We start from the raw sequence: 72,089 nt of genomic DNA, 5'->3' as shown, positions 1-72,089 counted from the left end.
CTTGAATTCTTACTATATATGACATAAGAAGGCTATGTGCTTTGGTTTTCATTTTCTGTTTTTTTTTAATTTTATGCCCATTTGAATCTTGGTTGAATACTAGCTAGGTTTGATCGACCAAGATTTAAACAATTTTAAAACATGAAAATGAAAAGGCAAGCATGGATCTTTTTTAGTCACTCTAAAATGAAGCTTTTGGGAGGTTCTTGAAATTTCCATGTTTGAAACCAATAGACTTCGTAAGATCGACCGACTTTATGGTTAGGGGGTAGATACATGCTTTCTCTGTTTTGAATATGCCTAGAACTTGTTCATCAATTTGAAATTTCCATGTTTGAAACCCAAAACCCCACTTCTCTTCATGCTTGACTCCATAATACAAAGTTTAAGGTTAGGGCCAGGGTAGATACATGATTTTTCTAGTTTGAATATGTCTAGACCATGTTTATCAACTTGAGTGCTCATGCATTATATGACATAAAAAGGCTATGTGCGTTTTTTTATTTTTTTATACCCATTTGAATCTCGTTCAAATCCTAGTTTTGACCAGGATTTAAACAAGTTTAAAACATGAAAATGAAAAGGTAAGCCTGTATCCTTCTTAGTCACTCTAAAATGAAGTTTTTGGGAGGTTTTTGAAATTTCCATGTTTGAAACCCAAAACCATTTCTCTTCATGCTTGACTTCATAAGATAAAGTTTAGGGTTAGGTGTTGATACATGATTTGACTGGTTTGAATATGTCTAGACCTTGTTTATCAACTTCAATTCTTACTATATGACATAAGAAGACTATGTGCTTTGGTTTTTCATTTTTTTATTTTTTTCTGAATGTTTATGCCCATTTGAATCTAAAGGTGAGAGAACACGTTAAAGGTTATTCTAACAAAGGTCATGCTTGGAATCTTACCTATGTATTATTGTACATCACAAATGTGAAATGAAAATATGTGCATCTCTATAAACCATAAACCCTAACCCTAACTATATAGAAAAAGATGAACAATCCATGCTTTTCGATTGCCTTTTTGATACACCTTTGGGGGTCTTCCATGTAAAAGTTAGGGATTTAGATGAAATTTCCTGTTTATTCTGTGTCTTGTTGTAAACTGTGCTCTGGTGCGTACTGGAAGTCTGAGTCCTTCAGGATCCTTCGGTTGTCCCTCTCTCTCTCAAAAAAAGAAAAAACATCTCTCTCATTATCGGCCTCGCTCGCTCGCTCGCACCTCCTGCGCAGTGACAAACCCTGAAAAAGGTCAGACACCATAAATAAGAGGGCCCCACTCACTTCTCTCCCTTCGTCTCCTTCCGTGTGATCCCTCTTCCTCCGAGTTTCACTGGACGGGCAAACACATGTGCTGCCTAGAAATATTCGACCCCTTTGCATGGATAATCATGTCGACCATTTTTACCTGGTTTTGAAATAAATAAATGAAAATGAAGAAAACCTCAAAAATGAAACCCTTCCGCATTGAGTGCTTATAGGTGTACTAGTTGACAGGGAAAATAAGAAACCTGTGATAGGGACATAGGGTAGTAAAAAACAAAATGTCTTCACAAGACGGACTATAGTGTGTATGAAGATTCATGTGCTTTGGTTTTCAATTTTTGATTTTTTTCTGAATGTTTATGCCCATTTGAATCTTGGTCAAATCCTAGGTTTGACCAAGATTTAAGCAAGTTTAAAACACATGAAAATGAAAAGGTAAGCCTGGATCCTTCTTAGTCATTCTAAAATGAAGCTTTTGGTTTTTTTTTAAATCTCAATGTTTGAAACCCAAAACCACTTCTCTTCATATGGTTGGCTTCATAAGAAAGAGTTTAGGGTTAGGGGTAGATACATGATTTGTCGGGTTTGAATATGTCTAGAACTTGTTTATCAATTTGAATGCTTACTATATATATGACTTAAGAATACTATGTGCTTTGGTTTTTCTTTTCTATTTTTTTGATTTTTTCTAAATTATTATGCTCATTTGAGTCTTGGTCAAATCCTAGGTTTGACCAAGATTTAAACAAACTTAAAACATGAAAATGAAAAGGTAAGCCTGTATCCTTCTTAGTCACTCTAAAATGAAGCTTTTGGGAGGTTTTTGAAATTTCCATGTTTGAAACCCAAAACCATTTCTCTTCATGCTTGACTTCATAAGATAAAGTTTAGGGTTAGGTGTAGATACATGATTTGGCTGGTTTGAATATGTCTAGACCTTGTTTATCAACTTCAATTCTTACTATATGACATAAGAAGACTATGTGCTTTGGTTTTTCATTTTTTTGATTTTTTCTGAATGTTTATGCCCATTTGAATCTAAAGGCCGGTGAGAGAACACGTCAAAGGTTATTCTAACAAAGGTCATGCTTGGAATCTTACCTATGTATTATTGTACATCACAAATGTGAAATGAAAATATGTGCATCGATCTCTATAAACCATAAACCCTAACCCTAACTATATAGAAAAAGGTGAATGTTTATCGGGTTTGAGTTTTTATGCCCATTTGAGTCTTGGTCAAATCCTAGGTTTTACCAAGACTTAAGCAAGTTTAAAACACATGAAAATGAAAAGGGTAAGCCTGGATCCTTCTTAGGGTTAGGGCCAGCAGGGTAGATACATGATTTTTCTAGTTTGAATATGTCTAGACCATGTTTATCAACTTGAGTGCTCATGCATTATATGACATAAAAAGGCTATGTGCGTTTTTTTATTTTTTATACCCATTTGAATCTCGTTCAAATCCTAGTTTTGATCAGGATTTAAACAAGTTTAAGACATGAAAATGAAAAGGTAAGCATGGATCCTTCTTAGTCATTCTAAAAATGAAGCTTTTGGGGTGTTCTTGAAATCTCAATGTTTAAACCCAAAACCACTTCTCTTCACGGTTGACTTCATAAGACAGAGTTTAGGGTTAGGAGTAGATACATGATTTGTCGGGTTTGAATATGTCTAGACCTTGTTTATCATCTTGAATGCTTACTATATATATGACGTAAGAAGACTATGTTCTTTGGTTTTTTTTTGTTTTTTTCTAAATTATTATGCTCATTTGAATCTTGTTGGTCAAATCCTAGGTTTGACCAAGATTTAAACAAACTTGAAACATGAAAATTAAAAGTTAAGCCTGGATCCTTTCCTAGTCACTCTAAAATTAAGCTTTTGGGAAGTTTTTGAAATTTCCATGTTTGAAACCCAAAACCACTTCTCTTCATGCTTGACTTCATAAGACAGAGTTAAGGGTTAGGGGTAGATACATGCTTTTTCTATTTTGAATATGTCTAGACCTTGTTTATCAACTTGAATGCTTATTTTATATGACATAAGAAGGCTATGTGCTTTGGTTTTTCATTTTTCTGGTTTTTTAATTTTATGCCCATTTGAATCTTGGTCAAATACTAGCTAGGTTTGACCAAGATTTAAACAATTTAAAAACATGAAAATGAAAAGGCAAGCCTGGATCTTTTGTAGTCACTCTAAAATGAAGCTCGTGGGAGGTTCTTGAAATTTCCATGTTTGAAACCAATACGACTTCTCTTCATGCTAGGCTTCATAAGATCGACCGAGAGTTTATGGTTAGGGGGTAGATACATGATTTGTCTGGTTTGAGCAAGATTTAAACAAGTTTAACACGTGTAAACGAATAAGTAAGCATGGCTCCTTCTTAGTCACTCCAAAATGTACCAATTGATAGATGTGTTAACTTTGCTTCATGGAAAAATTAATGTCATGTAAATGAGTTAACTTGGATTTCCTACCCTTTAGTCCATAGGTAACTTTGTTCTAATGCACTATAATAATCAACTGAGCTTTTACACAACAGGTCTGTCACTTACGTGTGGTGCCCATGCGTGAGGTCCCACACTTCAGTGAGCACAAGTCACGTGCAGTAGGTACGCAAACTCCCAGCCATCTTCTTTGTCAAGAGAAGACGCATGAGGATGCGTATTGGAAGTCTCTGGGTCCTTCAGGATCCTTCGGTTGTACCTCTCACAAAAAAAAAAACCTCTCTCGTTCTCGGCCTCGCTCGACTCGCTCGCTCGCACCTCCTGCTCACTGACAAAACACACTGCACATCAACATCATCACCCGAAAAAGGGGAGACACCATAATGCACTCCCTTCTTCACTCCTTCCGAGTGATCCCTCTTTTTCCTTCGAGTTTCACTCGACGGGCAAACACACATGTGCTGCATAGTAATAATAAAAAGTAGAAAAATCGACCTACGAATCTATGATTAAATCGGTTAATCTAGGGTTTTGCCCACTACTACAGATCAAGTTCAAAAATATCCAACTACTGGTTCGATTTTGGGCTACTAATGTGCGTTGGTTTTTTATTTTTTATTTTTTCTGAATGTTTATGCCCATTTGAATCTTGGTCAAATCCTATGTTTGACCAAGATTTAAACACGCATAAACATGAAAATGAAAAGGTAAGCTTCGATCCTTTTTAGTCACTCTAAAATTAAGCTTTTGGGATGTTTTTGAAATTTCCATGTTTGAAACCCAAAACCACTTCTCTTCATGCCTGACTTCATAAGACAGAGTTAAGGGTTAGGGGGTAGATACATGCTTTTTCTATTTTGAATATGTCTACACCTTGTTCATCAACTTGAAGGCTTACTATATATATATGACATAAGAAGGCTATGTGCTTTAGTTTTTCATTTTTTATGTTTTTTTGAATTTTTATGCCCATTTGAATCTTGGATTTAAACAAGATTAAAACATGAAAATGAAAAGGTAAGCCTGAATCCTTCTTAATTAGTCACTCTAAAATGAAGCTTTGGGGGGGGGGGTCTAGAAATTTCCATGTTTGAAACCCAAAACCATTTCTCTTCATGCTTGACTTCATAAGACAAATCTAGTTTAGGGTTAGGGGTAGATACATGATTTGTCGGGTTTGAATATGTCTACACATGCTTGTTTATCAACTTGAATGCTTACTATATGACATAAGAAGACTATATGTGCGTTCGTTTCTTATTTTTAAATTTTTGCTAAATGTTTATGCCCATTTGAATCTTGGTCAATCCTATGTTTGACCAAGATTTAAACAAGTTAATTTAAAACATGAAAATGAAAAGGTAAGCATTGAACCTTCTTAGTCACTCTAAGATGAAGTTTTTGGGAGGTTATTGAAATTTCCATGTTTGAAACCCAAAACCACTTCTCTTCATGTTTGACTTCATAAGACAGATCGAGTTTAGGGTTAGGGACATGGTAGATACACGATTTTTCTTGTTTTAATATGTCTAGACCATGTTTATCAACTTGAATGCTCATTATATGACATAAAAAGGCTATGTGCTTTGTACATTTTCTAGTTTTTTGAATTTTTATGCCCATTGAATCTTGGTTAAATCCTAGGTTTGACCAAGATTTAAACAAGTTTAAAACATGAAAATGAAAAGGTAAGTCTGGATCCTTCTTAGTCATTCAAAAGTGAAGCTTTTGGGGGGTTCTTGAAATCTCAATGTTTGAAACCCAAAACCACTTCTCTTCATGGTTGACTTCATAAGACAGAGTGTTTAGGGTTAGGGGGTAGATCGATACATGATTTGTCGGGTTTGAATATGTCTAGACATGCTTGTTTATCAACTTGAATGCTTACTATATGACATAAGAAGACTATATGTGCGTTGTATTTTCATTTTTTTGTTTTTTCTGAATTAATGTTTATGCCCATTTGAATCTTGTCAAATCCTAGGTTTGACCAAGATTTAAGCAAGTTTAAAACATAAAATGAAAATGTAAGCCTGGATCCTTCTTAGTCATTCTAGAATGAAGCTTTTGGGGGGTTCTTGAAATCTCAATGTTTGAAACCCAAAACCACTTCTCTTCATGGTTGACTTCATAAGACAGAGTTTAGGGTGTTAGGGGTAGATACATGATTTGTCGGGTTAATTTGAATATGTCTAGACATGCATGCTTATTTATCAACTTGAATGCTTACTATATGACATAAGAAGACTATATGTGTGTTGGTCAAATCCTATGTTTGACCAAGATTTAAACAAGCATAAATCCTGAAAATGAAAAGGCAATTAAGCTTGGATCCTTCTTATTCACTCTAAAATTAAGCTTTTGGCGGGAAGTTTTTGAAATTTCCATGTTTGAAACCCAAAACCACTTCTCTTCATGCTTGACTTCATAAGACATATATAGTTAAGGGCCAGGGGTAGATACATGCTTTTTCTGTTTTGAATATGTCTAGACCTTGTTCATATATATCGATCAACTTGAATGCTTACTATATATATATGACATAAGAAGGCTATGTGCTTTGGTTTTCATTTTTTGATTTTTTCTGAATGTTTATGCCCATTTGAATCTTGGTCAAGTCCTAGGTTTGACCAAGATTTTAGCAAGTTTAAAACACATGAAAATGAAAAGGCAAGCATGGATCCTTCTTAGTCATTCTAAAATGAAGCTTTTGGGGGGGTCGATCTTGAAATCTCAATATAATGTTTGTAACCCAAAACCACTTCTCTTCATGCTTGACTTCATAAGACAAAGTTAAGGGTTAGGGTTGATCGATACATGCTTTTTTCTGTTTTGAATATGTCTAGACCTTGTTGATCAACTTGAATTCTTACTATATATGACATAAGAAGGCTATGTGCTTTGGTTTTCATTTTCTGTTTTTTTTTAATTTTATGCCCATTTGAATCTTTGTTGAATAATAGCTAGGTTTGATCGACCAAGATTTAAACAATTTTAAAACATGAAAATGAAAAGGCAAGCATGGATCTTTTTTAGTCACTCTAAAATGAAGCTTTTGGGAGGTTCTTGAAATTTCCATGTTTGAAACCAATAGACTTCGTAAGATCGACCGACTTTATGGTTAGGGGGTAGATACATGCTTTTTCTATTTTGAATATGCCTAGAACTTGTTCATCAATTTGAAATTTCCATTTTGAAACCCAAAACCCCAAATCTGTGTCCGCCGTTGTGGGGGTTTATATCTCAACAAAAAAGTAATGCGGACTATCTTGACGGAAATGGAACTTCGTGATATAGTTTATCATTTTACCGTGAAAAGTAATGCCTACAATAAATGGTAATTCGTGATAGTTTATCATTTTCGAGTGGGGTACATAAGATACGGGTCAAAATGGCGCCTCTACATTTTTAAGATAAACTAGGCCATATTTTAGTGCCAATTCCCAACTCTTTACGATTTTTAGTGTTTTTAGCCAGTTTCACACATTTAAATGACTATATGCTGATTTATTGGAAGTAATTCAAATTTGAAATGTAGGTGTGTTATAACTTGGTCATAGAAATCCCCCAAAATCATTTTTAGATTCATATTACTTACACTATATACATAAACCAATGATAGTACTGAAATATTCAACCCCTTTGAATGGATAATCATGTCGACCATTTTGATCTGGTTTTGAAATAAAAAAATGAAACCCTTCCGCATTGAGTGCTCATATGTAGGTGTACTAGTGGACAGGGAAAATAAGAAACCCGTGATAGGGTAATAAAAAACATTTTTCTTCACAAAATGGACTATCGTGTATGAAGATTCATGGGTTTCAAGCCGAATAATATATATAGTTATATATGGCCATATTTGTGACATATTTTATTATAATGTGCCCAAATTGGGCATGGTGGTGCATCTAGCCAGTCCCAACAATGATTTAAAAGTTTTCCTTGGTTCTCGTAGTAACATGTGCACGTGGGAAATTGAAGAAGCAAGGCAAACTCCAACATATATGAATGGTGAGAGAACATGTTAAATGTTATTCTAACAAAGGTCATGCTTGTTTAATTAATTTCTTACTTATGTAGTATTGTACATCACAAGCGTGAAATCAAAATATGTGCATCATCTCTATAAACCCTAACCCCTAACCCTAAACACTTATAAATCTATATATCACTACAACAAAAAATCAGTCATGGGATTCAAAGGTTTGCCATTGTTTTCTTGTAGTACTTAATACAATGCTCACACACTTTTGGGAAGTGAGTGGAACTTGTACTCAAACACACATGTGGTGCCGAAAACTGTGCAGGGTTCTTCTAAAAGAGGATATACAAGTGTGTATATATATGCCACACGTTCATTTGGTATTGTCATATATATATATAGAGGTAGTATGTAAACCACAAATGATATGACTCAATATTCATGCTTTGTTTCGAGCTTTTTTATATCGAGCCCCACAATAACTTTGGCATGTTCTGAAATTGATGTCGATCAATCTCATGACGCTCACCCTTGTTTTGTGCTAGCTAGTTGGACGAAGGGGCTCGTGTGGTTAGCCATTATATCTCTTGTACCATGGCTCCAGACATTCGGGTCACACACACCTCTGTATTTTTTTCAGTTATTTGTTTGATATGTACTTCATCTATGCACTGTTCAAATTTGCATTTAAGCAATTTAGCCCCCAAAAATGGTACATATATGGATTCACATTGAGATAATTCATGAAACTTTGGAAATGGCCATCTAGTTTCATGTTTCCCCACAAATGAGAATTGGATTAATTGGTGGCAGACAAGTAAAAGCACATTTATGCGCGACAACCCAAAATGCACAAGTAAAAGCTCTCTTTTCTAAAACATTGGTATGGCATGTCTGCTATTTTCCCTAGCTATATAGAAAAAAGACGCACAATCCATGCTTTCCGATTGCCGGTTTTGAACCACCTTTGGCTTGATTTCAAATTTAGGTCAAAATCATGGGGTGGTGGTAGTGGTAGGGGACACGAGTGTGTTTCTTTTGGATGAAGCGCTCGTATTTGCAAGTTTTTTGGGGTCCCACAAATTTAGCTCGTATTTGCAAGTTTTTTGGGGTCCCACCATCCCTTCACACGCGGAAAAGTGTTAGGCGAGTAGTAAAATGGCATGACCAACAAGTTTCAATTAAAATTTCGAATATATAACCAAAATGTACCAAGTGTTAGATGAGTTAACTTGGGTTCATGGAAAAAATAATGTCATGTAAATGAGTTAACTTGGCTTTCCTACCCTTGAATCCATACGAAACTTTGTACGGAGTTCTAATACAGTATAATGATCACCCGAATTATTACACCAACAGGTCTGTCACTTACGTGTGGTTCCCATGCGTGAGGTCCCACACTTCAGTGAGCACAAGTCACGGACAATTTTTTGCAAATGTTGCAAAGGATAAAAGGTGGAAGAGGGTCACACGGAAGGAGAAGAGGAAGGGAGAGCAGTCACGGCCTCGAAATGCTTCAACCTTTCCGGGAAGTGATGTTGACTGGCACGCAAGGTTTTTCAGTGCTGCAAACCTGCATTGCGGCGATTTTGACAGAAATAACCCTTTTGGCAAAGAAAAACACGGACTGAGCCTCTGAGCAATCTATTTCACTGGACTAACCTTTTTGTGTGGCTCATTCTGTGTTTTTCTTCGCCAAAAGGGTTACTTTGTCAAAATCGCCCCCTGCAGTGCAGGCTACGCGCCCGTCTAATATTCTTTTTTTTTCAATGACAAAAGGGGGGGGGAGAGAGAGAGAGTCTTGACGACGTGTTTTCACTTGAGTACTTGACAAAGAAGATTGTTGGAAGTTTGCCTACCTACCGCACATGACTTGTGCTCACTAAAGTGTGGGACCTGCATGTATGGGACCCTGCAGCCCTCTTAGGGCAGACGTGTGAGACGCAAAATATGTTTTTTAGTTTAGTAAGGCAAAAAAAATAAGCCTTGGAGGGCCGAGGCGGGGCGGCCGTCCGCCATTTTTATACCTTACGCCCCTCACACCTCGTTTCATTTGTCATGTCTACCAAGGAAGAGCTCGGAGGAGAAGATGCAGTCCTAGCTTCTCGGCCCCCTGGCGCCCCACGCATAAATACTACTACCAGAAGTACACTGTCTCTAACAATCCTGCCTCCGAAGGGAGATCTCGGAGGAGACGATGCGGGCTCAGCGTCCCCGCCGTTGATGAGCCAGGACACAAGGGTTACTACGCCTCTTTTAATTACCTTCGTTTTGCTGCTAATACTCGGACTTATATCTGTTATCTTCCGCAGGAGAGTGTCGATATCGCCGGAGAAGATGATGTGAGGCAGATGATCAAGCTCGCAGTAGAAGATGATGTAAAGGAGATGGTCAAGCTCGGAGCAGAAGATGATGTAAAGGAGATAGTCAATGTCGGAGAAGATGATGTAAAGGAGTTAGTCAATCTCGGAGAAGATGTGGTAGCATTGGACCAACCGCGGTCGTTGGGCGAGATCCCGGAGATTCACTTACCTCGTTTGCACTGGTAATGATATGCCTGATCTGTAACATTTTGAACGTTTTTCGTCGGCTTACACAGGAGCTATCTCGGCTTAGGGTCAACAAGGCCCCGGGAGCGGAACTTCCGCATCTCGGCGCCGAGAACTCCGAGTTACGCCAGAAGCGCCCTGGTGAATCGCACGCGCAGGCGCAGCACATCCGTTCGCAGGATCTCTCATCCTTCGACGTCAGGTTCCAGCGAGAGGTCGTAGAAGAAGATAAGTTGCCAGCTTCCCCGCCGTTCAAGAGGATGAAGGAGCTGAAGACGGAGGTTAATATTAGCTGACTTTGGGTTGCTGGTTTTTGGGTACTTCGAGTCACTGACATGTAGACACCACTTAAGTCTGTCCTACATGTTTGTGACCACATTCGTTAATCAGCCAATTTGTGCCCTTCGTTTGCCGGTAACGCTCGATATGTTTGTTGTTACCTTTGGCAGGATCACTCCCCTTGCTTATCCTGTCGAAGGATGAAGTTGGATCTTGCCAGCATGCGGGAGGAGAACAGAGAGTTAGGGATCAAGATATTTCGGTACAGGCAGGCGGTGTCTTTCCTAGAAGTGGATGAGATCACGGCCTGTGCTCGTAGGAGTTGTGACGAGGCCATTCATCTGGGAGAACGGATCAAAGCTCAGCTTGTCTCTTTGATGGAAGTCGCAGAATGCGTGATTTTCAATGCTAGAGAGGCGCGGGAACGACTTCTGGTGGCTGAAGATCTCGCATAGCAGTTTAATCATGTGCGCTTATTAGTTGCCTACTACTTTTGTAATTATTCACAATTAAGTATGTATCAATGGCTTGCCTTTTGTGTGACGGAGGAAATTGCACATACCACCACTTGTTGGTGCAGTTTTTGCACATAACACAATTTGAGATTCTATTAAAACAAATAACAAGATTTTGACGTTAACTTTTGCACAAAAAACAACCTTACTCCATGTTTTCTTTTGTCTTCTAAAGACATGTAGGTGCTTCGAAAAATACCTCCGTTCCAATGCTTAAAGCTTAGTATATTTATCTTGAAAAGTCAAACCAAGTAAAGTTCGACAAAACTCTTAAAAGAATCTATCAGCACATATAATATTTTGTAGACACCATATGAAACTATAATTTATTTTCTATCTAATAATATTGATTTTGTATCTTGCATATTAATGCTTTTGGTAAAAACTTAGTCAAACTTAACTTAGTTTGACTTTCGAAAAATCAATTTAATCCTTAAGCTTTGGGACGGTGGTTCTAGACGTGGTCTAGACGTGTTTCAACATATTACCTTCGCATTTTCTAAACGCATGGAGTTTCTTACAAAGTTTATTTTTCGAAATATTTTCGACTTTGTATTATTTTTATTCATTTCCCCCCTGGTTGTCATGTTTTCTGTCCGGCTTCCCCAGCTCATCCATCCGTAATCTACATGTGCGCGTGACACGAGTAGTGGGAGACATGGTGCCCAAAGGGATAGCTTTTATTAATGGTGGCGACGGTTCCCTAGGCCAATGCTGGCGATACGTCTCATCGTCGCTAGCTGTGCCTTCCCCATGCGGCCGTATTAATGCACACCACTGCTCCTTTAGTCCTTTGCGCCTCCGCGGCTGATCAAGTAAGTTTGATCATAAAAGATGATCACATAAGCTCGATGATTACCTATAACCTAAAAATTATCTTAATTTGTAAACGAAGACATAAAATAACTAGTTGTTTGATTAGGAAAGACAAAGGAAATTTCTATTGAGATTGAGTTCATTTCATAGTTGTTATAGACACATAGCAATATTACCAAGAGATAGGATTGTAGAGAAAGTAATCCATAGGTATTTTGGAGGGTTACTCCGTACAAGATACCTTTAGAAATCCTTTGAACCAAACAAACTCCGATTCATATTAGTAGACTATAATATGGATATATCTAGACACATTTTAGTTCAAGATTCATCCATATCATTTGACAAGTAATATGAATCGGAGTGAGTATATTAAATGGATTAGTATATATTGTTCGAAAAAATTAAGTTATACTGTACTAATAAAGAAACCATTTCTGTGGTCAAACTGATTTGACGGGACAGTAACTGCACCAGGACGTAGTGGCGTGCTATCCTAGCCGAAGTTTTACTCTGCGCATCGATGCAGCTGCTGAAGAATAAAAAATGTCATATCCACTCCTACTCTTCACCTCCATCGTTTCCATCCTTGGCTCTCCACTTCCATCATCGTTCTCCACTCGCCAAGCGCTGCTAGCAAATTTTTTCATCCTCTAGATCTCCCATTTGCATAGCTTTCTCTCCTCACCCCTCCGCAGAACCGCAGCACTCCTTCTTCCCGCTCGACTCTCCTACAAATCTCCAATCACACATACTTGCTTCCGCCCTCTTAAATCCATCTCGTCTCCATGGCGGCATCGAACGACGACCAGCTGTATGGCGACTGGGGGAAGCTCCCCGCCGAGCTGTTCAATCTCATTGCCCAGAGTCTGGACGTTACAGTCGACGTCCGGCTGGCCGCATGCTCCAAAACGCTGTGCCGCCATGTCGCCGACAACATGAATCTACACCATTGGGATGGACCCTGCTTGCTGATGCCCGATTCTACCCATTGGCACTATGATGATAGTAGTGCGCACCACACGGTGTACCACGTTGTGCCCCTCGACCATCCTCGGCGCACAGCCATCCTGCCGTTCATGGACAATAGATTCTGGGTTGGCATGAACGGCGACTGGATCGCCGGCGTGGATAGTGGTGGGAACTGGTTCCTCGCGAACATCTACACGCACCAAGAAATCTCCCTACCATCGTCGGAAACTTGCAACATTTTTCGGGAGGAATGGATTGGCTTCCCCGACTTGCCTCCTTAAAGGTACATGACGTATGTGCGTGCCATGTTTTTGTTGAAGATTGTAATTTGCGAAGTGCCCACAAAAGCTGGACATTACTCAGATTACAAGCTCATCGCTCTATTCAATTCTGGACTCGCTTACCTGGCTAATGGTAGCCAGGAGTGGAGGTTATTCTCTCTTGCTAGTTGGGGTGTAGATTACAGTGACGCCATCGAGCACAACGGCTTCATTGTTGCGGTGGATGGGTGGACCGGCACCACATATTGCTGGGATCAATCACAGGCCGGTAATTCTTCAATCCATATGATATACTTCGCAATAAATTTTAATATCAAGCGCATTCATGATATATTGTAACTGAATTAACTAATTGCTCAATAAGATTTTTTTCACCTTTCAAATGACTGTGCACCATTTAATTATCCAAACCTGACTGAACCATTGCTACAAACGAATTACAGTACTATATGCAGTGCACTAATCTCTCAACCCAAACCAGATTATTGCAGTATATGAATGCATTCCTGAATTAGTTACTGCATGCTCTTGTCAGAATATGAATAAGGAGCTTAGCCCTGGCCTCTTCATCAATTGATGCATGCAAACTTTCAATTTATTTGAATATTCGATGTACTCAAAGCTTTACAATCATGGATCAGATAAGGTTGAGACATGTATCTACCATCAATGAATATGAGTGTAATTAACATACATCTCAAATGGGAACAACTTTATTTCTTCGAGTTTTTATACAAGTATAATGACTGCATCTTCCATTTGATCCAACAAATCTGAAGTTGCAGCTATTGGTATTATTGTCTTCCTGAGCCATTCAAACACTAATTTTTTTTGGTCTCCGTTTACAATGCAGATGCACACCTTGCCCTGCCATTCGTGATCCCATCACCGATGGAGGATCCATTTGGCAGATGGTTTTTAGCTCGATCAGCTGATGGCAAGCGCTTGATGATCATCCATGAAGATCGGTATATACGTAGCAATGATCACCTTGAGCCTGCAGAAGTTCTGCATGATGGTAATGGCCTTATCCTGCGGGAGTGTCCTGCCCCTGTCATACATATTTTTGAGAAAGATCTATCCCTGATTGGACCCAATTGGAGTCGAGTTGACAGCCTTGGCACACACTCTCTGTTCATTGGACTGAATTATCCAATGAACCTGAAGATAAATGATGGCAATGCTCCTGATGGAAAATTGACTCCATTCATGAGGTCAAATTGTGTGTACATCGCGTACTATGCATTTCGGGAACCAGCATTTAGTTGTATTTGTCGTTGTAACCTGCAGCAAGGGGAAAATGAGCTCATGGGAGTTATCACCCTTCCAAAAGAAGGTTGGGGATTTCCCCGACAGGCGACAATGTGGTTTAAGCCTAGTCTGAAAAATATCCGCATGTTGATGCAACCCTAAACTGAGCCATGAATCTTTCTGGAGAAAATAATCTTTTTTGTACGATATATTTGAACAATTCAAGAACTGTTCCGTATCTTAATATGCTCTTCCTTTTTCTGAATCTTATATACCTTGACCCATTTCAAGGTGTCTGTTTACTCATTTTAGTGTGTATGTAGCCCACATTGAAGTAATCTAATCTTATTTAAACGGATGGTGATGAACTCTGTATTTCCATCCTTCGTAAACCGTGCATGTCTGTTTATTTTTAGTTTCATTTCAGCAACTATTATTAGTATATGCACACCTTTTTTTTAATGTTGAGAGGAGTATAAGGGCATTACAATGCTATATACTATATGGCGCTAATAGAGAACAAATGAATGTGAAAAGATTGTAAAATCCTCCAGGTACTCTCCTTACAGCGCTAATTGCTGATGGCAGATTGACTTCCTGTTGGTTCCGGTGCTGTAGCTAGGACTGGTGAAAAGAGTTTCACGCCCCTTGCAGTAGCGCCTGTGTTGGACGTGCCCTAATGTTTTCCTGCTAAAAATTGCAATCTTTTAAGCACTTGGGTACGGTATTTCCCCACCAGCCTGGATGCAGACCGCCAAACGCGTCTTAACCAATGTTTAAAATAGCGTGTTAAATGAATTAGCGGCAGCCTCCTTCAAACGATATGAACGCTATATCGTGGTAATAGTGTGGTATATTTTAAATAGCATTTTCAAAATAATACTAAATATAGCCTAAAAATAAATAATTTTACTAGAGCGAATAGATATATATAGTCCAAAAGTGACTGAATCATACATACATAACCACATATAGAAATAGATCTCAAGTATTTTAGAAGGCTAACATCAACATTTCACAAGGCAACAACATAGTATAAATTATTTATTAAAACATATTAGCATGAGCGATATTATCTTCTGACTTAGAAGTGGAACCAACAGATTGTAGTTCATCACCACGAAAAAGTGAAAGCAACTTGCCTGAAAAAAATAGCGCGCTAACACTATGAAGTAGGACGATATAGCATGATGTTTAGCAAATATCGCAACAGCGTGCAAAATTACTAAGCGTGGACCCTCTAGATATGCTATAGTGCGCTTTTAGCGGAGAAATAGTTAACTGGGCTTCATTGAGGCCCTGGTTTGACAAAGCAGCCTGAGTACGCATCTAAAAAAAAAATCTGCCTGAGGACGCATGCTTGTAAAAATGAGAGAGCAGACTACAATTACTTCAGTCCCGAACCCTCTATCTCTCCCACCTACTTCACCTCTTTTACACTAATGACTGCCATGAACGGCTCGCCTCCTCCCTCCACCGGCAGCTGCCTGGCGGTAACGGCCGCCGACACAGATGAACATCGCCGATATTTCCTGAACTCAGCCGATTTGATCCACCGCATCCTCCAGCAGCTTGATGGACGTCCAGTCTCTTCTATCCAGATCGTGACTAGAGAAGGATCTACGAGTACATCCGTTTCTTACCCTTTGGCAGCGTCGGTTCCATCTCTCGCGGTACTTTCTTCTCCGCTGGAAGCACCATCTGGCTCGGCACTGATTTCCCTGGCGGCGGCACCAGCTTCTCCGGCTGCGCCGACCCCAACCCCCGTGGCACGGTCTTCTCCGGTGGCGGCACCACCAAAAGTGGTCAAGTTGTCCTGAACTCACTAGGATGCAGGTGTAAGTAGTCAATGATAGTTGGGGTTTTAAACAAGTTCTTTTTTCTTTAATGATGGGAAACTAGTATTCTTCTGCAAATGTTTTTTAATGACGGGAAACAGTAGATGTTAAGTACTAGTTCTGGCAAAAAAAGATGTTAAGTAATAGTATCCATCACAGAGCAGGGTTTGGCAGTCTGAACATACAAATATATGCTCCATGTTACCTGTTTCAGAAAGTCTGAAAGCTTGCTCAGTACCTGTAAAATCAAATTGTCTTGCTGCTGCTAGATTTTGTGCAAACTAATTAAAGAGATAGCTAGATGCATTTTCTCCATGTATGTTACGTTCTGATTTATATGTTGTTGATTGATATATACCGTGCTTAACTAGATGCAGAAGCAAACTCGTTCCAACGTCAATGAGCAACTACGTCTTAGGACTGTCGATTGTACATGTCCTCTTGCACCCCGAGTTCAGAATTCAAAGAAACTCACTAGCCAAAAAGCCAAAGGTGACGGGCAGGCGTGATGCAGCAATTCAACGTTTTATATTAAAAGGGCGAGGGAAAGGCCGCCCTAAACGGGTTGGTCACTCGGCGGACCCTCCTCAGCCCTCGCGCTTCTATGTGCAACTGGATGGCAACGATGACATGTATATGTTGGTCATCCCCAGAGAATTCAAGCAATGTCTGAAAGGGATTCTTCCCAGGCCTATCAAGCTCAAGACGAGCGTAGGCTGCGCCTGGTATGTGCACATCGATGAGTACCAGGGTGAACTGGTCTTGAAGGATGGTTGGTTCGGGTTTGCAGAGGCGCATGAACTGCAGCTCGATGACATTCTCGTCTTCGAGGTGAAAGACACTTCCTTGATGAATGTGTTGATCTACGACTGTAACACCTCCACCCAGAGGGTAATATTTTGTGCTGATCACCCTTAGTTGCATGCATGATCTGCAGTGCTTTTAGGAAGAGGGGATCAGAAACACCTCAATATTTTATTGAATTAACTAGATGCTGCTTTTGGACCTGGGGTAGTGCCCTGCTAATGTTCATGCTGAACTTGGTTTTTGTATTAAGCTGAACTGGGATCGGATACACCAGTGATGAGACTTTGTTAATTAGCTAATATAGTATATGTTAGACATGTTTTATTTTACTTTAATTTACTGTGATATGCTGCGGTAGTTTCAATGTGCGGTCTGATGATTTGTATTATACCTAGCTACATGGAGCTCAACATTTTGAAATATTCATAGATTTGTAAGTGTAAATGTGATATATCCCATATGTAGTCAATGCTTTCTTGTACGAGCTTGTAAAATCTCAGGGCAAAATACATTTTATTTTAGGAAGTGTAAAAGTGACCAATTTTTTTGATCTGATTGTAGCGAACACAAGTGCAGATGGTCAAACCCCCAAAACTTCTCATATTCATTGTTACATGGTCGAGATATAAAGGTATTTTACGCACTGGTTTAATACTCAACTGCTTACATCCATGTTTGTTTGCAGTTTTTTTTTACACCTCTTAATGCTCCCTCTGATCCATATTTTTTTGAGATACACAGTACAAACACAGACGCTCTCATATAGATGTATCTAGACACATATTAGTTGTAGAGACATCCATTTTATCATCAAGTAATGAGGATCAGATGGAGTATCGTTTTCATTTTACCAAAAGAAACGGATATACTGTATAGTACAACGTAGTCTGAGGCCCTTAGCTCTGAATGCAATTTCTGTGTGCACACTGATCGGATCATAACCCACACGACCTGTCTCACTGGTATGTAGGTCCGGGCCCCACCAGATACTGATAAAGCCCAGTGACCCGCCGGGTGAAGTTTTCTGTGTGGATTCCTGCGTACCTGGCTTCGTTCCTCCAAGAAACGCGCATTTTTTTTGACCGGGGGGACACGCGCATTTATTCCCTTGCTGATGTATAATTCTCAGTTTCTCACAGTCCCCTCATGTTCAGATCTCCCCAGATCCCTCACCGTCCATCTCCCCTGAGTCCTCTCCCTACACCACCGGCGTCCACCACTGCTCGGACTACGCGGCTTGGACTCCGTCCTCTACGGATGCGGCGACGTCGCACCTAAAAACTCCACTAAGGCGGCGCGGCATCCCCGATTCTCTCGGTCCATGGCTGCAATGGCGGTATGTTTCCCCCGAATCACTAGGGTTGCCGGTCACATCTTTATTATATCTAAGCTGTATTGCCGGTTGCTTAGCATTGTTTGATATAGACTATTTCTCTCATCCGTTGTATATATTAATCCTTCTGGTAAAGACTCGGGCTACACATGCACGCATGCTAGCTAGGTTGGGACTGGATCTAATGTGTGCAATAATAATCTTTCAAATATGATATTGGTCAATCCACGGCCGATAATCACATATGAGGACACCGAGCATGCATGTCTGGCTTATGGACTCTTTAGGCCGACGCTGATTTTTTTTGTTTGCTTGGTCGATCTGTACTGGCGGATGATGAACTGCAGATGCATTACTCTGATGCTAGACCTAGCCAGCAAGCATGCATGGCTCATGCTAGCTTGATTTCTATTCTCATAGCTACTATTTATATCGATTTGGCTTCTGCGATACAATGATACACTATGCTGAATAATTTGATGATACAAGGTTGTACATATCAGCCTAGCTAGATTCAGAAGCTTATTGTTCAGACTGTGTGTTCGATAAGAACAATGATCCGCTGACTTTGCTAGGTGCCTTTGATTATGCATTTGCTTGGAATTACGGTCAGAAGCTAGAGGCATTATCTAATTGAGGCCTCTTTTTGCGGTGTTCAAACAAGAAGCTCAAGCTTGGAGAGAGCTTATCATGGAAGGAGACATACGTAGAGCCAGCCCCGGTGTGCAAGGTGTTTAGGCGCATCGATGAGGAGAATACCGTGACAGCTTACGCAAGGTACTATGTACATCGGAGTTAGAGGTGATTACCATCCCCAGTCGTGTTCTACCCTGGTTTTACGGTGGGTGTCCAGAGTCCATCAACCTGAAGATGTCCACTGCATGCACCTGGATTGTGGACCTGAAGCAACAAGATGGCAATGTTTTAATGGACGCAGGATGGCCAGAGTTTGTCAAAGCACATGACTTGAAGGTAGGATACCTCCTGACCTTCAAGAAGATTGACACCAAATCATTGCAGGTGCTCATATTTGGTTACAATTGCTGTGAGAAGGTTATATGGTGTTCAGGTTATCACCCATCGCTGGGGCAACCAAATGAATCACAGCTGCATTAAGTTGTCTTACAAATGTTCTGTACTATAATGATGATGTATTGTGGTGAACATGATGGTACCATTACTGGATTGTGGTCACATGTGAGGGGGGGGGTGTATAAGTGGATTGCCTAGCCCTTTCCATTAGTTCGGACTTTTGGTTGCGTTGGCTTGTGTATGAAGCTTGGCATGGTATCAGAGCCCAGGGTCTCGAGTTCGAGACCTGGCTTTCGTAATTTATCCTAAAAATTGGTGCTGCCCTCCGTTGCCCTCCTCGGAGTCCACGTATATGCCTCTTGAGAGTCTCCTTGTGTTGACCTCTTCCCTTCTTCCGGTCACACGTGAGGAGGGGTGTTCAGATGTATAAGTGGATTGCCTAGCCCTTTCCATCAGTTCGGACTTTTGGTTGCGTTGGCTAGTGCATGAAGCTTGACAAACCTTATTTATATGTACAGCTCTCTAGTTGTACTATTAATTATTATGTGCTTATGTTGGCTGGATTGTGATGAACATGAGATGTTCTGTTGTTTCCATAAAGAAAAAACGTGTTGTTTTTTCGAATCCTGCGCTGGATATGTTTTGCACAAACTAGTGAAGTGCCCACTGACAAAACATATTATGCGCAAATAGGCAACCCTCAGTAACGATCATGGGTTCAAGCGTCCAGGATCCACTGCCTTGACATCAGCAAGCACAGATGAACAGTTGGTTGACTTGTAGATTTGGACGTTGGATCGAAAATAGATAGCTAAGAACTAAGTACTGTAGCATGTAGCATATGTACTGTTCATGGTCTCATTCCGGGTTCAAGTGCTACCCCATGTAGCACCACTTTTTTTTTTGGGTTAGCCCAGACAACCTTCCCAATAAAAAAAAGTACTACCTTCCCTGCATGGGCCAATTGTTTGTACTTTTGGGCTGCCGCCGGCAATGTACATGGTGATTGCTGTCAGCCTGCTTGCTTCGCTGATAACAATCCAAAAACATTTAATGGGCCTCCGACTCATGCCATTGGGGCCCTTCCTAATTTAAACACGGAGATCCTATGATTGGCCCTCAAGAAACCGAGATTCTAAATATAAAGTTATTTTTATTTCGTATCAATTATGATTATGATTCTTTTTTAAATGCGCATAGCCAGTATGCGCATCTACATGGGCTCTATATTTTGATATATTCATATAGTTGATTTCAAAATTTTCATAAACTATTTAAAGTTCCAAGATTTATTCTATCAGTTTGCAAGATCTTAGAGTGTATTTGTAGTTTAAAAAAAATGACAAACCTCTTCATCAGATTGTTGTTAACAAGTGTAGTGTTGTGAACCCAAAATATATTACATACTTCCTCGTAGATCAAATTTGAACTAATTAAGTTGAACTAAAATTAACCCGGATCAACAGTTAGTATGGATTATGTGCATGGAGTACGAAGAACAAATGAATAGGCAATATTTCAGTTTTTCCTTCAGTTGAGAATGCTAGAGCAGGACCCATTTGCCAGTAGCGTCCCTCAACATTTGAAGGTAAAGACAAACAAAAGGGATCGAAAAAAGCAAGTATCCTACATATCTCGGGTTAAAACATATCGAGAAATCACATATTTCTTGTACATAGAGGCTGACATCGTGGACCCATCGGCCAGCCGTGGAAAAAAATCCAAGAAAGGAAACAATTATCGTACAGAGAAGCTGACATGTGGGACGCATTTTGCAGCAGCGTCCTCAACTTTAACAAAGGCGGAGGGGATCGAAAGAAAAAGCAAAGTTCCCAGAAATCACGGTCAAAAATAAATCCAAGAAATGAAATGTTTATTGTTCATAGAGGCTGACATGTGGGACCCACGAGCCAGCAGCGTCCTCAACGTTTCAAAGGCGGCAGGGGATCGAAAAAAAGGCAAGTGACCATATATCAGGTGCCAAAAATAATCCAAGGAAAGAAACTTTTATTGTACATAGAGGATGACATATGGGTCCCGTTTTGCAGGAGCGGTCTCACATTTTCCAAGGCGGCACGGGATCGAAAAAAAAGAAAGGAAAGGTTTATCGTTCAGAGAGGCTGAGATGTGGGACCCATGGGCCAGCAGCATCCTCTTAGTTTCAAAGGCGGCATGGGATAAAAAAAGGCAAATAGCCGATAATTAGGGTCAAAAATAAATCAAACAAAGGAAACTTTTACCGTTCATAGAGGCCGACAGGACCCATGAGCCAGCAGCGTCTCAACGTTTCGAGGCGGCATGTGCTCGAAACAAAAACGCAAATACCAAGAAATTATGTGTCAATAATAACTCAAACAAAAGGTTTATTGTTCATAGAGGCTGACATGTGGGACCCCGAGCCGGCGGCGTCCCCAACGTGTTAAAGGCGGCAGGAGATAGAAAGACAAAGGCCAAAAATCAGTTGGTAAAAAAATCCAAGAAAAGAAACATTTACCGTTACGAGAGGTGACATGCGGGACCCATGAGGCGACATCCTCAACGATTCCAAGGCGGCAGGGGATCAAAAGGGGTCAAAAATAAATCCATCATAGGAAACTTTTATTGTTCATAGAGGATGTGGGACCGACCTGCCAGTAGCGTCCTCATCGTTTCAAAGGGGGTAGGGGATCAAAAGAAAACGGTAAATAGCCAGAAATTAGGGGTAAAAAATAAATCCAATGAAGGACACTTTATTGTTCATAGAGTATGACATGCGGGACCCATGAGCCAGCAGCTTCCTCAACGTTTCAAAGGCGGCATGAGATCGAAAGGAAAAGGAAAGTGACCAAATATCAGGAGCCAAAAATAATCTAAGAAAAGAATCTTTATAGTACATAGAGGATGACATGCGGGTCCCATTTTGCAGCAGCGGTCTCAATGTTTCCAAGGCGGCACATGACCAAAAAAAAAAAGGAAGTAGCCAGAAATAAGGGTGTCAAAAAATCCAAGAAATGGAATATTTCAATTGGGCTGCTTCTGGCCATCTGGGCCTTCAAACTATCCCGCTGGACGCCTTTTGATTCGTACAATTTCAGCCCATTCCAAAACAGGAAAGTCTTATGCCTCGCAAAGAAAAAAAAACAAGGACATTCAGCATATAAGTTTGTTTATGTAAAAATAAAGATTTAATTTATCCCTTTGCAATAGCTCATAGCAAAATACACTGTTTATTGTCTGCAAAATAATCAAGATATCACATGTTTCTTATACGGGGAGGCTGACATCGGGGACCCATGCGCCAGCAGCGTCGTCAACATTTTAAAGGCGGCAGGGATGGAAAGAAAAAATAAACCAAAAATCTGTTGGTACAAAATCCAAGAAAAGAAACATTTTCGTTCTGAGAGGATAACATGCGGGACCCATGAGGCAGCAGCATCCTCAGCGTTTAATGTTAGAGGCTGACATGTGGGACCCGTGAGCCAGCAGCGTCCTCAACGTTTTAAAGGCGGCAGGAGATCGAAAGAAAAAATAAGCCAAAAATCATTTGGTATTCAAAATCCAAGAAAATAAACATTTACCGTTCTGAGAGGATGACATGCGGGACCCATGAGGCAGCAGCATCCTCAACGATTCCAAGGCGGCAGGGGATCAAAAGAAAAAAAGGAAATATCCAGAAATTAATTAGGGGTTCAAAATAAATCCATCAAAGGAAAGTTTTATTGTTCATAGAGGATGACATGTGGGACCGACCTGCCAATAGCGTCCTCATCGTTTCAAAGGGGGCAGGAGATCAAAAGAAAAAGGCAAATAGCCAGAAATTAGGGGTAAAAAATAACTCCAAGAAAGGAAACTTTTATTGTTCGTAGAGGATGACATGCGGGACCCATGAGCCAGCAGCTTACTTAACGTTTCAAAGGCGGCATGAGATCGAAAGAAAAAGGCAAGTGACAAAATATCAGGAGCCCAAGATAATCCAAGAAAAGAAACTTTATTTACATAGAGGATGACATGCGGGTCCCATTTTGCAGCAGCGGTCCCAACGTTTCAAATGCGGCTTGAGATCAAAAGAAAAAGAAAGTAGCCAGAAATTAGGGGGTCAAAAAAATCCAAGAAAATAAAGTTGATGGACATAGAGGATGACATGCGAGTCCCATGAGCTAGCAGCTTACTCAACGTTTCCAAGGCGGCAGGGGATCAAAAGAAAAAGGAAATAGCCAAAAATCAGAGGGTGAAAAAAAAACAAAGAAAATGAACTTTTATAGTACATAGAGGATGACATGCGGGTCCCATGAGCCAGCAGGTTCCTCAACATTTCAAACGTGGCATGAGATCGAAAGAAAAAGGCAAGTGACCAAATACCAGGAGCCAAAAATAATTCAAGAAAAGAAACTTGATTGTACATAGAGGATGACATGCGGGTCCCAATTAGCAGCAGCGGTATCAACGTTTGAGAGGCTCCACGGGATCGAAAGAAAAAGGCAAGTGACCAAATATCAGGAGCCAAAAATAATCCAAGAAAAGAAATTTTATTGTACGTAGAGGATGACATGCGGGTCCCATTTTGCAGCAGCGGTCTCAACGTTTCCAAGGCGGCACTTAAACAAAAGAAAAATGAAGTAGCCAGAAATCAGGGGGTGAAAAAAATCCAAGAAGAAAGATTTCAATTGGGCTGCATCTGGACATCTGGGCCTTCGAACTATCCTGCTAGGCCTTTTGACTCGTACAATTTCAGCCCACTCCAAAACAGGAAAGTTCCGAATTTTCTAAAAAAACAGGAAAGTCCTATGCTTCGCAAAGACAAAAAAACAAGGAGATTCAACATATAAGTTTGTTTATGTAAAAATAAAGATTTAATTATCCGTTTGAAATAGCTCAGAGCGCAATACATTGTTTATTGTCTGCAAAATAATCAAGATATCATATGTTTCTTGTACGGGGAGGCTGACATCGGGGACCCATGAGCCAACAGCGTCGTCAACGTTTTAAAGGCGGCAGGGGATGGAAAGAAAAAATGAACCAAAAATCAGTTGGTAAAAAATCCAAGAAAAGAAACATTTTCGTTCTGAGAGGATGACATGCGGGACCCATGAGGCAGCAGCAGCCTCAGCGTTTATTGTTCATAGAGGTTGACATGTGGGACCCGTGAGCCAGCAGCGTCCTCAACGTTTTAAAGGCTGCAGGTGATCGAAAGAAAAAATAAGCCAAAAATCATTTGGTCAACAAAATCCAAGAAAATAAACATTTACCGTTCTGAGAGGATGACATGCGGGACCCATGAGGCAGCAGCATCCTCAACGATTCCAAGGCGGCAGGGGAAATATCCAGAAATTAATTAGGGGTTCAAAATAAATCCATCAAAGGAAACTTTTATTGTTCATAGAGGATGACATGTGGGACCGACCTGCCAACAGTGTCCTCATCGTTTCAGAGGGGGCAGGAGATCAAAAGAAAAAGGCAAATAGCCAGAAATTAGGGGTAAAAAATAACTCCAAGAAAGGAAACTTTTATTGTTCGTAGAGGATGACATGCGGGACCCATGAGCCAGCAGCTTACTCAACGTTTCAAAGGCGGCATGAGATCGAAAGAAAAAGGCAAGTGACAAAATATCAGGAGCCAAAGATAATCCAAGAAAAGAAACTTTATTGTACGTAGAGGATGACATGCGGGTCCCATTTAGCAGCAGCGGTCTCAACGTTTCAAATGCGGCTTGAGATCAAAAGAAAAAGAAAGTTGATTGTACATAGAGGATGACATGCGGGTCCCATGAGTCAGCAGCTTACCCAACGTTTCCAAGGCGGCAGGGGATCAAAAGAAAAAGGAAATAGCCAAAAATCAGAGGGTGAAAAAAATTTAAAGAAAATAAACTTTTATAGCACATAGAGGATGACATGCGGGTCCCATGAGCCAGCAGGTTCCTCAACGTTTCAAACGTGGCATGAGATCGAAAGAAAAAGGCAAGTGACCAAATATGAGGAGCCAAAAATAATTCAAGAAAAGAAAGTTTTATAGTACATAGAGGATGACATGCGGGTCCCATTTAGCAGCAGCGGTATCACCGTTTGAGAGGCGGCAGGGGATCAAAAGAAAAAAGAAATTGCCAAAAATCAGAGGGTGAAAAAAAACCAAGAAAATGAACTTTTATAGTACATAGAGGATGACATGTGGGTCCCATGAGCCTGCCGGTTCCTCAACGTTTCAAACGTGGCATGAGATCGAAAGAAAAAGGCAAGTGACCAAATTTGAGGTGCCAAAAAAAACTCCAAGAAAAGAAAGTTTTATAGTACATAGAGGATGACATGCGGGTCCCATTTAGCAGCAGCGGTATCACCGTTTGAGAGGCGGCAGGGGATCGAAAGAAAAAGGTAAGTGACCAAATATGAGGTGCCAAAAATAATTCAAGAAAAGAAAGTTTTATAGTGCATAGAGGATGACATGCGGGTCCCAGTTAGCAGCAGCGGTATCACCGTTTGAGAGGCGGCAGGGGATCGAAAGAAAAAGGCAAGTGACCAAATTTGAGGTGCCAAAAAAAACTCCAAGAAAAGAAAGTTTTATAGTGCATAGAGGATGACATGCGGGTCCCATTTAGCAGCAGCGGTATCACCATTTGAGAGGCGGCAGGGGATCGAAAGAAAAAGGCAAGTGACCAAATTTGAGGTGCCAAAAAAAACTCCAAGAAAAGAAAGTTTTATAGTACATAGAGGATGACATGCGGGTCCCATTTAGCAGCAGCGGTCTCAACGTTTCCAAGGCGGCAAGGGATCAAAAGAAAAAGGAAGTAGCCAGAAATCAGGGGGTCAAAAAAATCCAAGAATAGAAAGAATTTTGGTTCATAGAGGATGACATGCGGGACCCATGATCCTGCATCGTAAACGGCTCGATCGGAGAACGTTGAACGAGATGGCGCGATCGAGAAAAAAAACAATGCCAGAGAGGCTGCCATCTGGGCCCTACATCCCTCGGCGGTGCGGATTTGCGTTGACTCGGCCGGCGAACCCGAGAATTCGCGATGCACCACGTCCCGGGCCACCATACGCGACGTTTTGGCCGCTTTCGTCGGGCTAGGTGGCCTCAAAAACGAGAAAAAAAAAAGTTTTGACATGCACCACGGAGGGACCAAAATCGTCGGCCATGGTACACCAGCAACCACGGCGCGACTTCAACTTCGTCGGCCATGGCAACTTTTCTTGTAGTGGTGTACTAAAATGTTGAGCCTACAACCAAGCACAAGTCCTTGGCTGTAGCCTCGGGGGCTACTCCCATCGGGAACGCTGTTCGCGTGCCCGATGAAAATTATCAAGAAGAAAAATAGAAAGAAAGAAAGTAAAGGAAGGAAGAAGGAGCATATTTCGAGTTATAAAGATAACTCTATATATACTCCCATCGGGAGAACAATATAAGTCAGAAATTGACTCGATGAAATGTGCTATTCCAACAGCCGAATAAGCACTCGACAATATATTCTCAGAACGCCAAAAGTTGCGAATAAATTCTGAATGCCGCAAAACACTGCGAAGGTAAGACCCCGGATCCGTTCTATGCGGCGTGGCCCCATCTCTGACGATGGTTTGCTACTTTTATCCGTATCAACAGATACGAAGAAAAATCCTAACGGACGCGTTAGGTACCCGATAAATTTAACTGGGACTCGACAGAATGGTAAGACCTTAAGCGGCACCTGTCGAAGTTTACACCAGTATCCCGAGATCATGTCCAGGGACGTGATCTTGAAGTAGGTTTTTGCGGATTGCCAATAGAGCAGTTAACTAGTACCTGATCCGTCAGATGAACTAGCCCCAACTACCATTATCCCTGTACAATATAGAAATTCATGTGAAGAAATATAGACAAGTCAAAGTTGTCGAGTAAAAATAAACAGGGGAGATTTTCCCTGACTCTACGATTCAAGCAAAATCTCGGGGGCTACTGACATAGGCATCCCCAATGGGCCTGCCAAAGATAGTACCCGGGGTTTGATGAAGGCCCACTACCCGAAGAATAAGAAGACTCGGAAGCCCAAAGATACTATTGAGGAAAGTTAGAGTTGTAATAGGAAGGGTTGTTTGTAATCTTACGGGATGAGTTAAGAAACTTCCCGGACTCTGTAACGTGTACAATATGAATCCCTCGGCTCCACCTCATATATAAGGGGGGGTCGAGGGACGAGAGGATCATCGAATCATTGTTGAGTAAACCCTAGTTTGTATTTCGTCGAGTACTTTTCGGCTGAAACCTTCGAGATCTACTTGCCCTCTACATCCAACAAAACCTTAGTCTACTACTTGTAGGCATTGACAAGTTAATACCTTGTCACTTTCCCCTTCCGGTCCGCGTCCGAGACGTGGAAGCCATGGCAATGGATCAAGTGTATGTGAACGAAGAAGAGAGAGGCAGAACCTATTGACACAAGGGATGGCCGTTGTGGGTGTTTATAAGGGAGAGATGACCGTTGTAGGGGTTTACACAATAAATTAAGGAGGAGGTGACCGTTGTGGGGGTTTACACAATAAATTAAGGAGGACATGATCGTTGTGGGGGTAGTCATCTATGTTTTGTGTTTAGTCAGACTTCCCTTTAAACTTTGACCACATATATAGGAAAAAGTAATAGCATTTATGACACTAATTTAGTATCCCGAGATTCGTTTTGAAATGTAGTTTCAAATTATACCAAAATCTCATCATATATTTGACTTAGTACAATAGCTAAAAGTACACTTATTTGTGGACGGAGGGAGTATATCTCAACAAAAAAGTAATGCGGACTATCTTGACGGAAATGGAACATCGTGATATGGTTTATCATTTTACCGTGAAAAGTAATGCCTAAAAGAAATGGTAATTCATGATAGTTTATCATTTTACCGTAATGGCTACAAGAAATCGGTGATTGTTCATCATTTTTTGCGTGGAAAGTAATGGCTACAAGAAATGGGTGATGGTGTATCATTTTTTGCGTGGAAAGTAATGGCTACAATAAATGGGTGATGGTGTATCATTTTTTGCGTGAAAAGTACAAATCGGTGATGGTTTATCATTTTTTGCGTGAAAATAATACCTAAAAGAGTTTATAATTTAGCTCGTGAAAAATAATACAGAAAACCAAACTTTAGCGTACTGGGTAACCGCCCTTTAGCATACATAGAGGGTGGAAGCTAACCGCCAACAAAGAGAGAGAGAGAGGGTGGTGGCCCCGACCAGAGAGAGATAGGGGTTATCCTGCCCGTTAAATCATACGATCAACGGTCGGCGGGCACGATCCGCGTGACATGGGCTAGACCAATTAGGGCAATGTTGGGCGTCTGTGAGAATTTGTGAATGGAGAGGGCAAAACTGAGTAGTATCAAGAAACCAAGGGCAAGTGAGTAGTAAACAGACTAAGGGATTCAAATATGAGATTTAAAAAATGAAAAATGCGTGTTTTGTACAATGAAACCCATCTTGGCCTACCTCAAACTATTTGCAATACAAATATACATGAGTGTGAAAATTATGGCCTCATTCAGACAAAGTATGTTTTGGGGAAAGCTGTTTTGGGTAGGGCTTATTGTGGAAAACCATGCACCTTCATAGCTACTAGGTGATTTGAAGAGTGGAAATTTGTGGTAAAACTTGATTTATCTATGATTTGAGAAGTGGCAACTTGTGGTAAAGACTCCATGAGTAAGTGCCACTCATTTAGGGAATTTTTTGCACATTAAATAACTCATTTAACTGGTTAATCCCATTTGTTGACTCTCTGTTGACCAGCCACTTGAGGATAAAACTGAGTATATTGCACTAGCCAGTATTAGCACCCAATGGTAAAACTAAGCACACAAAAAATGCTAGTATATGACTCGAGGCTATACCTGAGTATATCTAAATTTCCATGGTTAGACTCGAGGATGCGTGTTGCGGTACAGAAGTGGAAGACGTGCCATTGTTGACGCGTGTTGCGGTGCAAACGTGCACTAGTGGACGCGTAGGACGCGGGTCGCATTTAGGACGCGTAAGCCCCTCTCTCCCTCCCTCTGCACACAGTACGTCTCATTGTCGCTCACGCACGAAACCACGCCTCTCAAGTCCCATCAACTTCTCCAAATCGAAGGAAAAACCCCAACCTCCGTACGAGCCCTGCCGGCGATGGAGAAGAAGAATGCGTAGGCGGCCATCGCCGCCGAGCCCGTCGCCGCCGAGCCCATCGCCTCCGAGCCCGTCGCCTCCGAGCCCATCGCCTCCAAGCCCGTCGCCGCCAAGCCCGTCGCATCCGAGCCCGTCACCGCCGAGCCCGTCGCCTCCGAGCATGTCGCCTCCGAGCCCATCGCCTCCAAGCCCGTCGCCGCTGAGCCCGTCGCCGCCGAGCCCGGCGCCTCAGAGCCCGTCGCCTCCGAGGGCGGCGCATCCAAGCGCGGCGCCTCCATGAGCTGGGCCTCTCTCATGGGTGACGAACCACTTCACAAGATCGGCGAATGCTTACTGGCGAATGAGGAGTACCTGGACGCCTACTCTGCTATGAGGCAAGTCTGTAGAAATTGGCGCTCAGGTTTACTTGAGCCCAACGTGCGCCTGCACGAATGGATCATGGTAGACCACGCCCTTCCACGCGCCGCTGAGTTCACCTTCCTCCAATTCGGCACATCCCGCTACGTCACCATAGATCTATCGGAAGTTCGTGCAAGGTTCAAATTCCTCCAAATTCCTCCATATCTATAGGGTTAATTTATTCTTATTTTCAATCTTAGTGCTGAATGTTATCTTCATCAATATATTTTAGATACTACTTCATCGACTTTTGCTATGGTGTCATCGTGCTTGCCCAGAAGAACCCGCCGCACGAGATACGGCTTCTGAACCCACTCACAAAGGCATCGAACACTATGTTTGAGGCGCAGATGCCATCTGTTTTTCTGAATTCAGTCGCTGTAATCAAATCCCCGACTATGGTCTTCGTTTTCTCACATTACCCGAGCGAAATTAGTTGGGTCGATGAGAGCACTCCTACTAAGGATATATATGAAGATTGGGGAGATGGTAGTTTTTCGATGGAGAACCATTCTTTGCGTTGCATTACCCCGTTCAATGGTGAACTGTATGCAATAGCTGTGGATAATTTTGAGTCCGGAAGAATAGTGTGCACCAATGTACAGTTGCAGCAGCGCGCGAGCACTGTCAAGATGGAGACACTAATTTCATTTCCACAACTTGGAAATGACAAGTTCTATCTTGTGAAGTCGGATGGTGATCTGCTTCTTGTGTTGTTGAACAACATGCTTTTGGAGGACCAACCATTGGTGTACCGTGTGGACACTCAGAGCCGCTCTCTCCATCCGGTCAGTAACATTGGCAGTCATGCCTTCTTCGTGCATTATATCCGGTGTATCTCCATCGACACCAGAGTGCACTCGACACTTCTACCTGGCTGCATCTACTACGCCGATTTGGGTTATATCAGAGAGTACATTCATGATACAAAGGCCTGGGATGAGTGGCCACGATATGTGGATAGAATGGGAAACTACGGTCTGAGAAATGAACACAGGTCATACCGTCTGGAGGATGTATTGGCCGCACATTGCAGACGGAAGGAGTTCAATGAATATTTCGTTGGGATAATGCACGAATGGGGCGACGAAGAAATATATGAGCAATGAGGAATCTTCTAGCTGGCCATACATTGCGTGCGTCTTGTATTTTTTTCATCTTAGTTTGTCGTGAACATTAACAATGTTATTGGCTGCTTTTGGCTGCTGTATGCAGTTTATGTATTATACTTAGTTTTCTGATTATGCTGCTGTGAATTTATCATATACTAGCTTCTAGATTTGCTGTCATATTAGGCAAAAAACGAGGGTCAAAAGGTAGAAATAGAAGCTTCTCTAGATTTGATACTAATTTGGTGAAAAAGACAGAGAGAGAAAGATTGGAAAAGGTGCTCTTAAAAGGGAAAATGTCAATTTGGGCCGAGAGAGACAAAACCATGCACACCATCAAGCAACAGCTCTAGAAAATCAGCATGACATTGTCTACCGATTTTTGGCACAAAAAATCAGAAATCTTCCTGCAGTTATGTATATACACCACATAGGACTTCGTGAACATTAAGGTACACATTTATAAAGACAACTTTTGTTACATATTGCGAATATAGAAATCTGATATGTCTAGGAATTAGTAAATATATAGACCAATTAGTTAGTAGATAGCATTTCAGCAAAGAAACTACTGCATAGTCAGTTACACCTCACTACAAAATCTGCATGAGCTCCAATCTTTTTCTTTTTTCAGAAGAGGGCCATTAGTTATTTAAAAGTGTAAACTAAGATGGTGAATGCACATTTCACATGTAACGAGTGATTGCTCACTGTATTGTTTTAATATGTATATAAGCAGAAGTAACATTAAGTGTGTATTAGTGCCTAAAATAATTCTATGAACATATGTAATTACTGTACATAGCGTAATGCCCTTCTCTTAATTTACTTAGAGTGTGACTGAAACCAGATTCACTAAAAACTGCTTTTCACCTCACTCTAGTTTTCCCTTTTTCACAAAAGAAGTATCCATTAAAAGATTAAGAACTTACCCAAGTACCTCTATATTGATGATGGACCAGGTATCCACTTGACTGAAACAACATGAATACAGTTCTTCATGAACCTTTCTAATAACAGTTTCCTCTAATTATACTGCAAGGACTTCTATATCGGAGATCAGTATTCCCATCAGACCAAGTAGCTAATGAATCAGACCAATAGAACTGACGGGGTATAGATTAGGATTATTGTTTCTACATCAGTAGGTTCGAACCTAGACGGATTATGTGAGTTAGCGGATGTCAAAACAACCTGCATACAAATACATAGCATTACACATACTCTTCAGTATGGATCCATCTTTCCAATTCAATTGGAACTGTAGGTCACCAAAAAATTAATCATCTTTGCCATCTTCAGTTCTGTTGTACCATCAAGGTGTATCATTAACTTCACCAGTTGAACAATTGTCAATACTTGTGAAAGATATGCACCGAAAATAATAACATCATTTAGTAATAAAAAATACTTGATGACTGCTACGATTGCCACCATATGCCATCTGGTACAACTAAATTAGCCTTTAGATGCTTTGAGTCAAATCTCTCCTATTTTCTTAGCAAAATATAAGCAATAAGAAATACATAAGCTGCTTGAGTCAGAACGAGATGTTTACAAATTACCCATTGGACAAATTAAGGAGCAGATTGTGTCAGACACCAGGAATTTCTACCAATGCTCTCATCCACAATGTATTTATGTCATTGTGTATTAGTAATGAGAGAAGAAAAGAGGTGAAGCAAGGAGAAACCCCAACACCAAATCAATATCACGTCCGTTAGGCTGCCTAGCTCTCCTGGTAAATTATATACTGGCCTGCCATCTCCGATCTGACGTATCTTATGCTACCATCTATGCCATACACTATAACTCTTGGCAATGCAAACACACAACAGACCAAGGAACTGGGACAAAGAAGCTGCTAAATAGGTATGAAAGCAACAAATTGATTCCAATTTCCAATGATTGTATCATACCTTGTAGAATGGTTTACCAGCAACGTTACTTCCAAATATATACACCAAAGACATCAACACTTGTGGAGCTATGACTGCATAATAGATGATCCTTAAGTCCAAATAGGTCTGAACGTGTCTATAAAAATTTCAGAAAGAATACTTCTGATTTGTGCATACAGTTCATAACTCTGTTAACATTATCATCACATGGATAATAGTATATGGAGTTAAAAAATTCTATACACAGTTTCATTGGATTTCATTTCCTAATAGTATTGCTGGATCGTTTCATTGGATTTCGGTTACTAACCTCTAACAAAAACACATATTACAATAATATTAGTGCAGGAATCACCAGTGGGGCAAGTTTTAATCAATGAGCAATTCAACACAATGCAGAGAACAGTATCATATTCCAACTGATATATTCACCAGGCTTCATGAATCACCGACTTTCTATATAGAATGCAAAAAAACTGAAGGTTGAAAAGATAAAAGGAAGAGAAATCCCAGTGTGCAATCCTTCCAGCAGCAAGCTTGTAATTATTTATTCTCCTCGTTGCTACAACCAACATGAGAGAGCATCACCGACAGACAAGCTTGGATGTATATGGAGGCATGGTCAGAAGAGTTGACACCAACAAAGCATTTATTGTGAGGCCTCCATCCTTCGTACTTGGCCACATACATTAGCACACCAGCTGATCTAGGGTGCCAGAAACCTGGAAAAACACCTACATGCCAAAGTAGGCAATTGCCATGATTGAGAAGTTGAGCAGCCAACACTCGAATGGATAGGAGCACTAGTGGAAAACGGGGCTATAGGCCCGGTTCATTTGGGCATTTAGTCCCGGTTTCCAAACCGGGACCAATTAGGCGGGACTAAAAGTCCCCCCTTTAGTCCCGGTTGTAAAACAAACCGGGACTAAAGGTCCCGCCACGTGGGCTGCTGGCGCGCGTCGAGGAAAAAACCCTTTAGTCCCGGTTTATAACACGAACCGGGACTAAAGGTTATTTCGTTATTTTTTTTTATCTATTTGGTTCCCAATTATTTTTCGCTCCTCTTTTTTTTCCTATTTTTTCAGAATTTCTAGTATTTCAGTTATTTAACTAGTTTAGTTTCTAACTCCACTTAATCTCTAAGTGCCCTTAATCTCTAGTCAAATTACTTACTCGTGGTCCAACTTCCCGCTCGGTCACCCATCCTCCCACTACTCCAGCACTAGCACGTTTAACTTCCAAGTTCCTTTCTCATCCCGTTTCCAAGTGCTTCGCGCGCATGTTGTGATACTAGTATCATATCAAAAATATTAACATGTTGGTCGATGTCACACTTATTTATTATTCGAATTCCAAATAAATATTTTAATAAACAAAACGAATAACGTACATGTTGTGGTAATGGTATTATAATTATAATTTTTTAAATTTGTATTATAATTGTTTTTTTAAATTTATTATTTTTTAATATTTTTTTGCCAAACTTGGAAATTTGAAAATCTAAAAAATTGGCTAACTTTATGGTTAAGTAATAGTAATCTTTATGCATGATGTAATTATTATTTAAAAAAATTTAAAAAAATAAAATTCCGAATTTCTGGCAAAAACTAAAATCTTCCTGCTTTCATATTTTCATTTGAATTTTGAGAATCTAAAAATTGGCTAACCGGGTAAACCCAGGTGAATTCGGATGTAACTTTTTCCCAGGATATTTTTGATATATTATACGTTTTTTTTCGACGTCGTACGCAAAAGTTATTGCGGTTTTACCATTTTTCAAAACATTTTTGCAAAATAAGTGAAAATTCAAATTTGTTAATTTTCCCTAATAGTAGGTTGCATAACATACAAGAATCCGAAAACATTTTATTTTTTGAATTTTTTATCATTTTCTTTTCTATTTTACAGTGTTAAAAAAGGCGATCCACGGGAGGGGGGGGGTGGAGGTGCATGACGAACCGGGACTAAAGGGTAGACCTTTAGTCCCGGTTGGTAATACGAACCGGGACTAAAGCGTTTTGCCCCATAGACCACCCTTTAGTCCCGGTTTGTATTACCAACCGGGACTAAAGGGTCCAAACGAACCGGGACTAAAGGGTTTTCATGATGAACCGGGACCAATACCCCCTGTTGGTCCCGGTTTGGTTCAAAACGGGGACTAAAGGGTGGGACGAAAGGCCTCTTTTCCACTAGTGGAGGACAGGCAACAAACTAATAGACGCATTCGAATGGGGCACAAATCAGAGAAATAGGAAAGAGTACATGGCCAATATGAAGGTAGTATCGATAATAGTAAGTAATAACGCAGAACAGAACAAGACAAATTGAATAAACATGTATAACCGGCCGGAAGACATTTTCTCATAGGGAGTTCAGGAGCATCCATAAATCCAGAACCAGTGAGCACAATAACTCATGAAACAAAGAAAACGTCAGATGGCAGGATAAGGGGGGCATCGATACAATACAAATAGTAGGAAGAAGGGTGGCTGGGAACTACCAAATTAACACCAAACGACGAACACGAGAAATGGCAGGAGGACGGGAGGTCGATGGTGAGACACGAAATCAAAAAGAAAAACGATTCTGGACAACTTATAACCGGGAGAGAAGATAGGCAGACGGTGAAACGGCCAGAAGGAAGTGGATCCAGCGGAAGCGGCGCACCTGCTAGGCCATTAAGGCATTAACCCCACGAATCAATATGAGATATCAATCAATATCGGCAGCGCCTCCATAGACCATAGCCATTCCCCTGCCGCCGCTCCGCCTTCTCGAGATGAACAAAGCCTTGGAACTGGGCTGATAGTCGTTCAGCTGTTAATAGCTGGCCAGAATCTGAAGGCCCATTCTCGGCCCGAATGACAGTAGAGCGCCCAGATCAATCTCCGGAGTAGCGACCCTTGTGATTTTGGGCCGTTTGGGCTGATCTTTGTTTACGCGAATTCAGTGGGGATCGGTTCCAGCGACGTAAAAAGGAGTTTAACAACTGTTCGGTTCACAAGGTTCATCTGGAGCGTTCATTCAGTAGATCCTACGGTCCAGAGTGTCAAATCGCTGTGAGAGGTCCTACCTAGGTGGGACCTAGGTGAGTTTTACTGTTACTTAATAATAACTAATTACCGTTGGCGTCCTTGTTTCATTTTCGCCGGCCGTCGAGAGGCCCCCGCGAGCGAGCGACCAACGGTGCCGGACCAACCTCCCCACATCCCCCATGCTTCCCGGCCCAACCTCCCCACATCGGACTGAGATCCCGTGCCTTGTTGAAGGCGAGGCACACAGCGCCTTGAGGCATCACATCTGCCGCTCAATACACATCCAACGGGCAGCAAAGGAAAGAGTTGGTCAGAAGGAGGTCAACGGCCTGTGTGTCCCTGCCTCACGCGGAAAAAGAACGACCGTCCATGGCAGAGCACTAGCGCCCCCCGTCGACCTCCTCCCGCCGCCGCTCCCCGCCGCTGCCGGTCGCCGCCGTCACCCGCCGCCGCCCGCCGCCGTCGCCCGCCGCCGCCGACCTCCTCCCGCCGCCGCTGTCGCGCGCGGCTCTTCCCGGCCAGACTCCCTTCATCCTCTGCCCGGTCCGCCTCTCCCATCCGACGCCGACGGCCGCCACCTCCGGCTTCCTCCTCTACGTCCCTTCGTCCGCGACGGTCCGCTCCGACCATCACGGCCTTCGTACAGCTCACAGAGACAAGGCAAGGAGTAGCAGAACTTTTACAGGCAAATGAACTATAGACATACATAATGCTGGAAAATGAACTGAAAAGGCACAGCTCAACCTAATGCTTTAGCACAAACCTGATGCATACATATATATAAAGTGAACAATAGACAAACTTTGTAGCACTTCACATTGAAATCCCACAACAATCTGCTCTTACATAATCCCTGAAGTGCATAAACTTGGCCAATCTACTTGTACACTTAGGCCACAAAAGACTATAGTTAGCCCCAAAATCCAAAATACTATAGTCAACCCTGTCCAAAATACTATACTATGATCATCCATGTTCAATACACTATCTAGCAAACTTGAACAAGCTAGAACATATCTTCACCATAAACACCATAGGAGGGAGCTGTCAAGAGTTCCGTGAAACTCATAATCGGGTTACAATGATGAAGCTCCACATTTGCGCCTTTACCGCTGCCATGTTTCTTCTCCACTCCTACTTGAGGCTCTACACCATCATGTTTCTTTTTTTGCTGCAATGAAAATTATAGTAAGCAGTTTCGGAATGAATGGTAACAATATATCATGGTAACAACATATAGTAAGCTCTATGTACCTTTGCTCCTTTGTTTTTGGAAGCGGAAACTTTAGTTGGCTTGCGCTTCCCCTTGAGTAACTTGTCAAGCCAATTTTTCTTTCTCCTCAAATTCTTTGACGGAACCTCTTTTTTCTTGAGCTTTGCGACACTAAGAAACTCATTTGTTTGTTGCACATTTGGATCATTATTTTCTTGATCATTGAATGGCTTATCCATACCACCGGTAGTTCCATTGAGTTTATCTTCTATTTGTGGACCAACACAATCAAGTGCATTTTCTAACATCAAACAACACTCCTCGGAGTTGGCTACTTTATGTGCCAAACTATGAAATTTGTGAGATACATTCTTGTACCGGAGTTGAGCTTCCAACTTTGGATTTTCTACCACATTCCTTCCATGTCTATCTTGTATGCTTCCATTGCGCGCTTCTCTAGTCCTTCTCTTTAGGATATAGTGTGCTGGCAATGTCTTAATATTCATCAAATCAAGAACCTTGATACCATGTCCACACAATATTCACGTCCTATTGAACATTCCACAACTACATGAAGCAGTTTTGGTCAAAGGATCACCAATCACTATGCGCTCCTCCTCAAATTTTAAATCACCATGGAAACTTGCAATAGAAACCGCAAACTTGTTATCTTCATCCAAAAAGTACACACAGCCATGGATCTTTCATATTCACCTTGGAAAGCTTCAAAAATAATTGGAGTGTACTCTTTGCTTGCTTGCACCATTCTTGGTATGTTCTTCCTTGCCTCAAATTCGGATTGCAATTCTTGTGTTCTTTTTACCTCCACTGTCATCTCAAAATGCATCAAGAACCGAACAATATGAAAATCTGATTTCAAATGGTTTTTCAATGAATTGTTGAAGCTCTCACTAAGTTGTGTACTTCGGACTCCCAAACTGAACACTTCTCTCATATAACATTCAGCCCACTTTTCTTTCAACTTGTAGATACTATCTAACCAAGTTTGCTTGTGCACTTTATGTCTCATATTATCACATGCTTCTTGAAATTCTGCTTTATCCTCATAGCCATACATGCATTCACTAAAATCTATGAGAATATGAGACTCTTCCTCTTCTTCCTCTTTCTCTTTCCCTTCATCTTTCTCTTTCCTTTCATTTTTTTCTTCACCCTTTAATGGAGATAAATGTTTAATACCATTTTGCATTATATGGAAGGTGCACAAACCATGATATGACTCCGTGAAGATTTTCCCTATAGCTTTCCCCATTGCGGCATCTTGATCTGTATAAAGTTCTAGGCTGCCTCCCATTATGTGTAGCTAGAAATGTCTCAAACAACCATACAAATGAGTCACATGTTTCATCAAATAGCAGTGCAGCACCAAAAATGGTGGTTTCTCTAAACTGATTAAGCCCAAGAAAAACACCAAAGGGCCTATATTCTTTGTTTGTGCCAAAAGTAGTATCAAATGTGACAACATCACCAAAGTGTGCATAGTCCAGAACCATTTTAGCATCAACCCAGAATATGTTGGATATATGCTCCTCACAATCATACTGCAACTCATATTGGAAAGATGGGTTCTGGAGGATCTTGTCATGGAAATACTTCAACATACTACCTGCCTGTCCAAAAGCCAACTCTCGCTGCCGTTTGCTTCGCAAATGGTTCTTTTTGGTCACGACAAGTGTAGCCGAGGTTAAATGGTCCACCAACTCGACGACAAGCTAACTCATGTGCAGCTTTGGGCATGATTCCAGAATCCTCGGCGGCTTCTATTTCAAAAGCTTGTACTTCAGAAATCTTCCTTTGCAATGCCATCAAGTGGCAGGTTTGTGGCAACTGAAGGTAATGATTGTGTTCTTGCACAAAATCTGTGACTTTGTAATTTTTTGGCACTCGATCCAATGATATAGTCATCCGAGCTTTGCAATTTGTTCTTGTTTCAGCTCTGATACGCTTTGGCACATGGTCAATTGTTATCCCTTTTTTCCGTATGCCTTCATTGGCGCAAACAAATGTGCATGAGGTCACTTGACCATCCATCTTGCTTGTATGCTTGTTTCTCTTCCTCACATCAAATCCTGCACGACCTCCATATGCAACCCAAAACGCCCAAGCTTCATCTGGATTTCTAAATCTCATACCAACTTGAGGCATCCCCTTGTTAATTTCTCTCATTGCACAACACTTGCAAATGCAAAACACTCAGAGCTGCATACCAAAACACTTCAATCAGCAAGAGTTCAGTCAAATAGTACATACTAAACAATGCAGTCAGCTGCAACCAAACTGAAACTAGCAAATACTCCCTCCGTTCTTTTTTAATTGACTCAGATTTAGTACAACTTTATACTAAATTTGAGTCAATTAAAAGAGAACGGAGGGAGTAGTAAACAGGAACAATCGTGAATTACACATGTAAGGAAATACGGCACCTGCTGCAGTCAGCGATGAACCCACCAGCGATTTTGATGGCGCTCAGCAACGAACCCACCAGCGACGCAGAGTCTGGGGACGGCGGAGGAGCAAAGCAAGTCGTCGGATGGGCCGGCGGCCGGCGGCCACCGGAAGGGCAGACCGAGCCGGATGGGGCTGATCCGGAGCGAGCAGAGGGAGGTGAGGGCTGGGCAATCGCGGCGGGCGGCGGCGGAGGGCAGCGACGGGCGGCGGCGGTGGCGCTCAGCCCGGGACCAGCCGCCCGCGGTCGTCCTTTTTCCCGCGGCACTACTTTCCCTTCGCGCGCGTGAGGAGATGAATGGGACAGAGGCCTTTCCACTGTTGACTAGGCTCTGACCAGCTTTTTCCTTTGCTACCCGTTGGATGTGTATTGAGCGGCAGATGTGATGCCTCAAGGCGCTGTGTGCCTCAGCCTTCAACAAGGCATAGGATCTCAGTCCCCCATTCCTCCTCACTCCTCTCTCCTCCTCTCCACCTCCCCACCCAGCGGTGCCGCCGCAACCTTGCGCAGCGGTGCGTCTCCAGCGATCTCGGGCCATGGCGACCCGTCGGGTCCTCTCCCCCTCCTCCGATCGGCCTCCCCATCGCCACGTCCCTGCTCCACCGCCCGTCCCCGGCCGGGTACCTCTTCAACTTCAACCGGGTCGCCTCCTACGCCACGTCCGCCGAGGAGCTGCCGCCCACCTCCGAGAAGTACGTCGGCGGAAAGATCACCGACGAGTTCACCGCCAGGTCTGCCAGATTCTGTATTATTCGATCGTGTTTCCCTGCACGAATCGCAAGCCGAGTTCCTGTTTAATCGTCACAGATGCCACCTCCCTGAATCTGATCTGGTTTGCCGATACGCAGCTGCGTGGAGGTGTGAGGCGGCGCGATGGCTGCGCCAGATGGCACCAGCGGCGGTGGAGGCCCTGCCGGAGAGGCCGTCCAAGGAGGAGTTCGGCAGGGCCCTGCGCAACGGGCTCATCCTCTGCACGGTCCTCAACCGCGTCAACCCCGGCACCGTCCCAAAGGTACGGACATCCCTAACAAACACCATAGACGATTGGGTTCAGAGAGGCAAATGAAATGGGGGACTTCAGATGCTCGATGTGTTTCGTGGAATCTAAGTTCTTGTTGTTGTTGTTGTTGTTGTTGTTTCGGTAGGTCGTGGAGAACCCCATCGACGCCGTACAGTCGGCCGATGGGGCGGCACAGTCCACGATCCAGTACTTCGAGAACATGAGGAACTTCCTTGTTGCAGTTTCTGAGATGAATCTGTTGACGTTTGAAGCTTCCGACATTAAGAAGGTACGGGATTAACATAGTGCTAGCATTGATCCAAGTACTGCCATGTTGTTCTTCCCTCCCTGTTGTTAGGAGTACATTGATTTGCTCAATTGTATACCCTGAGATGATTCACTGAAGTTGTTTGTTCCACATCTGCAAAAGAATGGGTTAAAAGTAGGTGTTAGTAGTCATTTTATGTTTCACCAAGACCAAATAACTAGAGTACATTTCAAGAGTATTTTAGTAGGACTGCAATGGGGCAAATATCTTTAGCCAAATGCCCTCAACAAAGAAAGTTACTCCCTCTGTTCTTTATTTACCCCATGCTCTTTGTTTAGTCAAAGTCAAACTTTATAAATGGTGCATCTTTGTTTAAGCTCCGGAATCATGTAATTGTGAAGAACCGGTGTGTGAATTACGTGATACATCTGTTTGCTAAACAACTGGAGCCGTACCTATAATAATTGTGCAACACCAAGTTCAGAAATCCATCATAATCTGTATTACAAAACGATGGAACGCATATGTTGTCAGTTTAGAACACATTACCTGCAGGGTCCATGTTTTCGTCATTCATAGGGGATATGATTGCTTGTTGAGCTCCCGGGATTGGCACTGAAACTAAATTCTCATGGTAGAACTACAGTTTTTACTTGACACTGAAACTAAATTCTCATGGTAGATATTTTGTTTATTTACCTGTAGCGAAGTGTGTGAATTGACCTGTATTTAGATCTTAAATTTCAAATACACTTTTCTGTGGACACTGAAGCTATTAGATCTTCTAATAATGTACCGTAGAGAGCTGTCTGAATTGATCAGCTCTTCCCTCTATTTAGATCTTACAATTCAAACACATTTTTTTTTTTTTTTGAGAAACACAGTACAAACGCAGACGCTCACATACACGCGCATACACTCACCCCTATGAACGCACACACGCACTAAAGTTAAAATCTCATATATCTGTTTGTTTATGCCGAGGTTGCCAAGCATGAGCGATAGAAGGAGTTTCCCCCGATGCCCTCCGCGAATTAAGGAAACAACTGCCTTGCGCTCTTGACTGCAGATACGTAGCCGAACAACTCTCTGTTGCAAAATACAGTAGATGGCAGGGATTTGGTTTGGTACAACAGTACAACCAGGGTTATGTCCAGTCTTTTATAGATGGATAGAAAGATAAATGGCAGCGCCTTGCAAAATAAATGGCAGCGTCTTGCAATTCTAACAAACCTTTGATTTTGCAGGCTTCAAAATTCAAAAGAAGCTGCAGCGTTGGCTCCGCCTTAGGCACCTGTCGTCGATCTGTGGCCGGATGGCTGGACGTTTGGACGACGATGGAAGGCGGATGGCGGTGCAGTTGCGGCGGCTGGCACCCCCAGCGCAGAGAAGAAGGCGGACCGCGCTGCAATGGCGGTGGTCAGCGCCCCACGCTGAAGAGCAGGCGGCCGTGCGCGACAGAACCACGCCTACTGGCAGGCCGGAAACGTGCAGGGATGCAGCGTTGAGCTCCGCCTGGCCGGACGATTGGATGACAGCAGCCGGCGCTGCAGTGGCAGTGGTCGTCGGTGGTGACGGCAACGGAGGCGGCGTTCGCTGGCGCACGTCTGGTGCGGTTACGTTTTAGTATTTTCTGATCGAGAGAGGTTCCAGACTGCACAGTCTTGGTTATTAGTGGAGATTATTTTAAGTTTTTTTTTGTTTCTCAAATTCATTACTGCCGGCGCACAGCCGTGGTTGCCCGGGCAACTGATCTTTTGTTGTTTCTTTAAATATATACCGCAGGCGCATACAGATACGGCTTATGTGCCGGGGGTAACAGATACCCTGGCGAATGTGCGAAGGGGTCGGGGATAACGACATGTTACCACTGGCGAGAACAAAGGTGCCAGCGATAAGGCATTACCATCGGCGAGGTGATCTCTGGCGAATGCGAATGTGCCGGCGGTAGCAAAATCTATGCGCCGGCGGTGAGCAAAATCCTAGTAGTGTAAAGAAGACATCTGCTTTGGGCCGTTGATTCTATGTGGACGGTTTCTGATTGCTTTATGTGTTTTTGTATATAATACTAAGGTTTCCTTCCCTCCCTGGGGTTGTTTGGTTTAGGGGATAGGTTTAGGGGATGAGAGTATAATCACCTGGCTAGGGATAGCCAATTTTGTTGTTTGGTTGTGTAGAAATTGAGTGTAGGATGAGAGGTGGTTAGTGGTATACATTTGTTACCACCAGATTTTAACCAGGTTAAGAGGTGGGCCGCGATTTAAATGGGCTTGGAAGCCATGGATGTAAAACGGGCATGAATCGGCCTCGTGCAAGTATTTTGGGCTAGATTGCCCGTGTATATGTAAACTAGTAGGATACGTGTCGGTTAGGAAGTAAAAGATAGAGTTTAACTCGTACACGGTTGGGATTATTCCCGAATTAGACAGTCTACAGACTATAAATATGTATCTAGGGTTATTTGAGAAGGAAGACGAACACTTTCATAACAAACCAATCTAGGCGCATCGCCACCCCTTGTTTCGAGGGTTTCTCCCGGGTAAGCGTCATGCTGCCTAGATCGTATCTTACGATCTAGGCAGTACATGTTTATTCGTTATCCGTTGTTGCTCGTGCTGAAGCGTTTTTGATGGCGAGCAACACTGTTATCGTAGATGTTCTAGGGTTGGCGTGGATGCTTTTCTTGTATACATGCTTAGCTATGTCACCCTTCAACGTCTAGCTGTCTTTACATCTATCTTAGGTGTAATGGCAGCATCATGCTTAATCCTTACTTGATAGATTTGATCCGTTATAGTTGCTCCTTGTCCTTCAAGGATTGGTTTAATATCTGCATGGTTAGGCCTTGCAAACGGGTTGGATGATCCGGTAGCGCGTAAGGTGTAGTTTACTGTTCCTAGAGGGATTGTTCCGGGGATCGACTTCATGTTGGTTTTTAGGCCTCTTTAGGGATAGTTTTTCTTATTATCTTACGTATCTGCTAGGCCCAATTACGCGTAGGATGTTCCGATTATGCAGTGCAAACCCTAAACTGTCGTAGATCAATTCGTCTTGATATCGATTAGGCAGGTTTCCCATGTTATTGCAAATCTAATATGAACCATGGGATAATCGGCTCTTTGAGCCGATCCACAGAACAATTTAAGAGCCGATCGGGGCTCGTATTTGATGTTTGCGTGTCTTGCCATGCAGGAAACTAGTCGAAGCAATCCAACACCTCCCTAACCAGGTATAGGTCAGGTGGCACGCCCTCGCATTTAGCTGGGACGTGTGCCAGAAGGCATTGCAGGCCGTCGCCCGAGGGACCAGAGCCAACCGCAGTTCTGGGAGCCTCCCGGCTCTACGGTGTTGATCGTCGCTAAGCTCGCCGGTGGGTTTTAGCAGGCAACACATTCTGGCACGCCCGGTGGGACACTCTTCAGCAACCATGTCGACATCCACAGCTGAGATGGCTGGCGACCCAGTCACGTACGCCGAGCTGCCTGACGAGCACAAGAAGAAGTACGATGAGCTCAAGGCTCTCTTTGAAGCCGATCTAATCGGCTCTTTCTCAAAGACCCGTTCTCATGGCGTCAGGTGGAAAGGTTTTACAGCCGAGGGTGCCCTCGATCAAGTAGATCTGTCCACCCCTTCAGAAGAACGAACTAGAGCCCTGCGCCAGGAAGTTAACTACATGGTGGCTCATTCTGTACACCGCCATTCTGAGAGTTTGGTGAATACCTTAGAGCGCGTCGCGGTTCGCGTGGTCCAGGAGATCATGAAGCATCAGTATTCTCTGGCGGGGCCTACCCTAGGTACCCACCAAGGGGAGATCCAGTTGCACACTAGACCGCCGCTACCTTTCGCACTCGCAGCTCTAGAGCCGCCGGCTTCACCGGCGTACGTCGTCTACAAGATCGGAGGCGACCCTGGCGACTACCAGTTCCTGTACGAGCCACCTAAAGAGATCCCACATGGATATGTGTGCACGTACGTACCGGATTCTAACTCCTTCGCGTGCGCAAACCAGGTCTCAACGGGAGGAATTTCTGGAAGCACTAGCTGTGGTTCCTAGAGCAGATGCAGAAAAGCAGGCGTGGCTAGCTAAATATGCCACTGCAACAACTCATAACAGCACAACTCCTGCAGCCAACACAGTGGAGCAGGTCAGCATAATCTTGAGAGAACAGTTCGGCATACTGCCGAAGAGGAAAGCAATCGGCTATTCCAAGCCGTATCCTGACGACTATGACCTGATTCCACTGCCACCCAAATATCGGCTCCCTGAATTCTCAATGTTCAGTGGATCAGAGGGATCCAGCTCAATTGAACACGTGAGCCGATATTTAGCACAATTGGGCATGATTTCAGCATCAGACCAGCTACGCGTAAGATTCTTTGCGCAATCTCTCACAGGACCAACTTTCGGGTGGTACACTTCATTGCCACCAGATTCCATCCGGACGTGGAAGCAGCTGGAGGAGCAGTTTTACATACAATATCAAACAGAAACTACCGAAGCTGGCATTGCCGATCTGGCCCAGGTGCGGCAGAGGCGTGGAGAAACGGTGGCTGAATATATCCAGCACTTTGGGACTGTGAAGAACCGATGTTATTCGGCTCGTATAACTGAGAAAGAAGCAGTCGAGCTGGCAGTACATGGCCTCGCAGCACCATTCAAGGATTTGGTGTTCCAAGTAGAGTACAACTCGCTGGCGCAAATGGCTCAGAAGTTGACAGCATATGAGCAGCGTCACCCGGAGTTGTACCGAGACAAGTTCAAACGCCTGGTAGCCTTGGTCGAGACGGACGAATTCGGAGACCCTGCGGAAGACCAGGAGGTGGCCGTAGCTGAATGGGCTCGGGGGGCATCCCCCGTGACTTAAATGGCAATAGAACAAGGCCGTCTTATCTTTGGACAGTTCGCCATGAAGGTAGACACGCAGCCGTTCCCTGGCGTCAACATGGTAGAACTCAGCCGCTCCGCAAGGCGTCGACTAGACTTCTCGTTCGATGTCAACATGGCAGGGTCTGTTTACCGCCATGGCAAAGACAAAGAAGAGAGCAGTCACTCTGGTGGCAGGGACAAGGAGGAGGCCGGTTCAAGCGATCGGCTTCGATATGATGATAAAAGGTACAACAATGAAGACGGTATAGAGTCTTATAATGCTTTGAATATGTCTTTTATGTGAGTTTTGCTGTACCGGTTCATACTTGTGTTTGCTTTGAACAACCTTGCTAGCCTAAAACCTTGTATCGAGAGAGAATACTTCTCATGCATCCAAAATCCTTGAGCCAAACACTATGCCACTTGTGTCCACCATACCTACCTACTACATAGTATTTCTCCGCCATTCCAAAGTAAATATCTTGAGTGCTACCTTTGAAATTTCTATTCTTTGTCTTTGCAATATATAGCTCATGGGACAAATAGCTTAAAACCTATTGTGGTATTGAATATGTACTTATGCATATTATTTCTTATTAAGTTGCTTGTTGGCCGATAACCATGTTCCTGGGGACGCCATCAACTATTTCTTTGTTGAATATCATGTGAGTTGCTATGCATGTTCGTCTTGTCTGAAGTAAGGGTGATTTATCATGATCAAATGGTTTGAGTATGCATATTGTTAGAGAAGAACATTGGGCCGCTAACTAAAGCCATGATCCATGGTGGAAGTTTCAGTTTGGACAACAAACCTCAATCTCTTATGAGAATTTTATCTGTTGTTGAATGCTTATGCATTAAAGAGGAGTCCACTATCTGTTGTCTATGTTGTCCCGGTATGGATGTCTAAGTTGAGAATAATCAAAAGCGAGAAATCCAATGCGAGCTTTCTCCTTAGACCTTTGTACAGGCGGCATAGAGGTACCCCTTTGTGACACTTGGTTAAAACGCATGCTATGCTATGATAATCCATGTAAATCCAAGCTAATTAGGACAAGGTGCGGGCACTATTGGTATACTATGCATGAGACTTGCAACTTGTAGGATATAATTTACATAACTCATATGCTTTGTTACTACCGTTGACAAAATTGTTTCTTATTTTCAAAATAAAAGCTCTAGCACAAATATAGCAATCCATGCTTCCCTCTGCGAAGGGCCTTTCTTCTACTTTTATTGTTGAGTCAGTTTACCCATTTCCTTCTATCTAAAAAAGCAAACACTTGTGTTAACTGTGCATTGATTCCTACATACTTGCATATTGCACGTGTTATATTACTTTATGTTGACAATATCCAGAAGATATACACAAGACTGCATTCAGAGTACCAGGTTCAGTGGGCTAGTTTGAATATGTAGTCATGACATTTGGACTGAAGAACACCGGTGCAACGTACCAAAGAGCCATGAACTACATATTTCATGATCTGATCGGCAAACTGGTTGAGATCTACATTGACGACGTGGTGGTCAAGTCTGTCTCCGTAGAGGGACACTTGGAGGATTTACGACGCATCCTGGACCGAACTAGGAAATTCGGACTAAGGATGAATCCAAAGAAGTGGGCATTTGGAGTGACGGCCGGTCAATTCTTGGGCTTCTTGGTTCATGAACGCGGAATTGAGATCGGCCTAAAAAGTCAGGAGGCAGTGCGCATAATGAAGCCGCCTACCACGAAAAAGGAGCTACAGTGTCAAATCGTGCAAAGAAGTTGAGAAGGCAAGGCGTCATGATGAAGTAGCAACGGTTCTGCTCTGCCATGACATGACCCAACGAGGAAAGTAGAGTGGTTTTGGAATTACCATTGCCAAAACCAGGGGGGCATGTGTTACCACCAGATTTTAACCAGGTTAAGAGGTGGGCCGCGATTTAAATGGGCTTGGAAGCCATGGATGTAAAACGGGCATGAATCGGCCTCGTGCAAGTATTTTGGGCTAGATTGCCCGTGTATATGTAAACTAGTAGGATACGTGTCGGTTAGGAAGTAAAAGATAGAGTTTAACTCGTACACGGTTGGGATTATTCCCGAATTAGACAGTCTACGGACTATAAATATGTATCTAGGGTTATTTGAGAAGGAAGACGAACACGTTCATAACAAACCAATCTAGGCGCATCGCCACCCCTTGTTTCGAGGGTTTCTCCCGGGTAAGCGTCATGCTGCCTAGATCGTATCTTACGATCTAGGCAGTACCTGTTTATTCGTTATCCGTTGTTGCTCGTGCTGAAGCGTTTTTGATGGCGAGCAACACTGTTATCGTAGATGTTCTAGGGTTGGCGTGGATGCTTTTCTTGTATACATGCTTAGCTATGTCACCCTTCAACGTCTAGCTGTCTTTACATCTATCGCAGGTATAATGGCAGCATCCTGCTTAATCCTTACTTGATAGATTTGATCCGTTATAGTTGTTCCTTGTCCTTCAAGGATTGGTTTAATATCTGCATGGTTAGGCCTTGCAAACGGGTTGGATGATCCGGTAGCGCGTAAGGTGTAGTTTACTGTTCCTAGAGGGATTGTTCCGGGGATCGACTTCATGTTGGTTTTTAGGCCTCTTTAGGGATAGTTTTTCTTATTATCTTACGTATCTGCTAGGCCCAATTACGCGTAGGATGTTCCGATTATGCAGTGCAAACCCTAAACTGTCGTAGATCAATTTGTCTTGATATCGATTAGGCAGGTTTCCCATGTTATTGCAAATCTAATATGAACCATGGGATAATCGGCTCTTTGAGCCGATCCACAGAACAATTTAAGAGCCGATCGGGGCTCGTATTTGATGTTTGCGTGTCTTGCCATGCAGGAAACTAGTCGAAGCAATCCAACACCTCCCTGACCAGGTATAGGTCAGGTGGCACGCCCTCGCATTTAGCTGGGACGTGTGCCAGAAGGCATTGCGGGCCGTCGCCCGAGGGACCAGAGCCAACCGCAGTTCTGGGAGCCTCCCGGCTCTACGGTGTTGATCGTCGCTAAGCTCGCCGGTGGGTTTTAGCAGGCAACAACATTTTTTTTGCTCGAAATGTTAGGGGTGGCTATATGGTGAGATTATCTCTACACACACATCAAATATACTACACCTCATATTTTTATAGCAAAAAAAAAACATAACCGATGGTATGTGAATTGATCTTGGTAAAAATATTACACAACCGTTCATAGAACCGATTTGTGTCTAAACAAACTGTAAAATTCTCTAGTATCAACAATCCTACATATATTTTTGTATATAGAAAATTTACAGATATTCTGTAGTAGCAGCACCCCTATCTCTATTTCTGTATCGAGCACATCTCGCAACAAATACAATCGATAACAAGCCCATGACTACAAACAAGCAAAGATCTCGGGGGAGAGAGAAAAATCATGCATGTAAGCCAAGGGAGAAGAAGGCATACATGGGCAGGTGTATAGGGTTGAGCAACTGCTCTATCATACCGACCGTCATCGCCTCACCACCGCAGTCCTCGTCCATGGCGGCTTCGTATGCGCGTAGTCCGATGTGTTTCCTTAGTTCTTGCTCGCGTGTTGCCCCTGGCACCTGTGCGGCTAACCCTATCGCCCAAGGCGGGTTCCCCTTATTAGCACCGACGCACACCACGTTGTCGTGTCTTTGTGCGGTGGCGGCGTTGTACTGGTCAACATTGACCAAACGAGTTCCCCCCACCTGCAACCTCAACAAAATCTAGAAACACCGCCATCGTTTAGAGAGAGAGAGATGAACAAAAAGAATGGAGACAAAGAAAGAGTGAATGAACAAAATTTTATGCCTAGAATTTGGTTGCCCAGAGCTGCTCAACCATTTTTTTGATGGAATATGCCTAGAATGTGGTTGCCCTTATCCTTCTCAAAATCTAAACGAAGGAGGTGGAACTGGCAACCACCAAAAAATGACCATCACTTCTCATCTAGTGGATTACCACTACACCAAATAATCAATAAGACATTGCCTAGTTGTGTGGATGTGCTCATTCTTCTAACCCACCCAAGTTAAAGTTGATGCAAGTGGCCACTATAAACTTATTTAGTAAAATTAATTGGTCATGTCTAAATAAGTTTTTTCTCTATCCTTTCCTTCAAATATCAATTAGCTAAATTATTACAAAAAACGTAAATTCTAATAAATAGCTGGAAAATTTAAATAAAATTACAGCCGTATATAGAAAATAACTAAATTGACCTAGAAAATATGTGGATGTTCTCATTCTTCCCACCCACCCAAGTTCGAGTTCTCACAACACTCAGGGCTTGTTTGATTCAAGAGGTTTCGAAAGGAACCTTGGATTTATACTACAAGATTCCTATAGGATTAGTTCCTATGAATCAAACAACTTGTGTAGGAAACTTCCCATATGAGTCATATAGGATTAGTTCCTATGAATCAAGCAACTTGGGATCCGCCGGAGGCAGGATCATCATGTCAATGGCCCAAAGTCTTATGTGCTCCCGCCCTTTGATTTTGGATGGATGGACAAGATTGCTCAGATGAAGGCGACCAGACGGGTGTAAACAATGGACTCCCATTCCCAGTCCCTGTACTCTTCATTCCAGTCTTCATCCTCCTCCCCGGAGAGCTCTACACCGACCCGTTCTATCCCCACATGCTTGTCCCTTCCTTCTTCCTGCAGCGATTCATCCCTTGTTCAACAAGTTGTCTAAGAACATGAAGAAGAGTAAGAAGAGGAAGGAGGCATTGGTGTCTGAGACTAAATCCGCGGTGAAATCCATCCCGCTGAAAGTCCTGCAAACTCCGACTTTGAAAGTGTACCTGCGACATCGGTGGACAGGCATGTTTGCGCTTCCATCGCAAGCTCAGTCTGCTTTGAGCTTGTTGGGTCAGGGCAGAATAATCCAACAAGAGTCATGCTAGGTTTCTATCGCCATGTGCTTTCTTTGAATCCATGAACGCAGATTACAGCAAGGCAAACAGATCTAACTATTTTTTTACCCGGGAGAACCAGCTATTTGACCATTTTTCTTCCAGGGCTGCCCGTTCAATTGTCGCCCTTCCTACCGATGCCGAGAAATAGCCCGCGTTTCGCCAAGATGGTGGGTACGAAGCTCCCTGTTATGTTTCCATCACCATGCCGAAGTTTTTCTGCCATCTGGCTGGCTAGCAGATCAAACAATTTAACCGTCTTTCTTCCATGGCGGCTGGTTTCAGCGCCATTCCTACCCAAGTTGAGAAATCGCTCGTGTCTCACCAACCTGGTGGGTACAAAGCTCCTGGGTATGTTTCCATCGCCATGCCGGATTTTCGTTGAGTCCTTGCTGGCTGGCAGAGCCAATTAAACCGGCTATCATCTTCCAGGGCAGACGCGCTTCGAGGCTCGTGCTTTCTACCGCAGGATCCACTTCGTACTTAGCTATTGACAACCCATTGTTTGATGAGCACTTGTTACCTCTCAAGAGCATTAATAATGTATTCACTATATAATATATATCCATTGCTTTTTTCTTCCTCTTCATCTCCGTACTGCATGATGGCTTCTTTAATTCGTATGACTCCTATAAGATTTAGATCCTATGGGATTTTTCCTACATTGGCTGTTTGATTTATAGGAACATATCTTATAGGAACTAATCCTATAGGAATCTTGTAGTGTAAATCATATAGGAATAAAAAATTACTTCATACCTCATGGAAAATTTTCTTTAGCACAATCAAACACAACTCATCTTCCCATAGCATTCAACTAGCCATGACATCTCAATCGTATGTTTTTCTATTTTTCGAAATGGGGGACATACAACATCCTCTGCATCAAAATGATGTATATGGCTGTTTTATTGCTTTATTCAGTTCATACACAAATTATTACAACTTCTCACGAATCAGCTAGACTCGACACAAAGATCCACCAATGAAACACAAAAAATGGCGGGTGCCAAAAACACATCAGTAAGCAATTCTATGAGGTAACTACCAACCATCTTGGCTGTAAAAGTCCCGTGCGGCTATCTCTAGTCGGTTGCACCCAGACTCTATGATATCATGCTGATCCTCGGGCTGGAGATAAGAAACATACGGACCTAGTGAATAATCATAGGGATAACCTGCAAGAAGGGATGAGATTTGGGTTTATTAAACACCACTTCATTTCGCACACTCTAAATAGCCCATGAAATAGCGCATACACCCACTCTAATGTATACGAAATCCTATGTTTTTCCTAATCTTATGATTTTCCTATCCTGTGAATGAAAAAGGATCCATGATTCTTTACTGGTGAATTTTCCATGTAGGAAGGGATTATTAGATTATCGGCGAGAGCCGCCCAGATCAAGGGCCACAACACCACCCTTCAGAACAGAAACCTCCAACTCTTGCATAGGTGTGTTATCCTGAATGCAGAATCAGAGACGAATGCTCAGTCTCCGGGAGAGGAGCAGCCAGTGCACGTGTGTGTATCTTCCACCGTGTATGTTTCCATTATCGTGCCACAGTTTCATCGCCTCCTTGCTGGCTGCCAGATCCATGTACTTAACTGTCTTTCTTCCAGGGATGGCGGTTCCATTGTTGCCCTTCCTACCCTAGGATCCAGGAAGGTGATTCCTATGGACATGGACTTTACAACTCTTTGGCATATTGAAGAGGTTGGCACTCCATTTATTTATTTATCCCCCCTCATCTGCACTCTATATACTTCATCACTGTTAAATTTGCAATGCAGGATGTGATAACAAGATTCTCCGCGAAACTGGACCAGATCAGGGGCCACAACACCATCCTTCATCAGAAAATCTGCCACCTCATGGCCAGGTGCATTTTAACTCATGCCATATCGGAGGTGAATGCCCGTAGCGTGCAATCTTTTGAGAAACAGTACTCGGACATTCTCGTTGAGTGTAAGAAGTTGAAGAAGGAAGTCCAGGAACTACGCGCCCAGCCACCGATGAGTGTGGTCACTGACGAGGCTGGTCAGTATGATTGCAACTGTGACTGTGAAAGTTTTAGATAGGAAGTGGAGTTACATGATGAATATGCGCAATCTTTTGAGACGAAGTACTTGGAAGTTTGCACTGAGTGCGATAAGTTGAAGAAGGAAGTCGAGTATCTCCGCTCCCAGCAGCCAACTATTGCGACATCAGTAGACCCGGGTGTGCTAATTGCAGATGATAGCGTGTATACACACGTCCGTTGGGAACCCCAAGAGGAAGGTGTGATGCGTACAGCGGCAAGTTTTCCCTCAGTATGAAACCAAGGTTTATCGAACCAGTAGGAGCCAAGAAGCACGTTGAAGGTTGATGGCGGCGGGATGTAGTGCGGCGCAACACCAGAGATTCCGGCGCCAACGTGGAACCTGCACAACACAACCAAAGTACTTTGCCCCAACGAAATAGTGAGGTTGTCAATCTCACCGGCTTGCTGTAACAAAGGATTAGATGTATAGTGTGGATGATGATTGTTTGCAGAAAACAGAGAACAAAGATTGCAGTAGATTGTATTTCAGTAAAGAGAATTGGACCGGGGTCCACAGTTCACTAGATGTGTCTCTCCCATAAGATAAACAGCATGTTGGGTGAACAAATTACAGTTGGGCAATTGACAAATAGAGAGGGCATGACCATGCACATACATATTATGATGAGTATTGTGAGATTTAATTGGGCATTACGACAAAGTACATAGACCGCTATCCAGCATGCATCTATGCCTAAAAAGTCCACCTTCAAAGTTATCATCCGAACCCCCTCCAAAGATTAAGTTGCTAACAACAGACAATTGCATTAAGTATTGCGTGTAATGTAATCAGTGACTACATCCTTGAACATAGCACCAATGTTTTATCCCTAGTGGCAACAACACATCCATAACCTTAGAGGTTCTTGTCACCCCTCCAGATTCACGGAGACATGAACCCACTATCGAGCATAAATACTCCCTCTTGGAGTTACTAGCATCAACTTGGCCAGAGCATCTACTAATAACGGAGATCATGCAAGATCATAAACAACACATAGACATAACTTTGATAATCAACATAACAAGTATTCTCTATTCATCGGATCCCAACAAACGCAACATATAGAATTACAGATAGATGATCTTGATCATGTTAGGCAGCTCACAAGATCCGATAATGAAGCACAATGGGGAGAAGACAACCATCTAGCTACTGCTATGAACCCATAGTCCAGGGGTAGACTACTCACACATCACTCCGGAGGCGACCATGGCGGTGTAGAGTCCTCCGGGAGATGAATCCCCTCTCCGGCAGGGTGCCGGAGGCGATCTCCTGAATCCCCCGAGATGGGATTGGCGGTGGCGGCGTCTCAGTAAGGTTTTCCGTATCGTGGCTCTCGGTACTGGGGGTTTCGCGACGGAGGCTTTAAGTAGGCGGAAGGGCAGGTCAGGAGGCGGCACGAGGGGCCCACACCACAGGGCCGCGCGGCCACGGGGGGGGGGCCGGGCGCCCTAGGGTGTGGCCACCTCGTGGCCCCACTTCGTCTCCTCTTCGGTCTTCTGGAAGCTTCGTGGCGAAATAGGACCCTGGGCGTTGATTTCGTCCAATTCCGAGAATATTTCGTTACTAGGATTTCTGAAACCAAAAACAGCAGAAAACAGCAACTTGCACTTCGGCATCTTGTTAATAGGTTAGTTCCAGAAAATGCACGAATATGACATAAAGTGTGCATAAAACATGTAGATAACATTAATAATGTGGCATGGAACATAAGAAATTATCGATACGTTGGAGACGTATCAGCATCCCCAAGCTTAGTTCTGCTCGTCCCGAGCAGGTAAAACGATAACAAAGATAATTTCTGGAGTGACATGCCATCATAACCTTGATCATACTATTTGTAAAGCATATGTAGTGAATGCAGCGATCAAAACAATGTATATGACACGAGTAAACAAGTGAATCATATAGCAAAGACTTTTCATAAATAGTACTTCAAGACAAGCATCAATAAGTCTTGCATAAGAGTTAACTCATAAAGCAATAATTCAAAGTAAAGGCATTGAAGCAACACAAAGGAAGATTAAGTTTCAGCGGTTGCTTTCAACTTGTAACATGTATATCTCATGGATATTGTCAATATAGAGTAATATAATAAGTGCAATATGCAAATATGTAGGAATCAATGCACAGTTCACACAAGTGTTTGCTTCTTGAGGTGGAGAGAAATGGGTGAACTGACTCAACAATGAAAGTAAAAGAATGGTCCTCCATAGAGGAAAAGCATCGATTGCTATATTTGTGCTAGAGCTTTGATTTTGAAAACATGAAACAATTTTGTCAACGGTAGTAATAAAGCATATGTATCATGTAAATTATATCTTACAAGTTGCAAGCCTCATGCATAATGTACTAATAGTGCCCGCACCTTGTCCTAATTAGCTTGGACTACCGGATCATCACAATGCACATGTTTTGACCAAGTGTCACAAAGGGGTACCTCTATGCCGCCTGTACAAAGGTCTAAGGAGAAAGCTCGCATTGGATTTCTCGCTATTGATTATTCTTCAACTTAGACATCCATACCGGGACAACATAGACAACAGATAATGGACTCCTCTTTTATGCATAAGCATGTAACAACAATTAATAATTTTCTCATTTGAGATTGAGGATATTTGTCCAAAACTGAAACTTCCACCATGGATCATGGCTTTAGTTAGCGGCCCAATGTTCTTCTCTAACAATATGCATGCTTAACCATAAGGTGGTAGATTGCTCTTACTTCAGACAAGACGAACATGCATAGCAACTCACATGATATTCAACAAAGAATAGTTGATGGCGTCCCCAGAAACATGGTTATCGCACAACAAGCAACTTAATAAGAGATAAAGTGCATAAGTACATATTCAATACCACAATAGTTTTTAAGCTATTTGTCCCATGAGCTATATATTGCAAAGGTGAATGATGGAATTTTAAAGGTAGCACTCAAGCAATTTACTTTGGAATGGCGGAGAAATACCATGTAGTAGGTAGGTATGGTGGACACAAATGGCATAGTGGTTGGCTCAAGGATTTTGGATGCATGAGAAGTATTCCCTCTCGATACAAGGTTTAGGCTAGCAAGGTTATTTGAAACAAACACAAGGATGAAGCGGTGCAGCAAAACTCACATAAAAGACATATTGTAAACATTATAAGATTCTACACCGTCTTCCTTGTTGTTCAAAACTCAATACTAGATATTATCTAGACTTTAGAGAGACCAAATATGCAAACCAAATTTTAGCATGCTCTATGTATTTCTTCATTAATGGGTGCAAAGTATATGATGCGAGAGCTTAAACATGAGCACAACAATTGCCAAGTATCAAATTATTCAAGACATTTTAGAATTACTACATGTAGCATTTTCCAATTCCAACCATATAACAATTTAACGAAGAAGAAACTTCGCCATGAATACTATGAGTAGAAACTAAGGACATACTTGTCCATATGCAGCAGCGGAGCGTGTCTCTCTCCCATACAGTGAATGCTAGGATCCATTTATTCAAACAAAACAAAAACAAAAACAAACCGACGCTCCAAGCAAAGCACATAAGATGTGACGGAATAAAAATATAGTTTCAGGGGAGGAACCTGATAATGTTGTCAATGAAGAAGGGGATGCCTTGGGCATCCCCAAGCTTAGACGCTTGAGTCTTCTTGATATATGAAGGGGTGAACCACCGGGGCATCCCCAAGCTTAGAGCTTTCACTCTCCTTGATCATATTGCATCATACTCCTCTCTTGATCCTTGAAAACTTCCTCCACACCAAACTTAGAACAACTCATTAGAGGGTTAGTGCACAATAAAAATTAACATGTTCAGAGGTGACACAACCATTCTTAACACTTCTGAACATTGCATAAAGCTACTGGACATTAATGGATCAAAGAAATTCATCCAACATAGCAAAAGAGGCAATGCGAAATAAAAGGCAGAATCTGTCAAAACAGAACAGTTCGTATTGACGAATTTTAAAATGGCACCAGACTTGCTCAAATGAAAATGCCCAAATTGAATGAAAGTTGCGTACATATCTGAGGATCACGCACGTAAATTGACTTAATTTTATGAGTTACCTACAGGGAGGCAGGTCGAAATTCGTGACAGCAAAGAAATCTGAAACTGCGCAGTAATCCAAATCTAGTATTGACTTTACTATCAAAGACTTTACTTGGCACAACAAAACACAAAACTAAGATAAGGAGAGGTTGCTACAGTAGTAAACAAATTCCAAAACACAAAATAAAAACAAAGTACTGTAGTAAAAACCATGGGTTGTCTCCCATAAGCGCTTTTCTTTAACGCCTTTCAGCTAGGCGCAGAAAGTGTGTATCAAGTATTATCAAGAGATGGTGAATCTTCAGCGGGGTTTGGAGTTTTCTCAACCATGCATAGTATATTGGATACATAAGTTTCAGCGGCTCCCTTTTCATTAGTCTTGGGCTTGCTACTCTCATCAAACAAATTTTCAGGAACAAGCCAAGCATAGTTATTTTCTAGCGCTTCATTTATCGCTAGGAGCTTACATGGTATCGGTGCTTTGATCTCCCCACCATCATTAATATTATTAGTGTACTTTATTCTATCCATATCCATCTTTTCAAGGAGATTAACAAAATTGGTATAAGAACCAAGCATATTATATTTAGCAAAGACCTTTCTAGCCTCTCTTGCTATACCACCAAATTCTCTAAGGAGGGTTTCTAAAACAAAATCTTTCTTTTCCCCTTCTTCCATATCACCAAGTGTGAGAAACATGTGTTGGATTATAGGATTGAGATTAACAAATTTAGTTTCCAACATGCGAACTAAAGCAGCAGCAGCAATTTCATAAGTGGGAGCAAGGTCTACCAAGTGTCTATCCTCAAAATCGTCAATGGTACTAACATGGTTGAAAAATTCCTCTATATTATTTCTCCCAACTATAGACCCACGTCCTACCGGTATATCTTTCGTGGTAAAATTAAAAGGAAACATGATGAATCAAGTAAAGTAAATGCAAGTAACTAATTTTTTTGTGTTTTTGATATAGAGTGCAAGACAGTAAATAAAGTAAAGCTAGCAACTAATTTTTTTGTGTTTTGATATAATGCAGCAAACAAAGTAGTAAATAAAATTAAGAAAGACAAAAACAAAGTAAAGAGATTGAGAAGTGGAGACTCCCCTTGCAGCGTGTCTTGATCTCCCCGGCAACGGCGCCAGAAAATATGCTTGATAGCGTGTATACACACGTCCGTTGGGAACCCCAAGAGGAAGGTGTGATGCGTATAGCGGCAAGTTTTCCCTCAGTATGAAACCAAGGTTTATCGAACCAGTAGGAGCCAAGAAGCACGTTGAAGGTTGATGGCGGCGGGATGTAGTGCGGCGCAACACCAGAGATTCCGGCGCCAACGTGGAACCTGCACAACACAACCAAAGTACTTTGCCCCAACGAAACAGTGAGGTTGTCAATCTCACCGGCTTGCTGTAACAAAGGATTAGATGTATAGTGTGGATGATGATTGTTTGCAAAAAACAGTAGAACAGTATTGCAGTAGATTGTATTTCAGTAAAGAGAATTGGACCGGGGTCCACAGTTCACTAGAGGTGTCTCTCCCATAAGATAAACAGCATGTTGGGTGAACAAATTACAGTTGGGCAATTGACAAATAGAGAGGGCATGACCATGCACATACATATTATGATGAGTATTGTGAGATTTAATTGGGCATTACGACAAAGTACATAGACCGCTATCCAGCATGCATCTATGCCTAAAAAGTCCACCTTCAGGTTATCATCCGAACCCCCTCCAGTATTAAGTTGCAAACAACAGACAATTGCATTAAGTATTGCGCGTAATGTAATCAGTGACTACATCCTTGAACATAGCACCAATGTTTTATCCCTAGTGGCAACAGCACATCCATAACCTTAGAGGTTCTTGTCACCCCTCCAGATTCACGGAGACATGAACCCACTATCGAGCATAAATACTCCCTCTTGGAGTTACTAGCATCAACTTGGCCAGAGCATCTACTAATAACGGAGAGCATGCAAGATCATAAACAACACATAGACATAACTTTGATAATCAACATAACAAGTATTCTCTATTCATCGGATCCCAAAAAACGCAACATATAGAATTACAGATAGATGATCTTGATCATGTTAGGCAGCTCACAAGATCCGACAATGAAGCACAATGGGGAGAAGACAACCATCTAGCTACTTCTATGAACCCATAGTCCAGGGGTAGACTACTCACACATCACTCCGGAGGTGACCATGGCTGTGTAGAGTCCTCCGGGAGATGAATCCCCTCTCCGGCAGGGTGCCGGAGGCGATCTCCTGAATCCCCCGAGATGGGATTGGCGGCGGCGGCGTCTCAGTAAGGTTTTCCGTATCGTGGCTCTCGGTACTGGGAGTTTCGCGACGGAGGCTTTAAGTTGGCGGAAGGGCAGGTCAGGAGGCGGCACGAGGGGCCCACACCACAGGGCCGCGCGGCCAAGGGGGGGCCGCGCCGCCCTAGGGTGTGGCCACCTCGTGGCCCCACTTCGTCTCCTCTTCGGTCTTCTGGAAGCTTCGTGGCGAAATAGGACCCTGGGCGTTGATTTCGTCCAATTCCGAGAATATTTCGTTACTAGGATTTCTGAAACCAAAAACAACAGAAAACAGCAACTGGCACTTCGGCATCTAGTTAATAGGTTAGTTCCAGAAAATGCACGAATATGACATAAAGTGTGCATAAAACATGTAGATAACATCAATAATGTGGCATGGAACATAAGAAATTATCGATACGTTGGAGACGTATCAGCAGCCACAATTTTGCAATCGATGAAAAGTTGAATTTGGATTTGTTGTGCAATTGTTATCACCAGAATTTGACCGAGTCAGAGGTGGGCCGCGATCAAGATGGATTTGAAGATTATATACGGAAGAAATACGTGAATCGGCCTTTATATGCTAAGTTTGGGCTAGTTGGCCCATGTATCTGTAATATAGTAGGATACGTGTCGGTTAGTTAGAATTTGTCTCGTGCACGGTGGGGATTATTCCCATGTTAGAAAGTCCCCTGGACTATAAATATGTATCTAGGGTTTATGGAATAAACAACAACCAACGTTCAACCACAAATCAATCTCGGCGCATCGCCAACTCCTTCATCTCGAGGGTTTCTACCGGTAAGCATCATGCTGCCTAGATCGCATCTTGCGATCTAGGCAGCACAAGCTTTATGTTGTTCACGCGTTGCTCGTACTGAAGCCTTTTTGATGGCGAGCAACGTAGTTATCATAGATGTGTTAGGGTTAGCATAGTTCTTCGTATCATATGCTTATGTAGTGCAACCCTTACGCATCTAGCCGCCCTTACACCTATCTTAGGTGTAGGGGCGGCACCCCGCTTGATCATAATTTAGTAGATCCGATCCGTTACGGTTGCTCCTTGTTCTACAAGGATTAGTTTAATATCTGCAATAGTTAGGCCTTACAAAGGGTTGGAGGATCCAGCGGCACGTAGGGTGTCGTTTGCTAGTCCTAGGCAGGATGTTCCGGGGATCAACCTCGTGTTGGTTTTTAGGCCCTATCTAGGATCGGCTTACGATCACCGTGCGTGGCCGCGAGGCCCAATCGTGAGTAGGATGATCTGATTATGCGGTGAAAACCCCAAATCGTCGTAGATCGAGTTAGCTTTATCTTGATCAAGCAGGACCACCATATATTCGTGCACCTCGTACGAATCATGGGTGGATCGGCTCCTTGAGCCGATTCACAGGATAACCTGAGAGACGATCGAGGCTCGTATTTAATGTTTACGTGTATGCCATGCAGGAAATTAAGCGAGGCATCTCCATCACCTTCCTGACCAGGTATAGGTCAGGTGGCACGCCCTTGCACCAGCATCGGACGTGTGTACCAGATGCTTTGCGGGCCGTCGCTCGGAGGGACCAGGGCCAGCCGCAGCCCTAAGTTGTTCCCGGCTCTACTGTGTTGCCCGTCGCTGCCCGCCGGTGGGTTTCTGACCGCAACACATTCTGGCACGCCCGGTGGCTCAAGCTTCGACATCAACCACATCGCCATCTACATCTGAGATGGCGGACGGCACGCCAGTCACGTATGAGGATTTGACCGACGAACTCAAGAAGAAGTATGACGAGGTCAAAGCGATCCTCGAAGCCGACCTCATCGGCTCGTTTCACAGGACCCGTTCACATGGCATCAGGTGGAAAGGGTTCTCACCTCAAGGTGCGCTCGATGGAATAGACCTATCCGCCCCATCGGAAGAACGCACCAGGTCCCTGCGGCAGGAGATCAACTACATGGTAGCTCACTCGCTACACCGCCACTCTGAGAACCTGGTGAACACTTTGGAGCGTGTCGCTCTTCGGGTGATCCAGGAGATCATGAGGCATCAGTACTCGCCGTCAGGACCAGCTCTCGGGACACATCAAGGAGATTTGCCACTCCAGTCCCGTCCACCGCTGCCATTTGCGTGGGCAGCGCCAGAAGTGCCGAATTCACCGGCATTCGTCGTCTACAAGATCGGTGGTGACCCTAGTGACTGCCAGTTCTTGCAGGAGGCGCCTAAGGAGATCCCTCACGGGTACATGTGCACATATGTGCCAGACTGCGGTAGCTGGGCGCTCACAAACCAGGCCGCAACATCAGGGACTTCTGGGAAAACAGGAGGAGCGTCAGCGACAGATCTTGAGAAGCAGATGTGGCTAACTAAGTACGCCACTCCGACGAACCTCCAGAGCCCAGCTCCTGCAGTTGGCTCAGAGCTGGAAAAGCAAGCATGGCTGGCTAAGTACGCCACCCCGGCGAATCTTCAGAGTTCGACTCCTGCAGCCAGCACCGTGGATCAGATCAGTACGATCCTGAGAGACCAGTTTGGCATGGTGCCGAAAAGGAGGACAATCGGCTATTCCAAGCCGTACCCCGACGAGTACGAATTGGTCCCGCTACCACCCAAATATCGGCTCCCTAATTTCTCCAAGTTCAGTGGATCAGATGGTTCCAGCTCCATCGAGCATGTGAGCCGATATTTGGCACAGCTAGGAACGGCCTCAGCATCGGATCCACTACGCGTGAGGTTCTTCGCACAGTCCCTCACGGGATCGGCTTTCGGGTGGTACACTTCGTTGCCACCAGACTCGATCCGGACACAGAAGCGATTGGAAGAACAGTTCCACATGCAGTATCACTCAGACGCTCCCGAGTCTGGCCTTGCCGATCTAGCACAAATACGTCAGAAGCGTGGAGAAACTGTGGCAGAATACATCCAGCGCTTCAGAAATCTTAGGAACCGATGTTATTCGGTTCGTGTGACTGAAAAGGAAGCAGTCGAGTTGGCAGTGGTGGGCCTTGCATCGCCACTCAAGGACATGGCCTCCTAAGCAGACTACCCTTCACTGGCGCACATGGTTCAGAAATTGTCGGCATATGAACAGCGCCACCCGGACTTGTACCAGGACAAATTCAAGCGTGCAGTAGTCCTGGTCGAGGCAGATGAAGACGAAGTTTCTGCGGGAGATCAAGAGGTAGCAGTGGCTGAATGGACTCGGGGGGCAAACCCCGTGTCCTGCAAATGGGTAAAGCCACCAGGCCCGCCCAGGGGGTTTGATTTTGACGTGACCAAAACTGAGCAAATCTTCGACCTCTTACTCAAGGAGAAGCAGTTGAAGATACCCGAAGGTCTCAAATTCCCCACGGCACAGGAGCTGAACGGAAAGCCATACTACAAATGGCATAACTCGCTCTCCCATGCCACCAACGACTGCAGGGTGTGGCGTCAGCAGATCCAAATGGCGATAGAATAAGGACGTCTGATTTTCAACCAGTACACCATGAAGGTCGACACCCACCCCTTCCCCGCCGCTAACATGGTGGAGTGCACTTACCCTGAAGATTGCCAGCCAGGATCCTCGTTCGGCATCAACATGGTAGGACTTGGACACCACGCTGGCAAGGACGGAGACGAGGGCAGCTGCTCTCGTAGCAAGGACACAGAGGAGGCCGCTCCACGCGATCGGCTCCGTCACGATGGCAAGCGCTACGTCACAGAGGGAGAAGTGAAGAACATAAGATATCAGCGACCTCTCTCTGATCACCTCCTCAACAAGTATGTGAGTCAATATAGCCAACGCCGACGATCCAGCGACGATGATGATAGAGACCGTCTGGCTAGGGACGTCAGGAGATATCGTCGGCATGATCGCGATGAGGAGGAGTACAAGCGCCGTGCCAAGGAAAAGTCGAGGGAGCAGGATGACGAAGATAGGCACTGGGACTGCCCCTTCTTCAGACACTGCTGGGATTCAGGAATGAGCCGATTGCCTACAATCGGCAATTGCCCAGAATGCAACCAGAAGAAGAAGGAGGCAGCCAACGTGTCCGTGTTCAAACGTCTAGGGCCTCTCCCACCACAAAGCAACCGCGCTGAGTCCCCTCGGATGGAAGATCTCGAGGATTCGGAAGACGAGGGAGAAGAAGAAGAAGACAGGTACCACCGGCCAAGTGTTGGAGATATGCCCAAGAGGCAATAATAAAATGGTTATTATAATATATCTTTGAGTTTATGATAATGTTTACATACCATGCTATAATTGTATTAACCGAAACATTAGTACATGTGTGATATGTAGACAACAAAGAAGTCCCTAGTATGCCTCTTAAACTAGCTTGTTGATTAATGGATGATTAGTTTCATAATCATGAACATTGGATGTTATTAATAACAAGGTTATATCATTATATGAATGATGTAATGGACACACCCAATTAAGCGTAGCATAAGATCTCGTCATTAAGTTATTTGCTATAAGCTTTCGATACATAGTTACCTAGTCCTTATGACCATGAGATCATGTAAATAACTTATACCGGAAATGTACTTTGATTACATCAAACGCCACTGCGTAAATGGGTGGTTATAAAGATGGGATTAAGTATCCGGAAAGTATGAGTTGAGGCATATGGATCAACAGTGGGATTTGTCCATCCCGATGACGGATAGATATACTCTGGGCCCTCTCGGTGGAATGTCGTCTAATGTCTTGCAAGCATATGAATAAGTTCATAAGAGACCACATACCACGGTACGAGTAAAGAGTACTTGTCAGGAGACGAGTTGAACAAGGTATAGAGTGATACCGATGATCAAACCTCGGACAAGTAAAATATCGCGTGACAAAGGGAATTGGTATCGTATGTGAATGGTTCATTCGATCACTGAAGTCATCGTTGAATATGTGGGAGCCATTATGGATCTCCAGATCCCGCTATTGGTTATTGGTCGGAGTGAGTACTCAACCATGTCCGCATAGTTCACGAACCGTAGGGTGACACACTTAAAGTTGGATGTTGAAATGGTAGAACTTGAATATGGAATGGAGTTCGAATATTTGTTCGGAGTCCCGGATGAGATCCCGGACATCACGAGGAGTTCCGGAATGGTCCGGAGAATAAGATTCATATATAGGAAGTCATATTCCAAGTTTGGAAATGATCCGGTGCATTTATGGCAGGTTCTAGAAGGTTCTAGAAAAGTCCGGAAGAATGGCACTTTGGAAAGTGGAGTCCCGAAGAGACTCCACTTGCATGACCAGCCAACCCTAAAGGGGAGGAGTCCAAGGTGGACTCCCCTAGGGTGGCCGGCCAACCCACCTCAAGGAAAGGTGGGAGTCCCACCTTGGGTAGGACTCCCTCCTTGAGTAGGTTTCCCACATATGGGAGGTTTTAGTGTTGGGGTCTTATTCGAAGACTTGGACTAGAACTCTTGGGGCTTCCACCTATATAATGAGGGGCATAGAGAGGGGGCTGAACACTTCAAGCCTCAGCCTTGGCCGCACCCCTTAGAGGGCCGGCGCCCAACCCCCCTCTCTCCCCAAACCCTAGCGGTCTCTCTCCTCCACCACATCCCGCGCGCTTAAGCGAAGCTCCGCCGGATTTCTCCACCACCACCGACACCACGCCGTCGTGCTGTCGGATTCAAGAGGAGCTACTACTTCTGCTGCCCGCTGGAACGGGGAGGTGGACGTCGTCTTCATCAACAACCGAACGTGTGACCGAGTACGGAGGTGCTGCCCGTTCGTGGCGCCGGAAGCGATCGTGATCAAGATCTTCTATGCGCTTTTGCAAGCTGCAAGTGATCGTCTACTGCAGCAATAAGAGCCTACTCTTATAGGCTTTGGAATCTCTTCAAGGGTTAGTCTTGATCATCCCCTCGTTGCTACCGTCTTCTAGATTGCATCTTGGCTTGGATTGCGTGTTCGCGATAGGAAATTTTTTGTTTTCTATGCAACGTTATCCTACGATGGTATCGAGCCGTGTCTATGCATAGATGGTTGCACGAGTAGAACACAATGGTTTGTGGGCGTTGATGCTCTTGTTATCTTTAGTTTGAGTACTTTGCATCTTTGTGGCATAGTGGGATGAAGCGGCTCGGACTAACTTTACATGACCGCGTTCATGAGATTTGTTCCTCGTTCGACATGCAACTTGTATTGCATAAGAGGCTTTGCGGGTGTCTGTCTCTCCTACTATAGTGAAGATTCAATTTACTCTTCTATTGAAAACATTAGTATCAACGTTGTGGTTCATGTTCGTAGGTAGATTAGATCTCTCTCGAAAACCCTAAACCACGTAAAATATGCAAACCAAATTAGAGACGTCTAACTTGTTTTTGCAGGGTTTGGTGATGTGATATGGCCATAATGTGATGATGAATATGTATGAGATGATCATTATTGTATTGTGGCAACCGGCAGGAGCCTTATGGTTGTCTTTAAATTTCATGTTGAGTAGTATTTCAAAGTAGTTGTAATAGTTGCTACATGAGGTGAACAACCATGAAGACGGTGCCATGAACCTTGACGCTACGCCGACGATGATGGAGATCATGCCCGAAGATGATGGAGATCATGTCTGTGCTTTGGAGATGAAGATCAAAGGCGCAAAGACAAAAGGGCCATATCATATCACATATGAACTGCATGTGATGTTAATCCTTTTATGCATCTTATTTTGCTTAGATCGCGACGGTAGCATTATAAGATGATCCCTCACATTAATATCAAGATAATAAAGTGTTCTCCCCTCATATGCACCGTTGTAACAGTTTGTCGTTTCGAAGCATCTCGTGATGATCGGATGTGATAGATTCAACGATTCACATACAACGGGTGTAAGCCATGTTGCACACGCGGAATACTTGGGTTTGCTTGACGAGCCTAGCATGTACAGACATGGCCTCGGGACAATGGAAACCGAAAGGTTGAACACGAGTCATATGGATGATATGATCAACATGTTGTGTTCACCATTGAAACTACATCATCTCACATGATGATCGGTTTTGGTGTAGTGGATTTGGATCGTGTACCACTTTACAACTATGAGGGATGTTGTATTAAGTGGGAGTTCATTAGTAATTAGATTAAAACATGAACTAATTATCATAAACATAGTCTGAGTAGTATTTTGAATTAATTTTGTAGTATTGGCATCCGTTTACTACTATGCGCTAGTCTTATAATTGAGATAGAAATACTGTTAAAATCTGACTAGAAACTTTACGGATTGGTACCGTATTGTTAATGAATCAAGAAATGATTAAGTCCTATTGCAAACTTTTAGTAAACCTCACTTTGTTGATTCAGAGAGCTATGGTTTCAATTAGTACCTAAAGTTATCTTGTCTCCGTGAAACTTGAAGTTCAAATCTGTTTGAAAAGTAAGGAGCTGAAAATTTAGTTTTCAGAAATAATCAAGGTACGAGATATATGTGATATCTAAGACCTTATTAAAAGATGATAGAATATAAATTTGGTGAGACTACATAACCTCATAAGTTTTATGGGAATGTACGAAGGTTGAAGACGCAAGGCGTCCCAATCCTCCAACTATTGGGGCACTAACGATATTCGCATATCCATGAAGTGATTGTCCTTAGTATGCACCGTTGCTAAGACTCGTCGTTTCGAAGCATCACGTGATGATCGGGTGTTATAGATTCTACGTGTGCTTCCAATGGGTGCAAGCCAGATTTGCATATGCGAATACTAAGGTTTAAACTTTATGAGCCTAGCATGTACAGACATGGTCTCAGAAAGTTATCATGAATTGATGGATAAAATTATGAGTGAAATTGTTCATCGTATTACAAAGTTACTAATAGTGAAATCTGGAACACTTGTCATATGATGATCAACGTCAAAATAAGAACCTCAAGGTTATTGGTATTAGACCAACAAACCTAGAAGTTATTGATGTTGAGGTGTTTTTCTGAATAATGAGGAAAGCTAAAAGAGAAACTGCAAAAGATATTTTGGCAAAAAGAAAAGAAAAGACTAGAAAGTCTAGCTCAGGTGTACATGTTATGGTTGTATTCCTAGTTCAGTCACACAATGAAATTCTTGGGTATTAGTACCATATTGGTTGGTATGAAGTGTCATACAAAACAAAGCAATACAAGAATACAATGGCCTAAGTGACTGACAAGGAATATGATAGGAATGCACGTCTGGAACAAAATAAAGTGTTATTATGTTCGTCGTTGGCATTCTATCTAGCCCTTAGAATTTATAATAAAGAACTTAATAATTGTTATTTTGCTCTGGTCAAATGAAAACAATGAGTTGTTCAAATTATGACATTACTCCATGTACCATGGATAAGTTATTATAAATCTTAATGGTGAAACATACATACATAACACTGACGCTAAAAATGCCATAAGGCAAATGATTTGAATTCCACTTATTTGTGGAACCGCAATTTAGGTCATGTTAGAAAGGATCGCATGAAGGAACTCCATGCAAATGGATTTTTGGAGTCATTCGATTTGTTGAATCGTTTGGCACTTGCAAAATCTTTTCTAAAAAGTAATGACTGAAATACCGTTCATAGGCCGGGCAACTAACTTAGTGAAAACATACATAATGATATATGTGGTTCACTGGGCATAGTTGTGTGCGGAAGATTCTTCTACTTCATGAAAACTTTCAAACAATGAATTGAGTATATATGTGGATATATTCAATAAGGAAAAATTTGAAACATTTGAATAGGATTTAAATAAATTTCAGCATGAAGTGGAAATCATCGTAATAGAAAAATCAAATATCTATGATTGGATCATGGTGGAAATATTTGAATTACGAGTTTTAGCGAACATCTAAGAGAGTTATGAAATTGTTCTACAACTTACATTTCTTGGAGTATCATAATGATGATATAGTATCCGAGATATGTATCCAAACCTTGTTGGATCAATGATGAGATAAAATATTGATGCCATTATATTTTGTGGATTATGCTTTAGTGACTACCGCTTTTACACTGAATAGAGCATCATCATGATCCGTTGAAATGACACCATACAAGTTATGGCATGGGTATAAACCCTAATAGTCAACCAAAATCGGATGAATGTCTTTGTTGGTTATCCCAGAGATTTAATTGGGAATTCTTCCCACGAGACAAAGACAAAAGTGTTTGTCAATGTTTCTTATTTCCGAGAAATTGTTTCGAGTGAAGTATTTGAGTGGGAGGACATTATAATTTGATAAGGTTTATGAACCTGAGCATAATGATCAGAGTAGCGCAGCATCGGAATTGGTTTCGGAAGCGGCCACGACGATCATGGCTCTCATGACTACAAAGTGTTTTAGCCATGGAGATCGAAATACATATTGAACCTTGTAGGTATGGTTTACTTTGTGATCAAATAAATGATTTGTGGACAAAGGATTGATTTTGAACAATGATAAACCAACTACAAAACAAAGAAGTTATGATGGGCCCTGACTCCGTTAAAATGGCCATGCGCCATGAAATCCAATATAGGTGAATACTTTATGAAAGTAAATGGATCTATGAAATTGATAGACTTGGATGAAATATCCTTGAAGAAAGCTTGACTTGTCGAAAAATTGTTTACGACAAAGTTCAAAGAGTTGAATACGATAAGATTAGATCTTCCGTAGCAATGCTTATAGTCTATGTGGATTATTCTAGTAATCACTACATATTTCTTTTATGAGATATGCTAGTAGCATGGCAAAATACACTACTTAACAGAAGTATGTATACAAGATACAACCAAGAGTTTTGCTGGTCCGTGGAATACTAGATAGGTATACAAGCTTCAATTGGATGAAGTAAGTATCACGGAGTTGGAATCTTCACCAGATGAAGTAGTCAAAGAGTTTTTGATTTCATCAGAGACGATGAAGAGGCTTGCATTTGCAAGAAATTAAGTGGGAGCGCTAAGACACATTTATAATACTTTATGTAGGTGAAATATAGTTGGTTATAAATGATGTAATTATATACTTGATTAAAAGGTTTCATTGAGAATTAACTTCAATGAAAGGATATGGACTAAAACATATTTAGTGTCAAGATCTATGAAGATAAATTGAAACACATAATAAGTTTAAGTCAAAGTACATAGAATGGATATTGAAATAGTTCAATATAGAAATATTAAGAAAATGTTCTTGTCATGTGAAGGTTTAACATGACTTGAGTGTATCTGAGACTCGATGAGTAAAAACACATGAGTGATTTTAGATCACGAATAATATGTACAAAATCAGATATCTTGTGCTCTAAAATGTTATGAGCATATACCGGAATGATTCATAAGATGATCATGGAACGACAGTAAGAATATCCTTGAGTACTTTAGAAGAACTAAGGATATATATATATATTTTTGTATGAAGAAATGACAAACAAATCGCTGTACGGTGTTACACCGATATTGGTTTTGTCACATATAAAATATAATTTCAATCTCAAATTAGACTAAGTGTTGTTTAAAAGGTAGCACAATAATCTAGAAGTTGTCTATGCTAGATTTAGAAGAGTTCTAAATATTGTGACGGATTCTACAAAAGAAGGCAGAGTATGTCATTGTTTTGACAATGACAAAGGATGTTAAGTCAATAGGTTCTTTGAGAACTTGGTGTAATTCCGACAGAGTCAGAACTTTGAAGCTATATTGTGTGTGACAATATTAGTGACATATTTTAGACCGCGGTATTAAGGTTTCACCAGAAGACCAAACATATTTAATGCCGACTCATTTGGAAATGAGTGATGCGTTGAGACGCAAATGAATTGCAAAATACATACGATTCTGAGCATGTCAGGTCCGTTGACTAAAACCTCTCTCATGAGCAAAACATGATAAAGCACCGGAAGGCCAAGGTGTTATATCTTTACAAATGTAAACTAGATTATTGACTCTAGTGCAAGTGGGAGACTGTTGGAGATATGCCCAAGAGGCAATAATAAAATGGTTATTATAATATATCTTTGAGTTTATGATAATGTTTACATACCATGCTATAATTGTATTAACCGAAACATTAGTACATGTGTGATATGTAGACAACAAAGAAGTCCCTAGTATGCCTCTTAAACTAGCTTGTTGATTAATGGATGATTAGTTTCATAATCATGAACATTGGATGTTATTAATAACAAGGTTATATCATTATATGAATGATGTAATGGACACACCCAATTAAGCGTAGCATAAGATCTCGTCATTAAGTTATTTGCTATAAGCTTTCGATACATAGTTACCTAGTCCTTATGACCATGAGATCATGTAAATCACTTATACCGGAAATGTACTTTGATTACATCAAACGCCACTGCATAAATGGGTGGTTATAAAGATGGGATTAAGTATCTGGAAAGTATGAGTTGAGGCATATGGATCAACAGTGGGATTTGTCCATCCCGATGACGGATAGATATACTCTGGGCCCTCTCGGTGGAATGTCGTCTAATGTCTTGCAAGCATATGAATAAGTTCATAAGAGACCACATACCACGGTACGAGTAAAGAGTACTTGTCAGGAGATGAGTTGAACAAGGTATAGAGTGATACCGATGATCAAACCTCGGACAAGTAAAATATCGCGTGACAAAGGGAATTGGTATCGTATGTGAATGGTTCATTCGATCACTGAAGTCATCGTTGAATATGTGGGAGCCATTATGGATCTCCAGATCCCGCTATTGGTTATTGGTCGGAGTGAGTACTCAACCATGTCCGCATAGTTCACGAACCGTAGGGTGACACACTTAAAGTTGGATGTTGAAATGGTAGAACTTGAATATGGAATGGAGTTCGAATATTTGTTCGGAGTCCCGGATGAGATCCCGGACATCACGAGGAGTTCCGGAATGGTCCGGAGAATAAGATTCATATATAGGAAGTCATATTCCAAGTTTGGAAATGATCCGGTGCATTTATGGCAGGTTCTAGAAGGTTCTAGAAAAGTCCGGAAGAATGGCACTTTGGAAAGTGGAGTCCCGAAGAGACTCCACTTGCATGACCAGCCAACCCTAAAGGGGTGGAGTCCAAGGTGGACTCCCCTAGGGTGGCCGGCCAACCCACCTCAAGGAAAGGTGGGAGTCCCACCTTGGGTAGGACTCCCTCCTTGAGTAGGTTTCCCACATATGGGAGGTTTTAGTGTTGGGGTCTTATTCGAAGACTTGGACTAGAACTCTTGGGGCTTCCACCTATATAATGAGGGGCATAGAGAGGGGGCTGAACACTTCAAGCCTCAGCCTTGGCCGCACCCCTTAGAGGGCTGGCGCCCAACCCCCCTCTCTCCCCAAACCCTAGCGGTCTCTCTCCTCCACCACATCCCGCACGCTTAAGCGAAGCTCCGCCGGATTTCTCCACCACCACCGACACCACGCCTTCGTGCTGTCGGATTCAAGAGGAGCTACTACTTCCGCTGCCCGCTGGAACGGGGAGGTGGACGTCGTCTTCATCAACAACCAAACGTGTGACCGAGTACGGAGGTGCTGCCCGTTCGTGGCGCCGGAAGCGATCGTGATCAAGATCTTCTACGCGCTTTTGCAAGCGGCAAGTGATCGTTTACCGCAGCAATAAGAGCCTACTCTTATAGGCTTTGGAATCTCTTCAAGGGTTAGTCTTGATCATCCCCTCGTTGCTACCGTCTTCTAGATTGCATCTTGGCTTGGATTGCGTGTTCGCGATAGGAAAATTTTTGTTTTCTATGCAACGTTATCCTACACCAAGGTGGTGCCCTGATGGACTTAGCCGTTCCCAAAAGCGTAGGGTTCAGCGACTGCGTGGCTTAGAGGAAGCCGAAAGGTTATACCTGCACACGCTAAGGAAGGTGCGGCCTGATCTGGCCGCGAAAATTCGGCGAACCCTGGACGAAGAGGGTCGACCACGAAAGATGGAGTGGCGCCCCAAGCAAAGGAAAGCCGATGATGAAACATCGGCTGGCACAAACATGGTACTCATCCTTCCAATGGAGTTTAGCGCTCCAGGAGTAAACGA

General features: G+C 42.7%; 1 pseudogene; it reads right to left on the bottom strand.

Annotated features, from left to right (window-relative positions):
- Positions 1–36,927: 36,927 nt before the first annotated feature.
- LOC139830319 (protein FAR1-RELATED SEQUENCE 5-like) lies at positions 36,928–39,350 on the bottom strand (annotated as a pseudogene).
- Between the last annotated feature and the right edge of the window lie 32,739 nt (positions 39,351–72,089).

This window comes from Lolium perenne, chromosome 4 (genome assembly GCF_019359855.2).
Source record: "Lolium perenne isolate Kyuss_39 chromosome 4, Kyuss_2.0, whole genome shotgun sequence".
NCBI lineage: Eukaryota > Viridiplantae > Streptophyta > Magnoliopsida > Poales > Poaceae > Lolium > Lolium perenne.
This window is presented reverse-complemented; position numbering and strand designations above follow the sequence as displayed.